The 57077-nt window shown below is 39.3% G+C and overlaps 4 protein-coding genes across 5 annotated transcripts; 3 read left to right on the top strand and 1 right to left on the bottom strand.

The window, feature by feature from the left end:
* Positions 1 to 7433: 7433 nt before the first annotated feature.
* On the top strand, positions 7434 to 27306 carry enpep (glutamyl aminopeptidase). Its single transcript, XM_084742369.1, has 20 exons — positions 7434 to 8287; positions 13132 to 13273; positions 15385 to 15519; positions 15668 to 15788; positions 16034 to 16188; positions 18248 to 18361; positions 18448 to 18582; positions 18668 to 18733; positions 18854 to 18919; positions 19154 to 19314; positions 19874 to 19956; positions 20119 to 20255; positions 21714 to 21769; positions 21860 to 22010; positions 22944 to 23017; positions 23215 to 23319; positions 24526 to 24699; positions 24893 to 25033; positions 26310 to 26391; positions 26640 to 27306. The coding sequence occupies exons 1-20, from the start codon at positions 7647 to 7649 to the stop codon at positions 26790 to 26792; spliced, it is 2892 nt and encodes a 963-aa protein (XP_084598495.1). The 5' UTR covers positions 7434 to 7646; the 3' UTR covers positions 26793 to 27306.
* A 1393-nt stretch (positions 27307 to 28699) lies between these two features.
* Positions 28700 to 37801, bottom strand: rrh (retinal pigment epithelium-derived rhodopsin homolog). Its single transcript, XM_084742477.1, has 7 exons — positions 37649 to 37801; positions 34328 to 34518; positions 32210 to 32309; positions 31336 to 31489; positions 31061 to 31229; positions 30253 to 30431; positions 28700 to 29031 (listed from the first exon to the last, which is right to left on the bottom strand). The coding sequence occupies exons 1-7, from the start codon at positions 37758 to 37760 to the stop codon at positions 28926 to 28928; spliced, it is 1011 nt and encodes a 336-aa protein (XP_084598603.1). The 5' UTR covers positions 37761 to 37801; the 3' UTR covers positions 28700 to 28925.
* Positions 37802 to 40229: 2428 nt separating this feature from the next.
* cox8a (cytochrome c oxidase subunit 8A) lies at positions 40230 to 45322 on the top strand. The gene is made up of 2 exons (XM_084743056.1): positions 40230 to 40409; positions 44974 to 45322. Exons 1-2 carry the CDS (start codon positions 40296 to 40298, stop codon positions 45067 to 45069), a joined length of 210 nt encoding a protein of 69 aa, XP_084599182.1. The 5' UTR covers positions 40230 to 40295; the 3' UTR covers positions 45070 to 45322.
* A 2362-nt stretch (positions 45323 to 47684) lies between these two features.
* LOC146311377 (glucosamine-6-phosphate deaminase 2) lies at positions 47685 to 54289 on the top strand. Of its 2 annotated transcripts, none has more exons than XM_084742318.1 (7): positions 47685 to 47768; positions 48266 to 48397; positions 49972 to 50073; positions 51775 to 51957; positions 52057 to 52241; positions 53691 to 53865; positions 53968 to 54289. In XM_084742318.1, the coding sequence occupies exons 2-7, from the start codon at positions 48274 to 48276 to the stop codon at positions 54024 to 54026; spliced, it is 828 nt and encodes a 275-aa protein (XP_084598444.1). In that variant the 5' UTR covers positions 47685 to 47768; positions 48266 to 48273; the 3' UTR covers positions 54027 to 54289. The 2 variants fall into 2 exon arrangements, with proteins under 2 accessions (XP_084598444.1, XP_084598445.1); XM_084742319.1 differs by having other exon boundaries at positions 47702 to 47768; positions 48262 to 48397.
* Positions 54290 to 57077: the final 2788 nt, after the last annotated feature.

Here is a 57077-nt window from a genome sequence, read left to right as displayed (position 1 = left end):
AACCTTCCAACCAATGCCTCCACTCCTGGAGAGCCAAGACCACAGCAAGGAGCTCCCTGTTGCCCACGTCGTAATTTTTCTCTGCTGGGGTGAGCCGACGAGAGAAGAAGGCACAGGGGTGCATTTTGTGGTCAACAGGGGAGCGTTGAGAGAGGACAGCCCCTCCCCCAGAGTCAGAGGCGTCGACTTCGACCACGAACGGTAATGCAGGATCTGGATGGGAAAGCACAGGTGCAGAGGTAAACAGGCACTTTAATCGGTCGAAGGCAGCATCGGCTGCCTGCGACCACACAAAGGGGAGCTTGGAGGAGGTCAATTGAGTGAGTGGGGCCGCTACTTGGCTGTAATTGCGAATGAACCTCCTGTAAAAATTTGCAAACCCCAAAAACCTCTGGAGGTGTTTTCTGGTGGCGGGGACAGGCCACTCGGCCACCGCTTGAACTTTGGCCGGATCCGCCTTCAGCTGTCCCCTTTCCACCACGAACCCCAAAAAACTGACAGATGTGACATGGAATTCGCATTTCTCTGCTTTCACAAAGAGTCTATTCTCTAATAGTCTTCTTAAAACCAGCTTTACATGCTGGACATGTTCATCAAGGTCTCTGGAAAAAATCAAGATGTCGTCTAAATAAACAAACACGAACCTATTAAGCATGTCCCTTAAAACGTCATTGATCAAAGCCTGGAAAACAGCTGGTGCATTGGTCAGACCAAAGGGCATAACCAGGTACTCAAAATGTCCCAGGGGGGTGTTGAACGCCGTTTTCCACTCATCTCCTTCCTTAATCCTGATGAGGTGGTAGGCGTTACGGAGATCTAGCTTGGAGAAAATGGTTGCTTGGTGCAAGGGGCCAAAAGCGGAATCAATCAGAGGGAGTGGGTACTTATTTTTCACTGTAATGTCATTTATCCCCCTGAAGTCTATACAAGGGCGCAGGGTTTTGTCTTTCTTTTCAACAAAGAAAAAACCCGCTCCCACTGGGGAAGAGGAAGGGCGGATTAACCCCGCAGCTAACGAGTCTGTGATGTACTGCTCCATGGACTCTCTTTCAGGCTTGGACAAATTGTACAGTTTTTGAGATGGAAATGGGGCTCCAGGGAGCAGTTCAATGGCACAGTCATAGGGACGGTGTGGGGGAAGAGAAAGCGCTTTGTCCTTGCTAAAAACCTCCTGAAGATCATGGTACATGGGGGGAATGGAGGACAAGTCAATAGGTTCGGTAGGCACAGGTGGCGAGGAGGCACTGGAGGGAATGGCAGAGTGAAGACAATGGGAATGACAGAACGTACTCCAATTGGTAATGGCCGAGGCGGACCAGTCAATATGGGGGTTGTGCAACTTTAACCAGGGGATCCCCAGAACCAGAGGTGAAGTGGGAGAGGGAATGACTAACAGCGAAATTACTTCCTGATGATTACCAGAGAGCAGCAGGGTCACAGGGGCAGTACGGTGGGTGACACTAGCCAGTAATTGTCCACTCAGGGTGAGAACGTTCCTAGGCTCAGGGAGAGGCTCAATAGGAAGGTTCGCTTGACTACACAGTTCAGAGTCAATAAAATTGTCATCAGCTCCACTATCGACCAGTGCCTGCAGTGGTATCGTGTTATGTGGGAGTCTGAGCATACCTTGTAGTTGAACTCGGGTGGAGGGAGAGGAGGAAGAGATAGTACGGCTCACCAGCGCCCCCTCCGTGGCTGATGAGCCTCCCCTTTTGGCAGTTGAGGACAGGTGGCGAGGAAGTGGCCAGGCTGACCACAGTAGATGCATAGCCGGTGCAGTAATCGGCGCTCCCGTTCTGCGGGAGACAGTCTGGCTCGACCCAACTGCATGGACTCCTCTTCGTTAGGGACGGAGGAAAAACCCGCACGAGGAGCGGGGGCAGGCACGGGGGTGAGGTCCCGGGGAATCCCGCGTTGCGGAGTGGACACCGGAGGGTAGTTGGAAACCACAGGAGGAGGGGCGCCCTGTCTCCCTATTCTCTCCCTGCATCTCTCACGTAGCCGGTTATCGAGTCTAATGGCTAATGAGATTAATTCGTCAAGAGACTGGGTCTCGTCTCGTGCTGCCAATTCGTCCTTAATATTATCAGCTAATCCCAAGAGAAAAACACTTTGTAATGCGCGCTCATCCCAGCCGCTTTCGGCTGCCAAAATGCGGAAGTCGATAGCGTACTGGGAGACTGGCGCTGAACCCTGGCGGAGGGAAAGGAGCCGGCTGCTGGCTTCTTTCCCTTGGACCGGGTGATCAAAAACCTTGCGCATCTCATTTACAAAAGAGGAATAAGACTGAGTTACCGCCGAATTAGTGGAGATAGCCAAAGCCCAGGAGGCAGCCCGATCTGTTAACAAACTCATAATGAAGGCAATTTTCGATCTATCTGTGGCGTAAGTCTGGGATTGCTGTTCAAACACTAAAGTACACTGAAGCAAGAACTGACTACATGCCCCTAAATCTCCCGAATACCTGACCGGGGTGGGGATGTATGGTTCCCGGGAGAGGACGGGTGGAGGAGCCGGAGTCGCCAAGGAGGGAGCCGAGGAAGGAGGAAGATTCCCAGGAGGAGCCAAACTGGGGATCTGACTGACGGCCTGATCCATGCGGCTGCCGAGCTGGGATACGCTGGTCACCAGGGTCTGGAGTACGCCTTGGATCTCGTGGATGGCTTCCCCCATCTGGCCAACACGTGCTCCTTGAGAGGATAGCGCCTGCCGTAATTTATCTGTCTCCGCGGGGTCCATGATTTGGCCGGACTATTCTGTTAGGTTCAGAGTTTGGCCAGGACCCCAGACGCAGAGAGCGAGATAAAAGCAGTTTTCAAAGAGTTTATTGTTTCACAAAAGAGCAAAAAACAACGGAAGGCGAGGGCAGGTGCTGGACGCGGTCGGCTGGCTGGCGCAGCGGGGTCGACAGGAGGGGAACCGTGCTGGCGTAGGTTCAGGAGCACGAGTGCTGCACCCACGGTCGGAAGAGGAACTGAAGGCTGCACAAAAACACTGTTGATTAGAATCACGAAGGAAAAAACACCAAAGATCCACTAGAAAGCTTGCTGCGCTACATTACCGACAACGACTGAATAGTCCGGCACAGGAGTGGAGACTAGGCCAAGCTCATATACCCGGGGAAGTGCACTGATGAGAGCCAGGTGCGTCTCATTATGCTGAGCCAGCCAATGACCGCCGCCGCTGCCACACACACTGCCCTGGAAGGAAAGGGGAGGGGGGAAAAAGGGAAACAAGGAAACCCGAAACACCAAAAACACCAAAACAAATCCAAAAAACTCAACAACCATGACACCCACAATAGCCACTGCTGGGCAGAAAGACGTCTGAATGACCTTGCTTTGCCTGTTGCCACCACCACCAGGTCCTGAGCAAGTGGTGGAAAATGGATGGATGGAAGGAAGCATTACATGTAAGACAGTCAAACAGAATCAGTGGTCACCTGGGAATGCCCTTTGGCACATTTCAGTTTTGCTGATAGCTCTAAAGTGAACAAACACAGCAGCACTGAAACTTCAGGGAATGAACAAAGTAGTATAGAAAGCAGTGCAGCAGGTGAACTAACAAGTATGGAGGGTTCGTTCGTTCTATCTTTTTTTAGAATGTAACTTTGATGAATACAGTCAAGTTTTCTACTTGATAAGCGACATTAATAAGTTACCCTTTGCTATTATGGTTCCTGGAGAAAAGTATCATAAATTGATCATAAAGGTGAATGACCTGTTCAAGACCTCCTAATAACATCATGTATGATATTGAGTCAGATGTTCCAGGAACTGTACTGTTCTGACTTCACTGTATATTGACATGATGTGATATGATGTAATGGAATAGAATCCAAACCATGATCCTTTCCTGAACTTTACCAAGTAGTTTTGTAGTAGTAGTAGTAGTAGTTTTGAGTTACAAAATGTTTGTTTGTTGTTAATGTGATGTGACGTAACGTGAAGTGACGTAATGTGAACCCAAACTTTTTCCTGAACGTTATTAAGTTGTTTTCTTGCAGTAGTTTGGAGTTATGAGATGTTATGTACGTTATGTGATCTAAGTGGAGTAATCATGTGATACTCGTGATGTAACGTCATGTAATATGATGTGACGTGACATGTGGTGACTTAACATGACGTGACAGAATGGAACCCAAACCATCTTTTTCTGAACCTTACCAACTAGTTTTCTTGTAGTGCTTTTAAGTTACAAAATACGTCATCTGATGTAAGTGAAGTAAGGCATGTTATGCACGTGACATGACGTGATGTGACGCATCTTATCGTAATGCAACAGAACCCAAACCATGATCTTTTGGTGAGTATGTTTTTTCTTTGTCTGAAGCTAACCAAATTTAGTTTGACAATGTTAACCATGACTTAAAAAGGCTTTCTGACAGCATTTCATACGGACACTAAAGGGTACCTTCTTCATTTTGTGCACATTGGTATTTGACGACCTAGGATGACAGTGGGTTGATCTTACACATGAAGATCCAGACATGTTGAATATGAAGATCATTTTCTTGCTTTTCTTTTACAAAGAGAATTATGTAAATGAGAGTTTGAAAGTTGTTTGTCTTTCATGCAGCTCTTTAGGAGAGATCAAGGATTTAAAGCCATAAAAATTATGAGAGTCACAAGTGCCTTATCTCTGTGAAAGACAATAAAGATACAATAGACTATGAGGAAGACGCTCAGGGTCAAGCTGGTTGCATAAACTGGTCTGCCGAAACTCCTTTGATCCTTTGGTTTCAGTAGGAAAAAAACCACGGTATCACCACCTGTGCCAGCCCTGACATGTTAATTACCATCTGCCTTTTACTGTATTTTCATATATATTATAAAGAATAGATGGGTGACAAAGTAAAGGAAAAAAAACAATGAATCCAGATACACAGATCCATATAGGCCATGAGGGCTCACTGAAAGCTGATAAAAATGATGTGAAGCATGGCCTTCACAGTCGACAGATCTCAACCCAGTTGAACACTTGGATTTTAGTATGGAGCGAGGAGAAAACTGAATAGGAGTAACCTTTCTCAAATGGATGCATGAAACAAACACAAATACCAAATTTCCATCATATTTTACAATTTTTCCATTGTTTTAGGTTTGACAATCTGATTAGACAACTGAATATGCAGCCTACAATGCTTTTTGTATTCTAAGAACATTTTTATTGATGAAGAGCCAGAGGCTCCTCTCTTCCATCTGGGGGACCTGCTCTATGCTGGCCCTGAAAGTCCTTTTATGCCCTGTTGCTACCAAGCCCATAAGTTAATCTTCCAGTCTCCCCAGAATCTCCCAGTCGCTGAACTCCTGTTGATTAGGCTTTGGTATGAGCCTACAGTCTTCCTGTTCTGAGCCAGACAGTGTCCCACCTGCATGTCCTGTGCTGGCTAATCCGCCACCTGTCTGTCCTGATCCTGCATTCCCTGAACCTCAGGAGCTTTCCATGGAACTACTGAGCAGCCACCCTGGCATTCAGTGGCCACTATCTGAAAGGACTGACCTAACACTTTCTACAATGTCCTGTAGAGGCCACAGGAAAATATGTGTTCATCATGGCACCACTGGGAGACTCAGAGACTCAGCTGCCCAGTGCTGCAGAGCTGACACCTGTTCTTGGTCCCCAACTTGAGGTCCAGCCAACAACTGTTACTGAGTCCTGTCTGGCGGTCTGGTGACACCTCCTCCTGCTTCCCCATCGGGGGCCTGCCTGACACCTGTTCATGGTTCCCTATTAATGGCCTGGCTTACACGTGTTCCATGTTCCCAGTCGGCGCCCCGACCAACACCTGTTGCTGCGCCGCAGTGGTCCTCAGTTCCTATGCTGCAATGGTCTCCTGTTTCTCTGGTTCCACCATCCTCCGGTCCTGCACTCCAGCCTCATCACTGGCCTCCCGAACATTCCAGCCTATGTCACCAGCCTATGTGCCTGCCTTCCTGACTGCTTGTCTGCAACCCCTCAAATGAACAGGACTTTTAGTACAGGAGCATGGAATAATTCCTCCCATTTTGCATTTCTATTGAATGTATTAATGCATCATTCTCTGGGGAGTGTCAGTGTCTGTCTTTTAGAATTTCACATTTTTCTATCAAAGTGGAAATATTGGCCTTGACCTTGTGATGGAGATGAAAGGTCACAGAGTGACAAAATCATTTGGGATCATCCTCTGGAGATCATAAATATATTGTTAGAAAAAGACCTTCACATGGTCCAAAAGTTGTCAGGTCCTCCAAAAAAGTTCAAAAGTCTTTCTCAGAAATAATAAAGAAAACACACACAATCTGCCAGAATTAAGCGAAAAAAGAGATTTGCCGAAGTTATGAACACATACAGCAATCAAAGGGCTAGTCCGGCCAGAGGGCACCCCGAATAGTACCTTGAAGTTAAGAATGAAATATTTCAGTGGGTGACCCTCAAGGGCCGTTCACACTGCACTTAGCTCCAGTCTAAGTGAGCTGTTAGGCCTGGGCTAAGAAAGCTTTCACACTGGCATAATCCAGAACATTTCAAAGTGGGCTGACCCCAACTTTAGCCAAGGGCTTGCTGGCCCTGCTCCAGAGCAGGGTCAGTCCTGAGTTTGTGGGGTTATCCTCTTAAAATCGACTAAACCCAGTGCTTTAAAGTGCCAGTGTGAAATTAGGCTAAAACAGCAGAGAAGTGGTCATGGAACGTTCTAAAACGTTCACATCAATAGTAGAAGTGCTGTGTGAATCATGTTGCTCTGTGCTTAGCTTAACCCTGGCTTAACAATATGTGTGTGAAGAGTCCAGGGTTAAGGATAGCTCAGGGATAAGAATATGTAGTGTGAAAAGCCCTATAGACTGATGTTTAAGGGGGTCATGAAGTCATAAACTCATCAACTCATCTAAGTGCAGAACAATGTGTGTACATGAGTAAATATAAAAAACTTTTTCTTTGTACCAAAAGGTATTTCAACGTAGTTAATCCTGCTACTGCAGCTCTGCCCAATACACTCATTCATTGTGGGTTTTTTTTTTTTGGGTCATCAAGTCACATGTAATCACTTTTATGCAATAGCAGGGGCAGTCAAGTTCAAGACCCCCCCCCCCCCCACACACACACACACACACAGCACGTAGTACACTATGTATCTGCAGTCAGGAGGGAGAGGAGAGACAGGACAGATTCCACTGTGTCCAACTGACTCTGTAGTTTAAATCACTCTGACAGAGATTCAAACCAAGCACACCCCCACACACACACGGTGGTTCACTTATTTTTAAAGTTAGTTGCAGACATTGGCTTTATGTTCTTTTTACATCCATATACAGAAAGAACAACATGAAGCATTTTTGACAGACAACACACATAAAAGTTGAACTTTAACTGTTGATTTACAGGCAGATTGTAGATGTTTAACGAGAAGAGGCGTGTTAACAGCTCTCAGGACAAAATAAATCTCTTGCTCAGTGTGTGAAACTCTCTCTGTCTGACAGATTTCCTCTTCTCACTTCTCCTCCTCTTTCTTCTTCTCTCCACCCCTCGGCACAGCAGAGGCAAGCTTGAATCAGCTCACACAGCTGATCTTAATACTGTAGCTGTGACTTCAGGTCAGCCTCAGACCAGTGTGCTTGGAGTGAGCCGTGTTTTAGTGCAGTGAAGTGAGGTTTTCAGGGTTGGAAGTCATGGTTGAGAGTCTGGACTTTGAGAAACAGGAGAAGCGTTACTGCATCCGCACTAAGCATGTCGTCATCATCTGTGTGACGGTGGTGGTGTGTTCTTTGGCGGTGGGCCTTGGGGTGGGCCTCTCCAGGTCAGACACCAGCACCAGCAACACTCCTAGCCCCACCACCACGAAAGCCCCCACAACACAGCCCCCTCCTCCGCCTGGCAGGGGGGCCTGCAAGCCCTCCACTGACTCCAGTGGGGACTGGAAGAATTTCCGCCTGCCCGACTATGTGAAGCCGGTCCACTATGACCTGCACCTGGAGCCGAACCTGGACGACGACACCTACACTGGCACCGTGGACGTGCACGTGGAGGTCACCAAACCTACCCGCCATCTGTGGCTCCACATCAGGGAGACGTTCGTCAGCGAGGTGCCCAGGCTGAAGATGCTGAGCAGCAACGGGGGTCAGAAGGAGTTGGCTGTGAAGAGCTGCTTCGAATACAAAGATCAGCAGTATGTGGTGACGGAGGCCGCCGAGGAGCTGCCCGTCACCGGCCAAGGAGAGGTCTATGTGCTCAGCCTGGACTTCCAGGGCTGGCTCAACGGCTCTGTGGTGGGATTCTACAGGGTCATCTACACCGAGGAGGGGGTCACCAAGTAAGTTCTTTGATTTGATTCAATCCTGTCATAAAGAACATATGCATAACATACTCCTTTATCAACAAAACAAAAATACTAAAACTGTATATTGTTTCTTTTTTTTAATTTAAAATATGTCCATAACCCTCAGAGGTGACAAAAGTACACACATTCTGTACTCAGTAAAGTTACAGATACTTGTGTAAAAAAGTCTCTGGTAAAAGTAGAATTACTGATTCTTTGCTCAAGTAAAAGTACAGAGTCACTGTATTAAAGTAAGAAGCATCCATCTGAAGGACATTAATGCCAATTGTTTCATCTCATTACGTAGTTTTTGTCTTAACATTTTTTTTAATGTCTTTTTTTATCTTATGTCTTTCACAGTTTTGTTATGTCTTTTACATCTTTCATCTTGTTACTTCCTTTTTTTCTTGTTATGTCTTTTAAGTCTTTAAGGTATTTTATGTAATATTTGTTGTTACCTCTTTCACATCTTTTTGTCTAACTTGTTGCATCTTTTACTTAATTTTTTGTTTTGTTACATTGTTTTTGTCATATGTCTTTTTCTGTTCTTTTTTTGACTGTCTTTTGTCTTTTACACCATTTTCATCTTGTTATGTCTCGTTTTTTATTTGTTAAATCTGTCGTGTCTAATATGCACCGATGGAAACACAGAAGACTCGTATGTTCTGTGTTATTGTTTTATCCATTTAGGTTGAAATCAGTCTTGATGTTGGGAAGGTGGCACGTAATGATTCAAAATAAAAATAATCAGTAATTCCCCTCAAATACATTAAAACTAAAGTAATGAGCCTGCTTTGAAAATGTAAGGAGAATAAAGTACAGATATTTGTAGGAAAATGTAGGAAGTAAAACTAAAAAGTTGTCAAAAAAAAAAAATACTCAAGTAAAGTACAGATACCTGAAAAATCAACATGAGTATAGTAACAAAGTCTTTGTACTTAGTTACTTCCCACCTCTGAAAACCTTAGTATGAAACTAACAGTACACAAGGTGCATACTATTTACAGAGAAATGATACAGCATGTAAGCCCTGAACACTACACAAGCATAAATATCCCACAATGCAATGCAGTGTGTGTTACCACGGGTTACCATGGTTACGTAGTAGGAGGCTCTCTCACAAAAGCATGTTGAACGATAGTACAGGTATGAAGTGCAAGTGGTTGAAAGTTCTGAAAAAAGCTAGTAATTGACTCTTTTTTTATGTTACTTTTTTCCAAATAATGATTAAAACAGAGGGATGTAACTACTTTAATCCCTCAAATTTTCCTTTCAGTAACTTTCAAGCTACAAAAGCATTAACACGATCACATATTTTGTATCATGTATTTCATGTTCTTAATTTAACTGTTAACTGTTATCTGTATTACCAGGAGACCTCATATGATTTAGAACGTGTGCAAGTAAAGTCTGTATTTTACTCAAAATTACTGACATTATTGCCTCGGACACGACATCATGGTTCATTAACAAAGCGTCTTTTCTTCAGCAGCCACATTAATAACACAGTTTAGAGTTGTTTTGCTCACTCTCTGCACGTGTTCCAAACATAAATACACATTTGCGGCTCATTTAGATCAGGTAACAGATGATTTATGGCTGTACTTGAATATGATGACTTTTTGTTTGCTCCTGACCTTCTCTGTCACCATCGCTCATTATAAACCAACTCACAGCTGCGTGCTGCTCTTCAACATCTTATGAGCCACGATCAAATTTTATACTATATCACCTTAGGAGCTCTTTTGAGGGCTAAGATCTTTTTTTTTTTTTTTTTTCATTTGTCTTAACTTTATGAGTAAATTCTTAGAAATTCTTGGAGCAACTCTTTACACCAGCAGGATTTGTGGATACAACACCAGGCATGTCCGGGGTTGACTTATCAGAGGAGTAATCCAATAAGCCAAAAGTTTTATAAAACAGGGCCAAAATCCTAAAACTCATAAGCAACCAGTGGTGATAGATGAGGATTGATGTTGGTATATTACAGCATGTTTATAGTCTGGCAGCAGCATTGTACACCAGCTGCAGACAGAGGAATAAATGGAGGTACAGTGATAAAGTCTGCCATAAATCATTGTGAGAATGACCTGTGTAAGAAGTCCAAAAACATCATTCACAAGATGGAGTCAGACGTTCCGTGAAATGATATCGCTGTATCAGATTTCAGTTATCACTTTCATCTGTATTTGACCTCCAAGGGGAACGATTTTTGCAGACTGGATACAGGATGATAAAATTATTAAAATCATGTCTCAATCATAACATGTCAACTCTGTAGCCCTTCTAAATCAAAGCAAAAAAAGAATTATGGTTTAAAAATGTGTGATTTGATTACCATTAAGAGAACTCTGAGCTATTTTAGCTTTACCTTTTCAACACAAAGTCAGACTTGCTACTGGTCGCTGCAGGAGTTTGCATCACCCACATCTACAGTATTCTCCTGCTGCCAGGGCAACAGTCCATCAAATTTATCGAAAACATCAGTGTGGAAGCGCTCCAAAAACATTTAGAGTTTCTCTGACTGTGTTTACGAAGGTGTTTTCAGTATCCAAGGATTGAGTCCCACTCTCTCCAAATTTTCCCCCTCTTTATATCTGAAGTAACAATAAAACCAAACTTCAGCAAAGTTCAGTTATAACATTAAAAAAGGGCCTAAAAATCAGGCAAAAGTTGCTCTGATCAGTGGAATCCAGGAGGCCACTTTATCATTCTGGCAAGGTGCTGAAACCAGACCAGGTATCTCAGTGATCTGTGAAGTTACAGCCATGGCTATTTGTGCATTAATCATCTATCATTAACTCCAAGTCAGCATATTAATAAATCATTCTAATGACTATTTTAAGACTGTGTAAAGGAAAAAACTGAGTTTTTCTGAACACATTATACATGTTAGGAAATAGCTGTTGAAAACATGAAGACTGAGAACTATATAATACTGAATTGTGGAGTTGGACCTGAAACATGACTCAGGGACATGTCGTAGCCTTGGTCCCCCAACACTATATAAGCCCCATGAACCGACACACGAACGATGCCGCCTCCCCCTCCCCTCTCCCTCCCTAACGATCAGTTTTTAATGTACCGTCAGCAACTCTCTCAGTCCAAATCAGTCCAGCAGTTCACTTCAGCTCACTTCAGTTCCAATAACCCGACACAGAAAAAAAAAATAAAAATACCATCCTGTCACCGTGTTTCAGGTTGTTTTCAGGTTGCAGTGGTGTTTGACACTGAAAGTGGACACACTCATTGGTGCTTTACACAATCTTTAAGTTGGTTGGAACACTTTAATTCCACACATTTTCATCAAACAAAAAGTGACGTGCAATCTTTCAATCTGAAACTTTTAAAGTGCGAGCTTCAAGGTTCATTCTTGCACTTGGAAATAGTAATTTGACAAGTCAGTGCTGACTCAAGGTTTGGTTGTATTTGAGTGCACTAAAGAACTACGCAGTCCATTCCTAATGTACATCCATTCATCATCACCTACCTCCCTATACTTGACATTGATTGGTTCATAGACGAGTGTGTGTCCAATGCTGGTGTGTTGTCAGTTGAATTTAATTCTTCTCTCTCTCCCATCCTCTTTGAAAATAAGTGAAAAGTGTTTGAAATTTTCTAAGTATTTTACAACTAACAAAACGTCAATCAAACATCTGCCACCAACTTTTGTTTTGTTGCGTTGTTTATCCTTTTTCCAGTTCCAGTTCAAAAGTCAAGACCATTCAGAAAAAAACAGTTTTTGCACTAGAAACAAACTGAACTATTGTTCAATTTTATCTGGGCCAAGACCACATTTTTCAGTCAGACCAAGGTTAGGCTGTTTGGCCTGGACCATGGTCCAGGGGAGGTTTCGCACCTGTGATTTTGGTTTGGATCAAACTGAAAAGTCAGAAAGTCTGGCCCAAGAGAGGTAGGTGTGAAAGGACACTTAGAGGCTCTTACTGGAGTTTAACAGGGTCTTCATCAGTGAATGGACTTGGCTCAGTTGTCATGGAGATGCTATGGTTGAAATCAAATAGCTACTGAGCTGTTACATGATCCATTTCTATGAGCAAGCTCAGTGGGAAGCTCCAGGAAGAGCTTTAAGTGGACCTTGAGTTGGGGTTGTTTACTCAAATAAGAGTAAGAGCTGAATTTAATAATGGTTTAGTTTTTTTTTTTAATTAATGATAAGTTAGATTTTGATTTAATGTGATACTCTGACCAGAATCTTCAGCTATAGGTACCTGATTCATGGTGAGCAGCTGCTGGGCTCAGCTTGGATACATGCCACTTACAATTGATTACAATCATGACACTTGTTTAGACTGCAGAGAAAATGACCAAAACTTTCATGGAAGCTTTTCCAACCACTCCAGAGACATAATCCACTTTATCCGTGTATGTTCCAAATATTTGCTCCATCAGCTAAATACAAAACCTCATTCATACCAAGCCAGCACAGATGTGGATTACACTACAGAAGGAGGGGTAGAGTAGGAACGAATTCAAGCCACATTTCAAGTCTCTGGAGTTACGCAAAACACAGATTTGGACAGAGTATCACTTTAAAGTTTAGGTGTTGTAATAGTAAATGCTGCCCTAGTTGAGTCTGGTGTGTGCACAGTGTGACAAAATGATGCTTTTATTTTCAGCAGTAGGGATCAGGCTTGATCTAATTAATGCAAAATACCAGATGTGGTTTCAATCAGAGGTGACAAATATGCATCTGGAACTATTTCACTTTGTTGTAGAGTATAAATGTAAGCAATTGTTGGGGTGAAAGACTATCGGGGGGAAAAAGCAGCTGGTCTCAAACGATCTCTGCAATAATCTGTCCTTCCTTTGATTGCCAGAAAGATTGCTGCAACTGATCATGAGCCAACTGATGCTCGCAAGTCCTTCCCCTGCTTCGATGAACCCAACAAGAAGGCCACCTACAACATCTCCATCACTCATGACGAAAAATATGGAGCTTTGTCCAACATGCCGCAAATGGTAGGACATGAATAACAACACTATACATATCTAAATACACACCAGGACATTTTTATTGCTGTTTTCCTTGGGTGAGCATTAAAGTCACAAAGCAGACATTATTTTGCTTAAGCCAAAAGAGGTTCAATTTGTATGGATTGGTCAAGGTCCAGTTTAACTGATGCAGCCTATCGTCACTGTTCACTAAACAGTTAGATTTGTCCAATCCTTCTCTCTTGTAAAAACAAAATATACTGTACTATACAAGATGTCACACTGGTTATACAAGTACAATCGAATGAAAAACTTTGACCGGAATGTTACAATATAAAAAATAACAGTAAGTAAGTAACAGAATAACAAGTAATAAAATACGTAACGATAATGATAATGTGATAATGTGCTTTTTTAAAATAAAATATACAATACTGAAAAAAGAAAAATATTAACATATATACACACAACACTAATATATAAGATAAATATCTATACAAAACAGCGAAGGTTGCATAATGTAAGCATTTATGTAGCACTTATGTGTGGTCTGAGTGTGTGAGTGAGTGTTGCACAGATTACAAACAACAAAGCATAAGTCAAACCTCTTTGTTTATCCAAGTATGATTTTTTTTGCCATAGTATTAAACAGGGCTTATTTAACAACATAACGTTTTAATTACATCTTAATTATCATATATACTACATTACATTTATAACACTGTAGTACAAGCGCTAACAGCTCTACAGCTGATGAAAAGTAAAGTTGGGTATTAACTTGATAATTTCAAGGGTACCGATCTAATTACATCAAAACCACTGAGTACTGTTTCACGTTTAATCAATCTGCCAAATTTTGGGACCACAGAACGCATCTGGGTTAGAGAACTGCAGTATAAACCTCTGTCCAAATGTGATGGAGACAACACTTGCTGCATTATTTGACATGCAAAATACAACGTGCTCAAACACAAAATATTTCTTAAGGCCAAAACGTTCTAAAAGCGTCTGATGCTTGTGTTTTGAAGTACACCCATTGCTCTAAATGGCAGAACATGCACTGAAAGCATCGATGGAAGCTTTTAGGGCGTTTGATCCTCAGTTAGCCTCAGTTAATGTTAACACACCTGTAGCCAGTGCCAAAGATGAACCCTCCATGGACGACCAAACTGTAAGTGAGACACTGACGTCTTCAGGTGATCAATTAGCTTGTTAGATAAATTGTTGTTGTTGGAGATGATTGGGTTCTTTTACTGTCTTGTTTGATGTTAGTTTAGCATTTCTACTAGCACAGCATTAGCAACATTCAGCCACTGGCTGCATCTCAAATTTTTTTTACCAACATGCTATTAGGTATGCTAAACCAGTATTGTGAGATTTATATGTATGAAACCTTAGTATGAAACCAGTAGTACATGAATTGCACACTATGTACACAAGGATTTCATGTGTGCTTCTTCTGAGACACAAACAACAATGTTAATGTCCTTGTGACAGACTGGAGGTAGGGAGGGAATTCATTTTGTGTGGTGTGTAAAATGTTATGTAATAATGATAAAATTGAGAAGTCTGGATTATTTTACAACTGAAGTTATATTTTTGTTATCACAGATACAGTTAAGTATTGAAACGGTACCTGGTACCTGGAATTTGGTACCAATATCACTTAAAATGTCAATGGTACCCAGCCTTAATTACAAGTCTATAACAGCAATGCTTTTTTAGCTTAACTTTTTTGCCTTTTTTTTATTAATTATTTAGTGAGTGGGGCTTCATCATCAAAGTTTTTCATGGGTGATCCAATAAACTTAGCATTAATCCTCAAAAGTCCTCAACAGCTCCATTAATAACTTCTAATAATTACTGCTATGAGTTCCTTGTATTTACTAATGAAACATTTCACAACCCAGTTGGACTGATTGTTGTAGGTGGAAGGAGCATCATTTCTCAAACTTTCCCATGATCAAGTTGGGGGAAAAAAACAAAGCAAGAGGAAGCCAGGCTTGGAGCGAACACTCTGAATACTAACAGCAGAGGATCAATCTTGTGCCTCTGTTTTGGGGCCAAGGGATCCACCCAGCTCCATAGTCTGAGTGACATCCACATTAACCCATTAGCCTTTTCCTCTGACTCTCCAGGGCAACCCCGAACCACTGCCTGGCAATAAACTGAAGACCTCCTTTGAGAAGTCTGTTCCAATGAGTACCTATTTGGTATGTTTTGCTGTGCACCAGTTTAAATTTCTGGAAAGAACTTCTGCCCGAGGAATTCCTGTGAGTTTACCATTTACTATCAGTGCCAAGACTTTACAACAAATATTGATGAAAAGATTTGAAATTGACTTATATTATAAGATTCATATTGTCGGACACATGCCAGTACATGAACACGTGTGTGTTTTGTCTTCCTCTGCATTTACAGCTGAGGATTTATGCCCAGCCAAGCCAGTTAACAACCGCAGAATATGCAGCCAACACAACCAAAGTCATCTTTGACCACTTTGAGGAATATTTCAACATGAATTACTCCATCTCAAAACTGGGTATGTTTAGACAAACATTTTAATCATGGTGGGAAGAAAGATTAGGTGATTGCTTAAGATTAGTTTTATATTATTCTTGTGGGATGACAAATACCCACTCTAACTTTGATGGCAATATTTACAAGTGGTTGTTAAGATACGATCTTGCTATCTCACAAGAATAAAGAGGCAATAATGCAATAAAACACATGATAAATGCTTGCTTCAGTTGACTCTGTGTGTGTGTGTGTGTGTGTTTGATCCAGATAAGATAGCCATCCCTGACTTTGGGACTGGTGCCATGGAGAACTGGGGCCTCATCACCTACAGGGAGACCAACCTGCTGTATGATGAGAACCAGTCGTCATCCTACAACAAGCAGCGAGTGGCCAGTGTCATCGCCCACGAACTGGTTCACCAGGTACCGCTATATACTTACTCATTACCTAGTCACATGCAAGACTTTTTTTCATTTGGTTGTGTTGCATTTATTTAGAACTTGAATGCAGTGGTGGAATATAAACTGCTTAATATACTCAAACAATTTTGAAAATACTTATATCAATTCCATCCTATTTCATAGTGAACTAGAGGCACTTTGTTATTTATAGAGCTGCCACACTGCATGTTCTAACAGTTGACTCTGGGATAACTTAGATGCTTTCGTGCACACATTAACCCAAGGTTAACCTACACTCAGTGCTTTATGAAACACACTGCACTTCAACTAGCCCTGGGCTTAATGTCTGTTGGAACATGTGATTCCTAGATTGACGTGACTAGACTACTCTTGAACCCCATTTGACACTGGCACCTTTTAGCCCCAAGTTTAGCCTATTTTCCAAGAATAATCCAGCAAACTCAGGGCTAACCCTGCTCCCACAGCAGGGCCAGCAAGCCCTGCGCTAAAGCTGGGGTTAGCCCACCTTGAAATGTTCCAGGATGAAGCCTTTAAATTTCAGGATAAAATATTGCCACCCTCTCTATAGAGGCAAAAAGTCCAGCCAAAAATTGAGGGACCAGAGAACCAAAATCAAAAGATGAAGTTTAAAATCAGCGAATTCAGTCAACCAGAACATTTCTGCTAGTGGAAACTTAAAACAAACACTATAAAACTAAAAAAATGATTAAACTTTTAAATATTAGAAATATGTGACTTAATTGAATGCTTAATTGATGTCATCCATATCAACATCATTTAGCAATAAAAGTCAGGTTTATTCTCACAATGTTAGAAACTTATTTTAAGTTACTTCTAACATAATTGAGAGGCGATGAAGCTCTATTAAACCAATTCATATATACCCAGATAAAATGCTAATAGCTGCAGTTAGCAGTTAATCTGATTAACTGCTAACTGCAGAGTAGTAGAAACGCAAAAGAATTCCCAACATAAAGCTGACTGTCATCAGCATACAGAGATATATGATGCTGGTAATCAGTAGCTCAGATTGTTTAGTGTTCCCAGTAACAATATGGAAACAATAAAGCTAAGAACACCATTGGTAAGTAACCCCAGTAATATCCAGTTTAATTATTTTTTCACCATGCATAGACACAATGGTTGCAGATGTAGCATTGTTGTGAGAATTTATGTGCATTATATGCATTAATAACTGAATCTTGTCAAATTCCAAGAGTGTTATAACAATGCCATGGCTTACATCTTTATTTCTTACATGGATGGAAAGATTTGCCATTGGAAATGATATGTCAGCAGAAAGAGTTCAGAGTTCACAATTGTAAATGTTTAAAATCCCTTTTGTCCTATTGTTCAAGCTTTTTATGATACACAATGTGCACATTTGTTTCCAGGATATCAGCTGATGATAGAGATAAGAGGCCTTGAGACAGTCAATAAAGTTTTATGGACTGTTCAAAGTTGCAGGAATTAGGGATCAGTAGTTGTTCAATTTGAATATGATAATGTACAAATAATGTTCCAAGAACTTTTATGAGGCCCTCCTCTCACATGAACTGAACAATAAACCTTAAATCTGTATAAAGTGAAATAGAACACATGCAAGGGTGGGTTACCATGTTTCCAAGGTCCTATCTGGTATTGTGCTTATTCGATCTATCTTGATTCAGGCTACTTCAATCATTTTACTGCTCTGCAATTACTGATGCAATTACTTTCCAGTCAGTAATAAGCAAGGTACTTTCTATCCTCAAGTCAATGGGATCCCTTGTCATTCACAAGTTTGAAGCACTCTTACCCTTCTGCTGGTAAAGCTCCAATCAAAACAAGAGAAAGATGAGATAGTGCTACATTTGTTTAATACTGCTGGCTTCCAAAAAGTGTTGGGGGTGATGTATGGGGTACCAGCTGTGGTGTGCAGTGGGGCACTAACGTCGTGATGCACTTCATCACGTTTTGTCTACTGAATTGGAACCCTAGAGGGCACTTTATGAGGCTGTCTTGGATATCGAGCCGCTTTAGAGGACGTTTGTCACGTTTTATTTTGTGTTTTTTCCAGTGGTTTGGGAACATTGTGACCATGGATTGGTGGGATGACCTCTGGCTTAATGAGGGCTTTGCCAGTTTCTTCGAGTACGTCGGCGTGGAGAAAGCTGAGCCAACCTGGGGCATGGTGAGTTCTCCTTCAGTCCCATTGACCAGTCATTTTGAGGACTTCAGTACCCTGAAACTTGCCTTGTGTCCTCCTTTGGTATACAGCGAGACATCATGATCATCAGTGATGTACTTCCTGTCATGGTGGACGACGCCCTCCTCTCCTCTCACCCGATCATTGTGAATGTGTCGACCCCAGCAGAGATCACCTCTGTGTTTGATACCATCTCATACAGCAAGGTACAGCTACATTACCAACAAGATACAGACAAGATAACTGCAGAAAAATACTGTTTGTAATAAAAACTTATCAAACTTTGTCCAGGGAGCGTCCATTCTCCGGATGCTGGAGGACTGGATGGGTAAAGAATTGTTCAGAGACGGCTGTCGAGTAAGTCACAGACTGTTGCAGCTTCATGACAGATATGTAACATGGATGTAGCACTTTTGATTCATGGTAAATAAAGTTTTGAGTGCTCCAGCAACTAATTTTATCTTCCTGTTTCAACAGAAATATTTGCAGGACTACCCTTTCCAGAATGCCAAAACAGCCAACTTCTGGGCAGCACTTGCCGATGTATGTTTCACCTTCATCACGTTTATCCTCGCTTTTTGTACAAGAGCACATTAATACTCAACTATTAAGTGAAAAGTTAAACATTTTTGGAAAGAATGCTTATTTGCTTTCTTTACGAAAGTGAGGTGAAAAGATGGATACCTGTTTTTCATGTCAGGCCAGAGACTGATGTAGCTGCTGTAAGCTGAAGCACTGAGTTTGTCTTACTCTGAATATTCTTCTCTCTGTGCTCAGGTGAGTAAGTTGCCGGTTGCAGAGGTGATGGATACATGGACCAAACAGATGGGTTACCCTGTGCTGGACCTGTCTGTCTCAGCAACGGATGCTAAGCTGACCCAAAAGCGTTTCCTCCTGGACCCCAATGCCAACGCTAGCCTGCCTTCTACACCTCTTGGGTAAGTGGCACAAAAGAGATACAAACCTCCACTTTCACAGATTAAATCCATCAATGATGTTGATTAGAACTAGAATAGATTTTGATGGATTGCTCGTACACAAAAGTATATCATCTGCATATAATGAAATCTAACAGAAAAACAGCCTGTATGGTGAGGGGATCCCTGGGTCTTTCTGTTCTTTATCTTAACAGAGACCAACTACTCTGATATGGGGAGTTATTAAACCTGAAAGAAAAAGTTTCACTACATCAAGTGTTTATAATGCTTTTGCGTGCACACAAGATACAATTTGTCCTCATGTTTCAGTTGATTTATGCACACAAGATAAGCGTATAGAGAGCCAGCACAACAGACCTCAATACCTTTCGATTTTGAAGCATTTATCAACTAAAGAGAGAGGCAGGCTGTTTCCTGAGGAGTTGCTGGAGCCCAAAGCGGAGCTAAAAGGACTGATGACAAGTGTTGCTTTAAGAAATGAAATGACAACACATTTTTTAAAGATGCAAAGATTTTGTATGTGTGTGTATTAAATGCAATGAAAGTATTTTTGTTACAGGTACAAGTGGACAATTCCAGTCAAATGGCACTCTGTGAAAAGTGACAAGAACATGTTGGCGATGTTTAACAAGAGCAGCCCAGGTAATACAGTCATCTTCAGTACTGTGTAATTATTAACATAATCCACATTCTGCTTTTAAGCGAGCCAGTGACAACAGACACTGACTGCTCCAGCCAACATGTCCACTTTAACCTGCTTCACTTCCACACTAATATTCCCTTGATGACTGTGTTGATTTTCAGAGCATGTCCTCAGTAACTACACACCCTCAGCGGACGGGCTGCTGAAGATTAACAATAATCACATTGGATTCTACAGAGTCAACCATGACAACGACATGTGGAACACCATCAGTGAACAGCTTCAGACAAACCACTCGGTAAATATACACTCCACACACACTCCACATGTACACACCAATGTCTGTCTAGGACTCCACCACTTTTCAGAATGAGTAGAGAATGTAACCTGTAGCCTGTGGAGTTTCAATAATAGTTTTCTGTACTGGTCATTACACATATGCCCAACATTTTACTCTATTAATATAACATTAATATATAATATGTATTATATTTATATATTACCACAGTCAGATGGTGATGGAGTTGTGACATGCATGTAATCTATCACCCCATTTACACCTGATATTAAAATGAGATCTGTATTCCGATGTGTTATCTGGATAATAAACAAACTGATCTTGCCTTTGTGTTTACACCTGATGTTCATAGTGCTTTTTCATTAAACACCTACAATTACTATTTTACTCTTATAATATTACAATTCTACAAGTTTTATTCTAGGTATATATACAGTTTTATTGTAACCATTGTTAACAGGCTTTTTTCTCAAGATATCACAGCTTTACTCTTGAGATCTTTGTCGCACTATTGATACCTTACCTAAAACATTTTCTGATCTGTATTTAGATTTGAAACCCAATTCAACCCATCTTACATTTAAAACTGACAGATATAAGCATATTATTTCAATATTTAGAGCCACCTTTCACATATGAAATCCTAAGAGCTGTCGTAACTGGATTAGGATGCTACTGTCCTATTGTGGCATCAATACAAACAATACAAAAGGTCCAAAAGTTGCCAAATATTCTGTCAGCTTTGGCTGTGTCACAGTTACAAAATAAATGTTTACAGCAGTCAAACACACTCACGCTTGTACTTTTTATTCTCAAGTTATGATAAGTAAGATAATCTTACATCCAGAAAACGGACCAAATTCATCAGTAAACGAAAGCAGATTTTGATGGATCACTCATAAACAAAAGTATATCATCAGCATATAATGAAATCTTACAGGAAACTACAGAAAAAAAAGTCTGTATAGTGAAGGGATCTCTGATCTCTGGGTCATTATTCAGTTATTTAATCTGGAAGAAAACATCTCGAGTTTATAAAATGCTTTTGGGTGGTGAATACAATTACATTACAGAATTACAGAATACAATTTGTTCCCATGTTTCAGTTTATTTGTGTACACAAAAGAGAGCCAGCACAACAGATTACAAAAGAAGAAAGACATATTTAATGATCAACATTTCTGTTTAGTCTGTGTCCCCACAGTTACATTTAAAACTATCAGATATATGCACATTAGTTAAAATTTTAGAGCAGTTTCTATAGTCTCTGTTACCTTCCTATTTATTTTTGGTGTCCATTTCTTAGTACAGAGCAGAAGACTAAGAACCTGGCAACCAGAGCCAAAAAATGACCCTTTATGATATATAAATACTCTGCTTCATCTAAATTCTGTAATTTCTTTGGGAAGTTTTTCAAAGAACTCATTTCAGTGTCAATTTGTTTTCTTTCTTAAACAGGAGTTTGATGCAGCTGATCGAACAAGCTACATCGATGATGTTTTTGCTTTTGCAAGGTGAGATTTCACCCCAAAACACACAGTGTGAACATTCATGTGGCAAATCAGACACACAAATTGTGTATACTGTTTCATTTCACTTTTCAGGGCGGACGTTATAGATTATGGAAACGCCTTCAACCTTACCAAGTACCTAACAAATGAGACTGACTACATTGTGTGGGACCGCGTGTCCTCCTCCATCGCCTATGTTCGGGACATGCTGTCAGCCAATGATGCCCTCTACCCATTGTTTCAGGTGAGGGGCCTGCTGATCCTTCCAGCTGTCATATATCAAATGTCAAAACAGGTCTTAAAGTATTCCTCAAGGATTATAAAAAATCAGTGATGCAAATTCTTTGCGTTGACACTTCAAAAGAGAGAGAATATTTCTTATCCAATTTCTCGATTAATTACTGGAAGAGTTGGTAGAATACTTGATTACTAAAATAATGGATAGCTGCATCCCTCCTTCATAATTCCCCCTAGTTTGTCAAGTATATCTGTGGTCTAAACTTTCATCTAACCGCCTCAGGAAAATGCAGCAACGCAAATGTATTTTTTGCACAACATGCAACATTTTAACATAAATCAAGTCAATGATATAATGATGCTGTAGGTATTCAAGAGTGAATTGCACTGTGCAAAGAACCAAAATAAAAATAATATTGATTGTTCTGGATGCTTTTTCTGTATCTAAAATAATTATTGTTCTACTCAACATATAATATGACAATATGATCTTCCAGTATCTGAGTAAATGATTCTTTTCATGTCTGATCTGCAGGTCAGTGTAGCATAAATGTTGTTATTTGTTATTAGGGATTGTATGAACAGGCTATGTACAAGCCAGAGCACAGCCTCAAATCTTCAGGCTGGCTCGAGACTAAATATGACTGGGTTTTTGCTATTTCATTCTCTGCACTTTTATTTACTATTTTTTTGTTAAATGATGGTGTTAAAATTGTTTTAATTTGTTTTAATTTAGTTTATACAAAAGGGAACATACCAGAAACTCAGTTTTCAAGCTACAAATATGATCATTTGGCCAAGTAACTGTTTATATAGATCAAAAAGCTGGTGCTATAAATACATATGGTGCATTATTGTGCAGTGGTACAGCAGAAATCCCATGTTTCTGTATGGTTCAGTGGTGTTGACTAAGAACAATGTATTTCTTTCTTTTCCCTAGAAACTGTTTCGTGAGCATGTGAATTCAATCGCAACAAAACTTGGATGGGAGGATGAAGGGACACAGATAGAGAGGTACAGAAGGATCAGTGTATAATTATACAGTTTCATATTCCACATCTTTCCCTGCTCTCCTTTACAATGTACAGTCTGTAAACCTGATGACAGTGACAACATTATTGCTGGTAAATTATAAGTAAAGTATATTACCACCCATGGAACCAATGGGTGGTTGGTGATCCTGTCATGTGACCGTTGGATGTGTTTGGCAGGTTACTGAGAGAGACTGTGCTCAGCATTGCGTGCCAGATGGGAAATGAGGAGGCTCTGAAGGAAGCCTCCCGTCTCTTTGACCAGTGGATTGATGGAACTCTCAGGTATCACCAGTCCAGTCCAGTATTTATGTCATTATTTTTCCTTATAGCCAGACAATAAAATATTCTGTGGTAACAAACCTGCACCTTAATTATTGTGTATATTCATCCGTCATGTGTATAATCAGCAGAGTAAAAGACTACATGACATCAAGATTAATTTTTAGATTGGATTCATGAAAGAAACGTAATGCCAACCTATTGTTTCACACAGAGGTGGCAAAAGTCCACACATTCTTTACTCAAGTAGAAGTGCAGATACTTTTGTAAAAATAAGACTCTTGTAAAAACAGAAGAACCGATTCATCTTCTTTACTGCAGTAAAAGGGAAAAAAGTACAGGCTCTGAAATGTACTCAAAGTGTAAAAGTAAAAAGTCGTCCTCTGATGGACATTTCTATTGACTGTTTCTGTGCAAAGTGAACTGTTCCTCACCTTTTCACCACGGTAGTCTCCCATCCTGTCTTTTACGTCGGTTTTGTCTTGTTTTACGTCTTTGATCATTTTGACTTGCTTGGTCTTTAACATATTTTTCACCTTTTTACATACATACGCTGTTTTTGTCTCGTTACATCTTTTATGTTGTTTTGGTTTTGTCACATTATTTTTGAACTGTTATGATGTTTTTTACAACTTTTACATTGTTTTTCTGTTGCTACACTTTTTTTTGGTCCCAATATGTCTCCTACATCCTTTTTGTTTTATGTCTTTTTTGTCATTTTTGTCTTGTGTCATTTTCATCTTGTTATGTTGTTGTTGTATTTTGCCTCTTTTATATAATTTATGTTTTCTTATGTCCTTCACATCGTCGTTACGTCTTTTATGTTATTTTCGTCTTGTTATGTCTTTCCATCAATTTGTCTTGTTACCTCTTTCACATCGTTTGTCTTGTCTTTTATGTTGTTTTAATCTTGTCACGTTGTTTTTGTCTTTTTATGTTGTTACGTATTTTATGGATGTTGGGAAAGCAGCGCACACTGATGCAAAATAAAAATAATCAATAATTCTTCTTAAATTAAACATTAAAACTATAGTAATGAACCTGTCAAAGCAAAACATTGTTAGAAAACTAAATACTCAACTAAAGCACAGATACCTGAAAACTCTACTTAAGTACAGTAACAAAGTATTAATTATTTCTCTGGTTTTCCAATGATATTTTAATCTTTATAAACCTGACATGAACATTTCTTGACCTTGTCACCTGCAGCAGTGTAGCGGTGAACCTGAGGCTGCTGGTCTATCGATACGGCATGAAGAACTCAGGCACTGAGGACAAATGGAACATCATGTTCCAGAGGTACAAAGACACTTCTTTGGCTCAGGAGAAGGACAAGCTGCTGTACGGACTGGCGTCTGTGGAGAACGTTGCACTCCTCTCCAAGTAATTCAAACATCTTTGTCATCTTTACACAACACTGACCTGACAGACAAACAAAACTTATATAATAACTTTCAACACCACTTTGTCTTATAATATGACTGGATTTTACACTTACAGGTCTCATTGAGTGCAGCTTTAAATTCATGATAAAGAGTAAATATGTGGAGAGAATAACCTTCGGTCTGTCCGACAGGCTCCTGGAGGCTACTAAAGATGAGAGCGTGTTTAGGAGTCAGGATCTGTTCACTGTGGTGCGATACGTGTCCTACAACCCACTGGGAGAGAGCATGGCCTGGGACTGGACCACACTCAACTGGGACTACCTGGTCAACAGGTCAGTGCAACAAGTCTATGAGCTGACAAACAGATGGGGCAACAACCACAGCCGACAGTAACAGTAAACACTATACTGACATGTGGTCATGTTACCATGTTTTAAGTTTCCAGACTACTTGTTCTGAAAATCCCATTTGAACAAGATTAACATTACAGGGGAAAATAGGGAATAAGTATATTTGCACCCAAGTTAGAATAGTCACATGCTATTTACACCCATGCTATTTACACCCAGCCTCCTAGTTTAGCTTTGAAGTCTCTGTAGAGAGGAGATTGTGGTCCTCTGAGAGACCTGAGTCCTGACCTGGGTAGCGAGGGTTTGAGTCTGGGGTGACCTCCTGTCTAGACCACAAACGTCACGTTAGCATCACGTTCATTCATGCCACGCTGAGGCATCTGCTTTTATAGGATCCGTCTTGTCTGTGCATTTCAAAGTTTCAGCGGCAAAAGCGCAGCCACATGTGTAGTCTGCGGTTTTTCCTTTGATGTGCGTGAAAATAGGGTTGTTAAAAATTTCCAACCTGGCACCAGCAGCCCATCAACCAGCATTTGGCGATACATTCATCCCCCATTCCCACCTCCTCTCGTTTCTTAACAGACCATTTCATTAGCAAATTTATATGACAAATATTGCCCCAAAAATTAGCACAACTAGGACAGATTCACCCCATCGTCGATAGGCGAATATTCATCCAGTCGCCCTCCCGTATGTGAATATTCCTGATCTGTTTTCCATCATCGAGATGCAGAAGCACTGCATCATGTGCTGGCGATCACAGCAGAGGGACTAAAGGTTAGCAATGAAATTGTCTAGTGGCAGTAAATGTACATTTGCAGATGAATAAACACTGGAGAAGCAGTTAAAGAAGTACCTGTGTGTTTATTTTTGGCTGTTGGGTAAGGGAAGGGTTTCAGTGGGATTACAGACCAAGCCTTGGTTACAAGACATGGATAAAAAATATGTGTGTGTCATTGAAAAGACAGACTCTGAGATGTGAAGCGCACTACAAAACTACTTGCTTGTTGCTCTGTAAATAGTCAGATGGCTTTTCCACCCCAGATACAGTGACATCTGGGCTCCCTGGTTATTTAATTCAGTGTTCTGGACAGTATTTAACCAAAATGACAGGATATGGTTTATGACAATCATGGACGTTATGCAGGACAAAGGCCAGCTCACGTTGCAGTATGAAGACATATTGTCAGTACGTTGACAATTCCAATGGTCCTTCTGTATTTTGCTGATCATAATAGTTGGTTTTCTTTTTGAACAGGTACACCATCAATGACAGAAACCTTGGTCGTCTGCTGGGCCAAATCAGCACCAAATACAACACAGAGTCGCAGCTGTGGAAGGTTAGCACTGCACTTTGGTTGTGATTATCCAAAAAATACTGGTGTCTGTTTAGCTTATTAGTTTAAAATGTTTGGTTTTAAGGAAGTTTTCCTGCATATCTTTTGCTGGACTGAAGAGCAGGTAGATGTAAATTTGTCTTCACAGTAAAATGCACAGTTGTGATTAGTCTTTATTAAGGAAGTACTGCACAAAAAAACTTTCTTAAAGTAGAGTTAAATAATCATGTCTCTACATGCTGCTCTTGTAGATGGAGCATTTCTTCAATAAAACGCCGAATGCTGGTGCTGGGGAGATGTCCCGGAAGCAGGCGCTGGAGAGAGTGAGGAACAACATCGAATGGATCAGGAGGAACGAGAACGAGATCGGAGGGTGGCTGAAGAACCACGTGGTGCTGCCGTGAAGCACGCACTATACCTGAACAGAACCAGAACATCTACAGCCCCATTCAGCTCACACAGGATGTAGCTGGGTTGACTTTGTGTTCTTTTTGAAGGGCCGGAGCAGAGGGCCACACATCTGAATCACTGGAAGAAAAGAAAATCAACATAAATACACACATTCTTACCTAAAAGCACTTCACTGTAGTGAAATACACGCGTAACTAAAATCTCCTGAGTGAAAGTGCCATTTTTAAAATTGTCGTCCACTAAACTCTGCGTTCTGGAAAGTGGTTTTTGACCTTAAAAAGTGTCCAAAGTACCAAAATCAGTCATTTAGAAATTCTCTGCTGCTGTTAATGATGCATACAATAAGACAGTTGGGCCTGGGTTATGAATGAGTAGAGTTCCTGTCTATTTAATGTATTTATATTATAGATTCTCCACCTTGTACTTTAAACATTGTTTAATATTTTTGTATAATTTTGTATATTTTGTTTTCAATATGTTATAAATGCAAATATTGAATTGAATTAAAATGACTCAGGTGTTTGAATCCTCATGAGCACGGCTGGTGAATTTTTCTAGAAAATGTTGGCCTATGATTTAATCAGGCACAAGAATGGTTAGCTATACCCTAAAGACCCCTGGAACACTGTACCAGGCACAAGCTAACTTATACTTTTCCTAAATTCATTAAATAATATTTCTATCAGATGTGTCTCAACGATAACATGTCAACTCTGTAGTCCTTCTAAATCAAAGCTAAATAAGAATTCTGATTTAAAAATTTGTATTTTGATTAACATTAAGAGAACTCTGAGACACTTTAAAAAATATAAATGGCTGCTCACTATGACTCTGCTGCGAAATGAGAAAAATGTCACATTTTCAGTGCTCCACTCGGGCCCCCCGAAAAGTCTGGACACGCCCCCGTATGTCACATCAACTGACACAGTCATAGAGATGTTTTTTTCTGTTATATTCAATAAAAAATGTTCACAATGATTTTAAATGAGTTTACATTAACAAAAACACTAATGGTACACCTAATGTGTGTGTTTTGTGTGTTATAAATTACATTATATTTTGTTTTGTTATATTGTAAGTGGGCAACATTACATGTTTTTTAAAATAGAAACATAAAAATGTGTGATTGTAGCATTATTCACATAATCTTGTATTTATTGCAACAACAGTAACAAAGGAAAACATTTGAACATTTCCCTCATGTTACCTAATAATACAACAGCTTTTTGTGTCTCTGACAGTTGTCAAAATTCAAGTCTTCAGCCTCGAAAAAAAAATCTATTTAATCAAAAATTAAATCACTAGATAGCTGGTCTGTTACAAGTTTTAATAGCCAGGAGTTTGATTTTTTTTAAATGTATTTTTCAAAAGCAATGTGAAACTCAGAACTCCCTAAAAATATGGTGATGTCCCGATTCTAAAGGTCTTTAATATTGTTTCACAAAATTCCATAAAACCATACTGTGCAATAAAAAGAATAAAACGTTCTGTTTTCTAGAACAGGTGCAGTTACACGCATCAACAAGAGTCAAAAACTAAGTTTGAGGGTCTCCTGTGAGCCTGGAAGGGGAGTGTGAGGTGAGGTGTAATCTGAAAACTCACCACTAGATGCCACTAAATCCTCCACACTGGTCCTTTAAAGATTCCCTGAGACTAAATATGGTGACACAGAGACAGAATCAAGTTTTACCTGTCCAGTAAACTTTCTTGTGATTGTGAAGCAAGCTCAATCAGTGTCACTAAATTAGTATCTGATGGAAGAGCCGACATTTCTGTGTCAGCACAGGACACGTGAGAACAAGTGATGGCTTTTCCTGTCCATGTTTTGGCCTTTTTCCAAGTCCAGAATATGCTTCTGTCCAGCAGTTGAAGTTGAATGTAGTCCACACAAACAAAGATAACCATTCTCAGTTTATTATTGAAGTGACTGGAACACAGACAAAGACTACAATGGCACAGCAAGTGGAGTTTACACAGTAAACACCACGGTGCATTAGGTTATTCAACAGCTACAACAGAAAGAAAAACACCAGCAGTGATTCATGATATTTCAGTCTAACAATCTTCCATACATGGTTTTAATGCCGGAGTATATCAATACAATGTGGTACTGACGCAGCGTCATCTCACTGGGTCAGAGGTTGTTGGGAGGTTGTCATGGGAACCTGCGTGTTGATGGTGATCCGCTGCCTGGTTTGACATCGGATCATCCCGATGATGGCTCTTCTGAACCTGCAGGAAAACATCATTTATGTGTTAATTTATTGTTTTAATGCTGGACTGTTTTTTGCTGTGAGTAGCAGGGGTGGCAAAAGTTTGTACATTCTGCACTCAAGTAGAAGTACTGATAAAAAAAAAAGACTGGTAAAAGTCGAAGTACTGATTCAACTTTGTACTCAAGTGAAAAAGTACAGGCTCTGAAATGTACTTAAATCATAAAATTAAAAAGTAGTCCTCTGAAGGACATTTCTACTGACTGTCTCTGCAAAGTTAACTGAACTACCTTTGTTTTTTTTTCTTGCTACGTCATCTTATTTCTTGTGTTTCTTGTTATGTATTTTTTTTTCTTGTTAGGTCTTTTGTGTCTGGTCACGTCTTTTACGTTGTTGTGTTGTGTTTTTTGTTTTGTTATGTCTTATTTGTCTCGTCACATCTTTTCTGTTTTTTTTTGTATTATGTCTTTTATGTCTTTTTTTTTGTCTTGTTACAAATTTTATATAGTTTTTGTCTTAATTCATGTCATTATGTAATTTTTGTTGTGTTGCGTCTTATTTGTCTTGACACATCTTTTATGTCTTTTTTGTCTTGTTAGGTCTGTTATGTTTATTTTTTTGTCTTGTTACATCTCTGTATGTTGTTGGCTTGTTTCGTCTTGATATGTTATTTCCATCTTATTAGTTTTGTTACTTCTTTTTTGTCTTGTTAGGTCTTTTCCCTTGTTTTTGTCTTGTTGCGTCATTTTCATTTTGTTTCATCATATTTGTTTCATTGTCTTTTACATTGATTTTGTCTTGTTACTTCTTTTACATCTTTTTTTGTCTTCTTGTGTCTTTCATGTGGTTTTCGTCTAGTTACATTTGGTGTGCGTGATATGCTCTGATGAATACCAAGGAATCATCTTTTCTATGTGTTACTGTCTCATCCATTTAGGCTGAAATCAGTCTTAATGTTGTCTGAAAAAATGTATTAATTCCCCCCATTAAAATTAAAGTAACAAGCCTGGAAATGTAAGGAGTAGAAAGTACAGATATTTGTGTTCAAATGTTGGGAGTAAATGTAAAAAGTTGTCCAAAAAGTAGATACTCAAATAAAGTATAGGTACTTGAAAACTGTACTTAAGTACAGTAACAAAGTAATGAGTGGATAGGGCATTCAAATACAGTGATATCAAATACAGGTCTGTGTGCACTCACATTAACTACCATCCAGTCATGATGAAGGGAAAACACTCACTTTTTGTTTGCAACAACATAAATGCAGGGGTTGTAAAAGGTGGAGGACTTGGCAAAGAGTGGAGCGATGATAGCCATGGGAGCAGGGATAGTCTTGGGGTCTCCAAACGATGCCCAGAGACACACCATGGAGTATGGGGACCAGGCCACCAGGAACATGACAATCATCACTATGGACATCTGCCGGACACAAAGACAGAGAAACACAGCTTTCATATGATTCAAACAAAAATACTGCACAATACTGTATATAGCAAACACAACAACTCAACCATTCCTCTGTTTTGGTTTTCCTGGTTAAGTAGACCCACATTAAAGGGATGGTTCAGATTATTTGCAGTGTGGTTGCATGCAGGAGCTGTGTTAGCACTGAGCTTTGTTTACACTTTTAAGACAGTGTGACCATCATTGCTGGTCTGTGTTTTGGGTTGCTTAGGAGTGTCTGTTGCTGCTGAATGTAATGCTAAATTCACCTGCTAGATAATGCAAACTGCAGGAATTCATTGGCTCAGCACTGCTGTGTAACTTTGATTAGCACCCATTTCGACTACCACTTAGCATCACAGTCATGCACTGTGGCTGATTTAGTTCATCTAGAGATAACATGCATGCAGACCAGTTGCTGGTCCTGGTTCCACAGATATCACATCTTAAAGTAATACATGCAGGAAACCACTGACTGATTCCTTGACTCATAGCCAACAACTTTGCTTCACCACTAAAATGACAGCCTGCACCAGAGCCGCCACAGCACCTGGCACACTAACAGGACTGAGCATGAAAGTGACTCAGTGTGGCTCAGTTTTTACCTTGGTGACGTCCATCTGATCTGACCAGTCGACGTTGATGCTGTCCAGGCAGTTGCTGGCTTTGTATCTTTTCACAGTGACCGACACGTTGTAGTAGCAGTAAAACATGACGGACAGAGGCACCACAAAGTTCACAGCAATCACCGCCATGGTGTAAGAGATGAAGGAGCTGTGGAGCAAAAGCACAGTCATTAGTCAATTATTTAGCTCCTAAAACCAGAAGTTATAGTTAATTTCCAGTGTGTTATAACATCTGCAGTCTATGGATAACTCACGCATCGTTCTGTCTCCAGTTAATGGTGCATGTGGCTCCTGTGGGGTCAGGGGCGTAACCAGCCCAGCCCACTATAGGCATGGAGGACCAGAACACAGCATTCAGCCACGCTGCCAGAATCAGAAGGTTGTATGACCGAACCGTCATTTTCTGCCCTGCAGAGAGAAATGACATGTACATTCATGGTGAAGGTTAGGAGAGTCAGTAAACTGTTGATCCAGTGTGGAGATACAGGTTGATTATTAGTTAGTTTCCAACTGTTTGAATAAAGCAGGTGTAACATCCAGCTCTGTTCAACATATGAAGTTGCACAAAGGACAGTAAGATGAAGCTCCAAGGCATTACATTTGGAGAAGAGAGGACTCAGGACGTGCCTGTATGGACTTGGTCTGACCTCTGTCTGATGCTAAAGGAATGATGATGAGGTCCTTCACGATCAGAAAGGTTCATCTCATTGGGAACATGGAGGTGTTCAGTGACTTTTGTGACATTTGATGTGTACAAGAAAATTATTTTTTCTGTAGGATGGTGGCACTAGAGGAAAGGTCACCAATAGTCCTGGAGGCCATGAATAACTTGTTAAGTTGCCAGTTTATTTGATACACTGAACTTTAATTAATGCAGTCTAATACAACAGTACTACAATTAATCCTTCATAAAGGCTCTAAATCGGGTGAACAAAATAATAAATACATATAGCATGTATTAATATTTTTATCATCTCTTCTGTCTGCAGTGTGGTGGCTGGACAATAAAGAGGACAATATTCAGATAAAGTGAAAAAAAAAATAGGATTTTGAAAAGTGAGGGGGGCATGTCTTCCTCTGTCCCCCCATGGAAATTAGACCTTTTGCATGGATAGAGTAAATAGATACCTATGTCTGGTCTGCAGATGGTGAGGTAGCGATCGATGGCCACTACGGTGAGCAGGCCGATACTGGCCATGCCGAAGAAGATGTTGAGAGCTGCATAGATCTACAGACAAAAACACAGAAATGTAAACATTTTTTTAAGCTGAAGTTTGTGATAATGATCTTTTTACTTTAATTATAATAGGCCTTGTAGCCCTGAGGTTTATTGGTTAATACTAGGGTGATATGGACAAAATCACAATAGCAATACCAAACACAATATTTTTGACCAAATACCTCAATACTGATATTGTGACAATGTTGTAAGGATGCCTGTTGGTGCTATCACAAAAATATTAACATAATCAGATTTTTGATAATTAATAATGTAATGTGGATATAATGGCTTAAAAAGAAACCTGTATGGTCCTTGCTGTTTTGAGAAAAGCTGATCACTGATCAGTACTGTTTGAACCACTTGAGAGCTATAGTTTGACAGAACAGATGTGAGTAGATGTGAACTTTTCCTTAAAAAGACACCCATGGTGCTCTAAAACAAAAAGAGGAGAGTGTGTTAATATTTTTCACAAATCACTCAGAGTTGTAGCCAGTGTACACAGTAGGAAACCTTCACAGCAACCTTTGGCACTAGGTTTCCCACTGCTGGAGATTAGTATCACATGGCTCAGAGATAATATCACTGTGCAATAACAAGAAGTGAGAAAAAAAAATCATAATCTGCTGTACGGATAAAACACGCGGCCTGCTGCAGTGAACGTGCGTCAGCCTGCTCACAGGTTTAGTCTCATGGCCAGAACAGAATGACTCACGTTTGTTAGTGACATTTTTAAAGGCTTTAGAAAACATGTTGACATGTTGACCACAAGGTCAGTGCACCTTCTGACTGGGTCTTATGAATACTTGCCATATATTTGCACACATTTTGGTAAGCAAATGAGTTTACATGACACTGTGGTTCAGTGACAAGCCCATGGATGTATAAAAGAGAACTGGATATGGCATCAAAGGTGGACCCCGTTCAGAAACCAAAAAAAACACCTCACTTCCCAAAGGCACACTGTGCATGCTGTCATGCAGACCAGAGACTTCCTGCTAGCCAAGCTGGTTAGCTTCTTGTTTACACCTCCAATAACTTGAATAAAATTATTTAATTGTGCAGCTCTTCTAGACTTTCCAAATGTAATTGGACTGAATGGACTTAGGTCTGATAGTGAAACATTTCGTGTGGTCTGTGGGTCACATGAGTCATAATTACAAAGTTTGGCCACTGGTCGAGCCCTAACAAGTACAAGGTTCTCACCCTGTGATATGAAGCGTTAGGCCAACTGGTTTTTATTTTTTTTTAATTTGAAATGGATCAGAAGAATCAAGTCCAACATTGACCAATCAGTGTAAAGCATGGACTGGTAGCTGGACAGGTGGCAGTTCACCTCCTGGGCATTGCTGAGGTGCCCTTGAGCAAGGTACCAAACCCGTAACTGCTCGTAGTACCTGATTATATGTATGTATGTGTGCAGCCCCCTCACTCTGGCATCTCTTCATTAATGCATGTCTATAGGTCCTGTTTGAGCATTTGTGTGAATTTTGTGACTGTAAAATAACAAAATATGTAATTTACCCCAAGGACAAATAAAGTATGTCTTCTTAAAGAGAATGCCAATGACTCCCAGAACAACATATATAGTATATATACATACTGGTGGAGAGTACAAGTGGAAGTATGCATGTTAACCACATGTTTAATGTGCATACTCAAGGAATTAACACACTAAATCTACCTAATCTTGGTTTAGTAGGTTCAGGTTTGTAAAAGATTATGTTTTGGGTTAAAATAAGTATGTTGGATATGTCACTTGAAGTGATAGAAATCATGTATGCAATGTAACGTAACAACATAAGTAACTTGGAACTTTAAATAAGTTCGTGTTGACTTTTGGGCAGGCATTGCCTAATGCAAGTGATGATACAGGATGGGTCCTTGAAGACTGTTCTGACAATAGAAACTTGAGCATCCTTATGATTTTTCAAAGGTACCTACAGTAACTAATTAAGACATACAACAAAAACAAGATGTAAGTTGCTCAGTCTGTGAAATAATGTAGGCGCTGACATTCCACCCACCTGACAACCAGTGTAGCCAAACTTCCAGCTGCCGTGGATGTCTGAGGCGGCTGACATGGGATAGCCAATCCCTGCCACTCCGATGTCAGTGAAAGCCAGGTTGATTATAATGAAGTTGGTGGCGGTCCGGAGCTCCCTAAACTTCACAAACATGAGCAGCACCACAATGTTGCTGGCTAAACTAACGACACCTGAAAAAAGAAAAGAAGTGTCACAATGTGGGAGGTAAAAGTCAAACCTGCAGCACACGATCCAGTATTTATTTTAAGTAAAAGTCTCTTTAGTGTTCATTTGCTTCCAGAGTGACTGATGACAGATGAGGTCTCGGAACTATTGTCCTGTAGCTTTTAGACTCATCCTCACTCAGAGGAAGAAATCAAAGTGAAACCAAATTATCAAGAGTGAAATGCTAAATTAGGAAACCAGCCTTTAAAGATGTTGGTTATTTTTAAACACAGTTTTGAATGAGCCAATCTCACTTAACATCAGACACAGAACAAGGTGCCAAGACCTGGATAAGTTACATAATACTATCAGAACAGCTTTTCAAAGACTAACAATGGGCTATTTTTTTTTCACCATTAACAGCCTTGGAAAGTTTGTCCACCTTATTATTTCATTCAGTCACGTTTCCTTTTTTCCTCTGTGTCTGTTTTCACTGTAACACATTTTAAACAGCTCACAGAAATGCATCATCATCAATAACAAATCCCTCAAGAGTCAGCATCTGCATTACTATAGGGAGTTTTTCACTGTTATAAATGAGTTTCAATGCAATTAAATTATTAAAAAATGTTTTTCCAGTGCTGTGAGCACAAGGGAAACAAATCCATTGGCCTCTATTGTTCTGGGGTCAGAGACAGATGTGTCACGTGATATAAAAAAAATCAATGCGATCCCATAGGATGACATATAAATAGCATTTTTCGTGTCGTGTCTACGCATTTTAAGCTTTTCACATGTCATTCAACTCCATGAGTTGTGGACGTAGTAACAATAGTGAGGTGACCTTTATCTGAGTTAACACTGTGAAATAGTTACAGTTTGGTTAGGTTTAGGCAACAAAACTACCAGGTTTAGGAAAAGATTGTGGTTTGGGGTTTTGAAATAAATACGTTAGTTGCATAAGTTACTTGCTTAATCTAAATGCATAACTTGAAGCTCACTAACAAGTCAGTGTTGACTTTTGGTTTTACACAGGACATGAACAACAACCTCCTGGAAATGTCCTCCTTATGTGGACTTTGTCGCTCTTTATGCAAGGTTACCTAATATTTCTATTCTCTATGACATTTGTACGTTAATTTACACAACGTAAGGTATAAGTCTGTATGTACAAAATGTCGTGAAATGAAAAGCAAAAAGTAAAAAGCAAAAATGATCACAAAAAATGATCACAAATGAAATGACTTGGGACACTGACATGTGACAAGAATCGGTTTCACAAAGATATTTTAGACCAGTCTGTAGCGTTGGATTTGTCTTAATTTTGCTCAAAGATGAGTCTATTGCCAAGTTCGACCATTTTACAAAAACAAAGACTGACTAACTGTAAGACAAACAAACCTTACAACAAGGCTAACAGAGGCTTAAGACTCATGTTACCACCAATCAGTGCCACCATCTGATCAGCAGCTCCCAGCAACATAAAAGAGGAAAACATAGCTTATTATTTGTGGTTTGCTAACATTATTATCTTCAGCACCATTTCTGTTGTGTCGTTTTTCCTGTGGGTTTTGGATTTCCTCTTTTGAACTTTACTTTCTCTATGTCTTTAACTGTCGCTCCAATATTTTTCCATATCAGATTTTTGTTTGTATTGTTACACTTCGCTAAAATTTCCAAGTAAAATGACTTTGTATGTCCTTGTCCAAAAGACACACATTTTCTGCTTGGGCAAATGGAACTGAGTGTTTGGATGCTGTCATTCAGTCAGCCACTTATCTTATTTTGAAAAAGCTCTTCATTTAACCAGAATTCATTGTGCCATAGTCCTCTTTAATCAGGAACTAAACTGCTTTGTAGAACAGATGAATTTAGATGTTTATCTGAAGTCTGACTATTTATTATGTTAAAGTAATAACATAACATTCACTGGATAAAGAAAATGAATTGCACAGCACTTAATATTCTAGAATTCTGGTCTTAGAGAACAACTATTGGACATATGTTTTAAATAGCTATATAAGTTCATTTCTGTGTCCTTTCCTCACCTGGACACATAGAGGAGGGGGTACAATGCGACAAAACAAAAGGTTAAATGCAAATTTATTGTCACAGAATTAAATCCCCTAATTCTCTTTCCAGTACAGTGGGCGGTGCCACTCGGTTGCCACTCAGAGTGTCATGTCACTCCTGGAAGTCAAAATTTAATTCACCTCTTGGAGCATGCAGACAACTTCAAGAAAATAAATAGAAAATAATAATAAGTAATTCACTATCCACACTAAAATCTTTAAATATGCTATTTTTATTAGATATATTAATATGATTTATTTGGCACATTTCCCAGCAGACATTTTGGCTGTTGATATTCTCCTTCAGGACAACAGTGATACATATGCTGGCTAATGTAAACCCGATTGCTAATGGGTCTAATTAAAGATTTTGTAGGGTTGGGAAATATGGTGGTTTTGGTTAAATATCAAAAGTTGGTCTATGACTTGAAACACAAAATAGGACGGTAGTTACTTCATCCTGAATTCAACCTCAGCCAGCATATTTCCCAAACCTTAACCACTTGTTTTGATGGCCTAATCCAAAAACCACAGGCAGGGCACAGGACGTGATTGCATTTGTTACACCCACTTCACTGCCTCCCTTTCTGTTCCCAACACTTGGCCAGTGAAAACAGACCCAGCAGCAGTTATATTTCCTCCAAAACATGATAGTTAAAGCTACTACATATGCAGTATGTATGTAATTTGGGGCAAAACTGGTTGGTGTGGCTTCATGATTGAGAGAGACAGCCGACAGAATAAGCACTGGTAGTTCTTGATGAGGAAATTCGGCAGCGGATTTTGATAAAATCACATAAAATGACTGCCGTATTCATTGATATTATTCTTTATGATAAATGTTATGATTTTATTACACAATACATAGTACTTCAGATTCACACATTTCCTTCCAGCTCACTACTGATGCTTTGAAACATTATTGTGAGATGTGTGTTTACACAATGACTGAATACCATCAACTCCTAGGAGTTACATTACTTGACTATACAAGGTCGTACAGAAGAGTAACAAGTGGATAAATCACACTGAAACAACACAATACTCACAAATTGATTCATGTTGATGGGCTGCTGTTACTTACCTGCAGTAATAAGGTATCCAGCCACTATGTTGTGCTCCAGTTGAGTAAAGGCACTTTTCCCCCCATAAGGTGCAAAATCATCTGAAATATTGACTCTTGAGTCAATCCCCATTTTCTGAGGTGCTAGAAAAAGGCAAAAAAAAACAAAACAAAACAAAACAAAACAAAAAAAAACACTTAATTGAAGTAAACAGTATTGGAAGGAAAACAGATAAAATATAAAATCTGAACAAAAGAGATGTAGAGAGTACAAAATTCTTGGACTAACTAAAATCTGTAGGGCATTGTTGTGGAGAGGTGGGGGGGGGGGGGGGGGGTAAACGTGGAGGCGTGGGGTGATGGGGATTACAACATACCACTGCTCCCCAGGCCCCAATTAGGAGGAGGCAGTGTGTGTGTGTTACATGGGCAGCAGGGCTGCTGCACAGATGGGATTAACACTCACGTGGAGTTGCTTGCAGGTTCTGTTCTGGCCAATAAGCTTTGACATTACCAAACAGAAGTTGAGTTAATGCCTGAAGACTATACACTTCACAGGGGGCACATAGCCAACCATGGCCGAATCACCAATTGGCAAAAGGGGCACCTGCCCCTGGCCCAAAAGGCCATGGGTGAGTAGTAAATGTTTACCCATCACCACTGGGATTTGGAAATAGCAGAAATTTTGCTGTGTCCTTCCCTGGGCCGTCCCAAGACCTATATATAGAAAGAGTATATATATATTAGGTCCGCATACAAAATCAGGTAAAACCACTCTACCACTGGGCTCGTTTGAGATGAACTGTATCCGCCTTGAAAGACGACGAGATCAGGCAGCCGCAACAAGAGGTGGAGACAGAAAGCTGTAGTCAAGTCGGACAGTTTTTAACAGACTTTAGAGAATATACAGGCAGTGACACTAAGACCCTGTTAGATCAGCTGTAGGCTACCTGTAGTCTGCAGATCACGCTCATAGTTGACAAAATAACGTGCGCTCTTGATCAGTGATTGAAACCAAAATACCAAAATGTTTGATAAGTCATTTATATGTATATAAGCGTTATTATCAGCCACAAAATATATGCTTGTTAACAGATTAAAAGTTCAATTCACAACATAAGATTAATATATCTAGTGTTAAATATTACAATTATGCAGAAAATTAGGATTTTACACAACACATAGTGTTTGTTGTCAAAATTAAGAGCCAATCAGAACCTGTCAGTGCAGCGATCACGGGACAGCCAGGTGTTTGTAGTCAGTGCAGAGGAACTGCGGCACCTGGCTCTGAGAACTGCGGCTGACTTGATCTTGTGAAGTTATCTTTGCCCACATCAAGTTGGACACAAATCTAACTGGCATGCAGTGTGCGGTGATCACCAGTGATAGATTCTGCTCAGGCCTGACTGATATTGTTTTCCTATGGGGAGAGCGGTGACGCCCAGCTCTCCGCTCCCACCCTTGGTGTGGCGCACCCCTCAAAATAGTCACTGAAGGCTGTGCTCAAAGTTCAAATTATTTTAACTTTGACTTCGGCTGTTCACACTCAATGAGATAGCAGCTAAATGTGATGATGCAGACAGAAGCAACAGATGTAAGCAGGGCAGGGAGGGAGTGACAGCCTAATCTATAGCCACACTCCTGAAATGTTTCAAAATAATGTGACTAACAATAATTTTCTTATGACTAGCAATAATTTTCTTGTGGCCTCAACTTATAGATCTTGTGGGTAATGCCTCATTGAAGCATGGACATGTTTTGGTCTCATTCTCTTACTAATTCATGACCATTTTTTCAAGAAATGCCACCAAAGGGACTTCGTAAAATCCAATGCTAAAGTTGGCTTAACAGTTTGTATGCCAGACAGGTATGCCAGCCTACCTCACGGTGAGCCAAAAGCAAATTTCTTATCATGTTAAGGCAGCTTTACATTTGAGTAAATGTAGACACAGTAAATCCTAAAACCAATACTGAGCAACTGTTTGCTTAAAATATCAGTGCAACAATGATTGGCTTATGCTTGGTAGATTTTGTCTAACACCAAATGCATGTGGCATGACTTAGAATAACTTTGGTCTTCAAAGTATTGCCAAGCCTTTTTTTTTAATGTAAAATCTTAGTACCAAGTAACTATTGAGCAGTGCAGTAAACTCTAAAATGTAGTGTAGTAGAAGTATACAGTAATGTAAAATTAATATACTTGAGTAAAGTACAAGTACTTCATAATTTTATGCACAGTTCTTAAGTAAGTCTTATTTCCCACCACTATCCTTGTATATTACTCATATTTTTCAGATTTTAGTTTGTTCTATGTGTATTTTCTATATTCTCAGATATTCTATAGATATTTACCTGAGTCTGCTAAGGATGTTCTTATACTGTGTCGTCAACTATTTTCATTTTGTTAAATGTTGGGTTTATTTTTTATTTATTTTTATATCTATTTTTCTTTCTGTCTGTTGGTGTTTACATTGACTGTATATTTACTTTCCAGTTCTATCAATCTATTGAGGAATCACACCTGCATATACTTCATGATCCAGTAGGTGGCACTGTGCGTCTCGCTGTGATTTCCGGTGAGGAGAAGAAGAGAATGACCTTTGCACTGATCCACTTCCTCTTCACGCCATAACCATCTATTTGATTCGAGAGAAGACAGCAGCTAAAGATGCCGCTCCTGAGGACCATCGCCAGCCGTGCTGCTCCAGTCATGCGGGGACACACCGTCTGTCAGAGGGCGAACATCTACACCAGACCGGCCAAGGAGAAGATCGGCCCAGTGGTAAGTCTGCTCTAAACCGCCCCGGGCTCGTGCTGACTGTATGGTTAGCTAAGCTCTATTAGCATTAGCTGTCCTTGGCTGACGAGGTCAAAACCAGCGACCAGTGCTAAAAGCCTTTACTTAATTACAAAAGTAAATGTGTGCAAACAACCAAAGTAACTGTTTAAACTGCAACAGTTTTATGACATATTTGAGGTACAGGGCAGCTCAGTATATCTATGTTAACAGTTTACTTCTCTCACCGAGTTAAGCTCAAGCTAACCCACTGAGCTAATGTTAGCCATGATATTTCCTCGAGCTCTTTACTATTAATAATGTGTTTATAAACTGTAAGTCAGCGTAATGGCGCCATTTTCAGCGGCACTTGTATATAAACGAGGGGAAACCAAAAGCCTTAAAATAGTTATTTCACTAAAAAAAGCTTTGTAATGTTAACCAATACTAGCACTAGTACAGGAAGTGGTTTGACTGTCTTCTGTAGTCTTCTTCTCACACGAATACGAAATATTTTGCTTGTACCACTAAAAGCGCTGAAGAATATTTTACTTTTAATACTATGTTGCCCCAGTAAAACGTTCTGTAATCTACGCTCTTAAATAGACATCAAACGAACAACATTTGAGACTGGAAAACTGCTGCATTAATGTTAATGTTAGCTGCAGCAGCAACAGTAGTAATGTAGCTGATCTCTTGTGTTATTTAGCAGCCCCTAGCTAATTTGAACCAGTGTGAGGACAGAGAACAATGGGTGTAAAAGCACCAAAGACCACTGCCTGATATGTGTCTGACTAAGTAATCTAAGCTCAAGGGATCATTTACCATCTTCTGTTGCTTTCCAATGGAGTTGCTGAGTTAGCTCAGGTTGATAACATGAGACATGATAACAGATCACTAGAGGAGAGTTGGTGACCTTTGTCTTAAAGGTGGATGATTGACTTAAAAAAAATTAACATGATAAAATCTTCCATTTCAGTCTGTTAGTAGTTTTTCATGACCTATTATACATAAACACCTGGAGAAAAAAGATTGAATTTATCGACTTCATTTATCATGGCATACAGGTAATAATGTTGATGTCAACTGAACAATGAAAAAAACAGACAAATAAATACATTTACATAAATAAAATGAGAATAAATGAATGATCACACAATGGCTCAACTGATATAGGATTTTGAGAGGCAGATATTGATATTATGATTTAAATAAATCCTTATATTGTCATACTGGTCCATATTCTTAATACAGAATATAGAATAGATACACAAACAAACAGACCGTTTGTGAAATGATCCTTCATTTGTGGCAAAGATGTCTAAGTGAGGCAGGATATTGTATAGTTTAACAATAAACTTTATTTTCCAGAATGACACCAGGGAACTGAACTGGTAAATTTTTACCTGTATTTTTAATTATTATAGACAACTGAAAATTAAAAATGCACAAATAGAGCAAAATATGTGTATATAATAAACTTGAATTGAGAAAAAGGATCAAATATCCTTAAGATACTGACTATAGAGCTATCAAATAACATTTATGCTTGTACCAATATAGACTAGGGATGTTTCTTGTTGACTAATTTCCCTGTTGATTAAATGCAAAATTTAATTTAAACTAGTCTAACACTAAGAAAACACTCAGAAAGCAGTTAAAATTTTGCAGAATTTATAAATTTATAATGTATACATTGTCCCCCCCAAAAAAATTGTTAATTTAAGAGTCATTTGAAGGCGTTAATCACAGTCTACAATCGCTAAATCATACTTTAAATGCTACTGAAATGTGCACTGCTTTGCGCTGTGCAATACAAGCCTTACACATGAACCTACAAAACATGACAGCTCACTAAAAGCTTCACCTTTTCAGACTGAAGAGGAAGACAGAGTCTACGGGTAAAGGACCCAAAGCTGATGTTAGCTGCCAGCCTGACACACAGTGTGGTTAACATTAGCAGTGCTAGCAGCAGCAGCAACTGCTCCACTTGCAAGTTTATGTCCGTGTCTGTGCTGAATGTGGGCACGTTTCTCCAGTCGAGTGAATATATATCAGCTTATTCTGTCACAGTCTACATTCAACATTATTTCCATTTTCTAGATTAAAACACTGCCAAACTGCGCTGGTTTTATGAGCTGTAATCTGTCTGACTTTGCTGATATAAACATCCAGGATTGCCAGGGTGATCAGGGCATATGTGCTGGGTGAGAGGGGCTGGTCTCTGACTGTGCCGCAGCCCCAACTAGTGGTATAGTGGTGCATAAAATCTTACTGGCAACAGATAATAATATTTCTGTTATTTAATTCATTAATTCATTTAATTCATCATTATACCTAATGATTGGCTGTTTGCAGGTTACTTGTAGGATGCTCTGTTATCACGGGATATGATAGGTTGTTTGTGCATCAGGGTGTATTCTTGTGTTCCTTCGTGACAGCTTGCATTTAAGGTAAACTGCTGAACATTTTACTGAACAATTTTCTTGTTTTCTTGATGGTGTTGATGTTGTATATCACTGTTTTGTCACACAGACCCTACCCTGTCTCTGTTTAAAGATGGTCTTTGAACAAAGGTCAAGAATGACCTTCTGTGCTCATAGTGGAGAATACCTGAGGAGGATGTGACTATTAGTATATCATATTGTTAAGTAGGGATATTAACTGGTAATGGGGTTGCTCAAGTTAGAAAGCAGCAGTCAGAGTAAGTTATTAATAACTTCCAGAAACATTGTGTACAGTAGATCACCTTGGGCCTTCCTCTGCCCCCAAGTGCACACACACACACACACGCTGCTGCAGCAGTACACACAGCCAGCTGGCACAGCAGCGCATGCATCATGCTCTGTGAGTGTGACAAAACCGGTTAAATCCTGAAACTGTGGACTGCAGCCAAACACCAGGCCAAAAACAATACAGTGTACCTACACATGGACTATGATTCTGTTAAAATTCATTGTTGCGTTATGAAGCAGGAAAAGAAGGAAAGGACGAAAGGGATAAAAAGCGAGAGAAGGCTTATTTTGTTTTTCTGGTATTCAACAATGAAGAACACGTTTAGAACAATTGGTTTGCTTGTGAAATAGCTTAGATCTTCTCATTACTGTGCATGGAGGAGAAGCACCATTCACTGTGAACAAATTGGTAAAAAAAATAAAGGCATATTGTAATTATTTGACTGAAATTGGAATTGTGATATGATTAGCGGGAATGATCATTTTAGCATTACAATTTTCATTTTTACTGCAAAAAAACTTTAAAAATCATTATGATGTGACATTTGTTGGGGTTTGTACGAAACAAACATGTTTTCTTTCATCTGAAGAATATGATTTTAAGGCCAGGGCATCTTTGCAGCACTACTGTATTTCATTATAATGTTTTTTTTCCCCACACATTTCCATTTTCAAAAAAAATCCGATTTGGCTCTGCGATTTGATTATTGCATGTGGCCATATTGCGATTTTAACTAGATTGTGATTAAATGTGCAGCCCTACTCTCACAGCCTCTGTGTTCCAGCAACAGGATCGGCTCACTGGAGACACAGTTGTGCTGCTATTGTGCTGCCGCAACGCATAAAGTTGGTGAACAAACTTGAGCAGAGCTGACGGAAAAATAAAGACACAAAAACATTAAAATTTCAGCACCTCTAAAAGACTGCTGCTTCAAAATGCATTTTCATGAAAGTTTATCTGAGACGTTCCAACTCACAATTGAACATTTGCTAAATATGATCTGTGGCTGAGCTGACACTGCCAAGCTGACCCGTAATTTACACCAGGCACGGCTGCACCGCGGTTTTGCTCCATCATGCCAGCGACTTCAATTTACACCAGCAGCGTTTCAGCAGCAGACCATTTTGCCCATCTGATTATGTTTACTTGCTCTGATTTTGTTGATTAAGTCCTCTTTCCTTGCTCTTTGTGCTTCTTCCATGTATAAGCAGGCTACGTAGTTAAATTGTTTATTTTCTGTCTGTCTTTATGATCGTGAGTCTGCACGGGGTCTTATATTTTGAAAATCAACTGGATTCTCCCCTGTTTTCCATGCCTGACTTCCTACCTGGTCAACCTGCTCTGTGGCAATTGACGTGCCATCTGTCAAAAATAGACTTGCTGCGTATTCTCTGCGGAGCGGAGTGTTTTCTGGGACGCTGCTGAGACGCACCACGGCGCTTCTGGTGTAAATTACAGCATTGACTAGAATGGCAGCATATCCCTCCGAGTGCCATGGCGCAGCCAACTGCTGCATCTAATGATTATTTCTATTATTGGCTAATCAATTGATTAATAAGTTAGTCTGTAGAGCGTCAGAAAATAGTGAAAACTGTCCGTCTCAGTTTGCCAGAGTTCAAGTTGACATCTCCATTAGTCTTGTTTCCGAGCAAAAGTCCAGAACACATAAATAATACAAACACCCAATACAAAAAAATTATAGCTAACCAAAAGAAGTTTTTAAATTAGACTGTCCTCCCAAGAAATCCTCATATAAACACTGATTTCACATTGGGGCCTTTGACAGACACTGATTGGCTATCAGCTGACTGAATCCTCTCTGTCTCTTGTCCAGGAAACCGCTGTTGGACTCGGCTTCTTCTCCTTAGCCATCCTGGGACCATCCGGGTGGATCCTGGCCCACTTGGAGGACTACAAGAAGAAGGAGTAAAGTGGACATTTTAGCAGTCTTACACCTGGTGCATCCAGCCTCCCGTCTCCAGTGACAACCTGGGACCATCATCATTACAGTACATTACGTTCCACTACAGAGAAAAATATGGAACAAGTTTTACCTTCACTCTTCTACCTCTCTGATAGTCCACTCCACATCCCAAACACAGACCAACTGTTTTAAAACAAATTGGATTGTACATTTTTCCTCTTAAGGAGCATGTTACAAGATTAAATTTTAAAGACAAACATGTTGCTTGTTGTGTATATTTTGTCTCCGTTTGATAAAGCTTTTCATTCAGAACATTACAGATTATTTTTAAGATTAATATGTGAGTTTAAACTAGATTTGTCAGCTGGATTGGATGCTTCCGTGTTTCAGAAAGTTTCAGGGTTTCATCCTAACAGAAACCTGTTGGACAGGATCCACTGGTTATCAGAGGAGCTCAAATAAACTGCTGATACAAAGGAAGGGACAAAAAGGAAAATATGGGGCAAAATCTGCAGATAATGCAGCCAGTCAGCCACACCCTGTGGATAAATAAGAGGACACTCATCGGTAGTGGTGAAAGACGACCCTTTAAAAAGCAGAAATGATGCAAAGATAAGCCATTGCAAGTAGCCCCTTTCTAAGTGTTAAATTACTGGCTGAAGTGAGGATGTATCATGTTTCATGATGTTTTCTGCAGAAAAAGTACAGTATTTGTGTAGACCTATTTTTTTTGTAAAGTAACATGAAATAGGAATACCTTATTGCCAACTATTTTGATGATAAATTATTTGTTTCTAGGAAAAAAATGTCAGAATACTCTGATTTCAGCTTCTTAATGTGAATAGTTTCTGGTGTCTTTGCTCCTCTATGACAGTAAACTGAAGCTTTGGTGCTTTTGCTCTTTGGGTTGTGAGTAAAACAAGACATTTTAGGACGTAATCTTGGGCTTTGAAAAACACTGACACAGTAATTATCCAATGGAAGGATCTTACCTAATTGTTTAGTTAAATCCAGGTGGTGACTTGTTTTTTTTTTTTGGCCAGGCATTGAATGTTTTTGTCTTAGTTGTAATTGAGGCCCAGATCCATAAAACTATGAGCAAAGATAATGTGAATATTTTCTTCAGATTTCTAGACGTCTGCATGTACAAATGGTTCTGTTATTTAAATCTCAACCTGATCAGAGCGTATGTTCGAGCTTCATATCCACTCTTACAATTATCCAGAAATTGGTGTAGAAATGCCATTGATCATCTGTTAGCAAATCAGTACTTGTGCCTTCACTCAGAGCTGATGAATGATGAATTTCATCACTTATAAATCATTATAAAACAGCTTTAATCGATGTCCCTCAGAGTGACTTTTCACAGAATGTTTTGTAGACTGCAGAAATACAATCAGTGGCAAATGGTGTTTTACTCAAGTTCCATCTTGCAACCTGTCATAATTGAGCATTAATTGATACAACCTGTCCCAACAAAACACAATACTATAAAAGAAAAAAAAGAACATGTTTCAATTTCTTAAACATTAATAATAAAATGATGGGAAGAAATGCATTTTATTATATTTTGATCAGTAGTAGAACCAGCTGAAGACACTTCTCCACAGTATAATTTGCTTTTATGGGTGATGAAAAATATTCAATATTAAGTATACTTTCAAAAACGAAAAAAACAACAACACTCCAATGCCAACCACCCTTACAACATCCAACACAAATAGGTGACAGTGACAATGTCATCAAATGTGATTGCATGAAAAAAGTGACGAGAAAATAGATGATAATAAAAATCAGATACGAGAACTGAAGAACTTCAACTTGACAAACTCAGTGATGGTGTTCTGCTTCATCATTGACTCCATCCTCTCCTCCTCCTCCACCATCTGCTGCCACTGCCAGGGACGACTGCAGACACGGCATAATTCACTCTGCTAGGAAGGCTGATCCTAACCCCTAATTTAAGACCTCTACTCCTCCAGGACCCTGTGATGTGCAGGTAAGACTGTGACCGACCCCTTCTGATGGGGGCACAAACTTTCTGAGAGATTTTTTTATTTCATGTCATGTTTCTTGACTTTCTGCAGATCTTGCTTTTTATGTCAGCTTTCTCTTATATTTACTATTATGCATCAAAATACCAAGGCACTTATGAAAACTTTGCCTGCTGTGGCTGATAATAGTAATAATAATAATAACAACAATAATAATAGTAAGTTTGTTATATTTTAATAGTATTTGATAAAGGAAAAATGTACATACCATACCATAAATAAAGCCAACAAATCATGTTGTCCACATGTAAGAGAACATACTTAATCACATAATTTTTAGATGATTTTTCAGTGAAAATGAAATGCAAAATTAGCATTCACATATCATTCAGCCCTACAATAAATCTAATTCTGATTCTAAACATTGCATGAGTAATTTTTTTTTATCAGCGCTGAAATAATGGCCAAATTTCCTCTTTCTTTATACATTTTCTATTTCAAATACTTCTCTTCTCGAATTTCACATTTTTGTTTATTTTATTTTATTTTATTTTATTTATTTATTTATTTATTTAATTACTTTTATTTTTGGCCCCCACGGACTTCCATACCTTCCAGTGAAATCACCTGACCGGTAGTTGACAGATCATATGACTTAACAGTCGTTTGCAGCACCTGACTTCTCCTTTGATAAACAGTGTGTTTTAGCAGGTAAAACACGTATTTTTTTAAACTGTGTTGTTCATGTTGATGTCTAATAAACAGTTTCAGATGAGCTGAGAAACGTACGCTCACCAGTCAGCTGTAAATTAACATTCAACTGAACTTAGAATCCGCTCTCGTTGAAGTTGCTTCGCTTGCTAACATTAGCCACTATCTCGCCAAACTCTATTGAAAAATCTCACAATTTAGCGGAGACCTGCTTATGGATAATGTTGACTGTTACGACCGTGTATTTCTGCCGCAGTGGTAGCCCTCAGAGAGGCAAACGTATATTTAAGAAGGTATTTAAAATAAATGAAGACATTGTACTGTAACTACTTTGATAAACATCCATCAAAGCGCACGTAGAGTAATCAGTTTTTTGAATGGAGATTGGCGTGGTGGTTTCTCCTTCAGATAACCACGGAACCAGTAAGAATTTTGTGATTGTTCTAGTTTTTCAGGCTGTAACGTTATTGTTTACTTCTTATTATTTATCTAGTAAGCCAGTACAATGAGGCTGGTGATTCTGGACGACTATGAGCTGGCCAGTGAGTGGGCAGCAAAATACATCCGCAACAGAATCATCCAGTTCAAACCCTCCGCTGACAGATACTTCACTCTGGGCCTGCCCACAGGCGAGTAACACTTACACAAACTCTGTTGTTCTGGTAATGTTAGTGATCAAACTATATCTGTAACTCCATAGGAGTTACCAAAGGGACAGTTCACCTTACCTCTAGTGCTATTTATCCATGTAGATTAGGGGTCTGCAAACTTCATGATCAAAAGAAAAAGAAATCAATTAAATTACCTGAAGATTTGTCCGTTTTTTAAAATTTGGCATCCGTAGCTAGCTTATGGAGACTGAAGAGGACCATCCACTGTCAAAATTTAGAGGAAAAGGCACTAAAGCTGGAGGCGTAGGCTGTGACAAACATTTTAGTTTACAAAATATTATAACTTTTTTTCTAAATTTGGTGTACAGGCCACACATTTTTACAGTTGGAGAATCACTTTATACTGGACAAAAAACTTGAGACAACTCAAAATTTCAAGGTAACACACTGCAATAGATGTTTGAGATTTGAGCCCAACTCAAACTTTTTCAGTTTTGAAATAAATTTTAAAAAGTTTTGCTGACCTATCATAGGATATCATTAGTTGAGATCATTTTCTTTTCTTGTTTAGATAAACTTCAATCTTTGAGTTTTAGAAGAAAAAAAAATTGTTTCAAAAATTGGTCATAGTGACCTGTGAAACTGATTTGTCATCATCTTGGTGTCTGAAAATTAAATGGTTTTAATTACAAATGTAAAAATTTTAAACATCATTCACTTTTACTCAATTATTTTGAAATACACAATTTTGGGGTTTCTAAAACTCAGAGATTTAAATGTATGTGAAGTAGTTCAAAGGCTAGTGCAACCTCATACAGTAAATGACAAACACAATGACAGCAAAACTAAAAATGTTTTTACAGTGTAGACCTACAACATTGATAAATGAAAATTAGAGTGTGGAAAAAAAAAAGTAATTCATTTCCATATATGTTTTGCTAAATCACAGAGAGCCACATGTGGCTCCAGAGCTGCAGGTTGCAGACCCTTTATCTAGACAGTTTTGGTGAGGATTGCAGAGTTTTAGAGATATCAGCTTTCTCTCTGATATAATGAGACTAAATAGCACTTTTCTTGTTGTGCTCAAAGCATCAAATATATACATTTGAAAAATTCAAAACCAGTGTCTCTTCCCAGAAATCATGACCTGGTTACTCAAGATAACCCACAGACCGTGTTGTGAGCAGTTTCATGTAGGAACTACTTTCTTTCTAGTAAAAAGAATTAGTTCGGGTAGATTCTTGGATTATCTTGGGTAACTGGGTCATGAGTGCCATCTAGTTCTGTTATATTGGAGAAAAGACAGACATCTCTACGGCTGATATCTCCAAAACTCTGCAACTCACATTAAAACTGTCTAGATGCATCTTAAGGGATGTATGAGCATGAACTGATGAAGCCTGCTCGGATGAGAGGCGAAACGTCCTTTAAGACAATTTTACCAGTCCAGTTGCGATCGATTTAATCCTTTAAGATAACTATGACCTGGATGAATGAGAATATTCACAGGCACATGTCTAGATGCATATATAGCACTACAGATGATTTTTGGGTGAACTGGGATGTATACTAACTTGTCTCGTGTCTTTCAGGAAGCACTCCGTTTGGTTGCTACCAGAAGCTAATAGAATACTACAGAAGTGGAGATATTTCATTCAAATATGTGAAAACCTTCAACATGGATGAATATGTAGGTGAGTGATAGGGCGACTGATTAAACTCTCAACTTTTTTCTCTTTTTTAGACTTAAACCTGTGCCGTTATGCTTCAGAATGAAGCGTTATAGAGAAGGCTACCATATAATTCTGGTGGGCATGTTTTAGGATACACCTTTTTGTCAACATTTATTTTGCTCATAGCAACCACAAGCACACAGAGACTACAAACACAACTCAACAGAGAAGAATGAACAGATGAAATCAGATGATCTCAACAAGCCATTTAACACAAATAAAAAGATTCAGAATTGGGGTAAATTTTCATTATTTATCATGATATACAACATATGGACAGGCTAATGAGATGGAAATTAGTGTGTTGGTAATTCTGGTGCAGCCATGTTTTCATTTCTTGTTAATCAGTGTCATACACTGTCCTTTCATAAATCAAATGAACTAAACTAAACTAATGCTGTTAAAGCAGTCTCCATCACCAGGGGGTTTCTGAAAAAAAAAAAAGTTTAGATGGTTTCATGATAGGGATAATAATTAAGAAGCAGAGTGTCATCTAGTCCAGTGTTCCTCAAAATTTTTATACCGTGTACCACCTCAGAAAATATTTAGCTCTCCAGGTACCATCTTACTGTTTTGTGTGATTTGGTGCTAGAGGTGCTGTGGTCAATTCACTAGTGCCTCTTAAGTTGCTACTAGCACAAGAACAAGTTCACTGTCATCCACTTCAGTTTCAATGCAACAGCTTCAAATACTCTCCTCCTGATCTGCACTTTTCTCTTTAATAGTTCCCATTTGGAGCGATTGTTTTTGAAGAATTATTTTTAGTCTCTTTATTTTAGCTCTGCTTACCATTTTGCCGTCAAAGTTTAGCTCGTATCTTCTGGTAATCGTGGATGATGATGATGAGTATGATGATAGCAGATTGATACTGAGACAAGCCAAAACTTAGTTTAACTTAGTCATCTCATATTTTGTGTGTTTTCACTCAAAGAAGTATGGTGATATATAAATAAATACATTACATAAATAATATATTTTTGAAATAATTTATTTAATTTTAAGAAAATGTTTCTGATTTTCCTCTGCGTACCACTAGACCACCAGGGGTGCACATACCACAGTTTAAGAATCTAGGATCTAGTCCCACTATATTGCAGAGAAGGCAGACATCTCTACAGCTCATATCTCCAAAACTCTGCAACTCACACCGAAACTATCTGTTTGGATATGTAGCTCTACAGACCAGGGGGAAAATAAATATTTTTGATATTGGGGCGACTTGTTTGAGGAGGTGGCACTTGAGAGAAAGCCTCTGGCATTAAATTGAAGACAAGCTATCACTTCACACCCTCATACCTTGTTAGATATTGTCAGTCTTTGTTGTGCAGTAGATGCTTTAGAAATGTTGTGTAGTAATTACTCGGCAGACTCTCTCTGCTCCAACCTGCTGCATTCACTTGTACTTAAGTTTCAGTGTCTTCAGGCCAGAGCAGCCTGATGCTCTTCTGTGTGGAGAGAGTCACAGAATGTCAAGTACAAGCCCTGAGGAGCAGCACTTGACTGTGCAGTGATTTAAATCCCCTCTATGCTGGGTGATAACGGCAATCTTGCATTCAGTGTCACATGTGTGAATTAGAGTTTATCTAACCCTTAAGATAACCTGGAGGCAGGATTCATGGCACTGCAGCTCTTAGATAAAAAAGTGCCCCTCTCTTTCTGCAGGTCTGCCTCGTGCTCATCCAGAGAGCTATCACTCCTACATGTGGAACAACTTCTTCAAGCACATCGACATCGATCCAGCCAACGCTCACATCCTGGATGGAAACGCAGAGGACCTGGAGGCAGAGTGTCAGGCGTACGAGCAGAAGATCGCCGAGGCCGGAGGGATCGAGCTGTTTGTAGGAGGTCGGCAAGGGATTTTATTCTGACACGTGTCATCAGTCGGACAGAGCTTTCCCTCTGAGCTCAGTCTCTGTCCTCTCCTCTCTCGTTGTCTCTGTGTAGGTATCGGCCCCGATGGTCACATAGCCTTCAATGAGCCGGGTTCCAGCCTGGTTTCCAGGACCAGAGTGAAAACCCTGGCTAAGGACACCATCGTGGCCAACGCTCGTTTCTTTGGCAACGATCTCTCCAAGGTTCCCACCATGGCTCTGACTGTGGGCGTAGGAACTGTCATGGACGCCGAGGAGGTCAGACTGAAAGGAAGCTAATTATAATATTCTGCAATAGATATCCTCTCTATCAGAGGTGGAAGTAACTAAATACAAATACTTTGTTACTGTACTTAAGTACTTGAGTTTTCAGGTATTTGTAGTAGCAATTTTTAACTTTTGCTTCCTACATATGAACACAGAATCTGCACTTTCTACTCCTTATGTTTTCAAAACAGACTCAGTGCTTTACTTGTAATGTCTTTGAGGGGAATTATTGATTATTTTTATTTTGTGTTGTTGTACACCAACCTAGATATGACAATATTCATAGAAAAGACAATTTCTTGCTGTTGCCATCAGCGCATATCACACAACGGATTTATCAAGACAAAAAAGACAAAACAAGATGAAATACAGTGTGAAAGATGAAAACGAGAAATAATATAAAAGACGTAACAAGACAAAGAACAACAGAAAATGTTGCAAGCAAAAAAGATGAAACAAAAAACAACATAAAAGACTTAACAAAAGCTAAAAACAGTCTAAAAGACAAAACAAAAACAAAACCAAAACCGTAAAATACATAACAATACAAAAAAAGACATAACCAGATGAAAAACAACATAAAAGATGTAACAAGATGAAGAATAACGCAAAAGACATAACAAGATGGAAAAAACATAAGACATAACGAGACAAAGAGATGTAACAAGATGAAACACGTACAATGTGACGGCAGGGAAAACTATGTAAAAAATACAACAACGATGAAAAATAAAAACAATTTCAAATAGTTAACAAGACAGAAAAGACGCAACAATAAGAAAAACAATGTAAATGATGCAACAGGACAAAAACAAACTTAAAATACATAACAAAACAAAAACAACGGAAATGACATAACAAGATGAAAAACAATGTAAAAGATGTAACAAGACAAAGAGATGCAACAAGGTGAAATACTTCATAAAAGATGCAACTAGACTAAAAACAACATAAAAGATGTAACAAGACATAAAAGAAAAAACAAGATGAAAACAATGTAAAAGATGTAACAACATGAAAAACGACATATCTAGATTAAAAGAACAAGACGAAGAGGCTGAAACAGACAGAGGGAGACTCGACAGAAGAAAAAGGGTGAGCTTCGGTTAGTTTTGCACAGAAACAGTCAGTAGAAACGTCCTTCAGATGACGACTTTTTACTTTTATACTTTGAGTACATTTCAGAGCCTGAACTTTTTCACTTTTACTGCAGTAAACAAGTTAAATCAGTGCTTCTACTTTTAGCAGAGTGTTTAATTACACATATATCTGTACTTCTTCTTAAAGACAGAATGTGTGGACTTTTGCCACCACTGTCTTCCATTTGTACAGACCTTAAAACTGTCCGTTTAAATAAGATCATATATATATTAAAAGCACATGTTGCCTAAATGTTTCCACGTTCCTGGCTGTATAACCCTGCTGTCGTCCTCTGCTCAGGTGATGATTCTGATCACAGGAGCACACAAAGCCTTCGCTCTATATAAAGCCATAGAGGAGGGAGTGAACCACATGTGGACCGTGTCGGCCTTCCAGCAGCACCCGCGAACCATCTTCGTCTGCGATGAAGATGCCACCCTGGAGCTCCGAGTCAAAACCGTCAAATACTTCAAAGGTAACAACAACACTAACAGCGCTGTCCTTATTCTGAGAAGTATTCTGGTTAAATCTAATGTACGTTTTCTGTCTTATTTTACCCTTTTTGTTTTCATTGTAGGTTTAATGCATGTTCATAATAAACTGGTGGACCCAGTGCTCAGCATTAAGGACCAGTAAACCAGAGATCACCAAGGAAGAGAACTCAAGATGGTCAAAGATTCCTGCTACATGAACAGACAGCCCTAACACTGTGGCACTGCTGTTTACCTGAGGGACTGTAGACAGTGTTTGAGTGACCGTCCTGACCTGCTGAACTGTTCATTCATACACTCGATCTGCCTCTGGATTGTTACCTTCAGACTGTTTGGATCTGTAATGAGAGGTAAATGATCAGGTATGTTGCATTGTAGATGTAATCATGAAACGGCTCAACAGTGGAGACTCACTTTGCATTTAAAAGATAATACCAGATTTTTTTTTTTTCAATCACAGCTGGAGGTCCAGGACTCTCTTTTCTCTCTGTGAATCAAACAGTACTGTATACTGTATATTTGATAACTTTTCTTTATGTTAGCTTTGCTTTATCATCAATGATTATTCTCCTAATTGGCCATTATCCAGGAAGCATACTGCATGTTTATTGGTGATCAATGGGCAACTTTGGAACTTAGCACTAAATGAATGTAAAGAAAAATGACATTTGATCAAACAGTTGCTTTTGTTTGATGTATCCAAGGAATGTGAACTGCATTTGACCTGTTTAACATTAATTGGTAGGGCTGATTAGTAGAGATTTAATTTTAACTAGTAGAAATTACATTATTACTTGTTGACATGTTTATTTACAAGGACAGTTTGCCCCAAAGATGAAAATACATATTTTTCTCCTGGTGTGTAGTGCTGTTTATCCATCTAAATTTTTTGTGCGGGAGATATCGAAAATCGCTGGCGCTCAGCTTGTGGTGCTCAAAGAGCCAAAAACAGCCTTTGAAAAACTCAAAACTGGTGTGTTTTTCCAAAAAATCACGACCCGGTTACTCAAGATAATCCACAGACTTTGTTGTGAGTAATTTCAGTTTCATTCCAAAATCTGCTGGAACTGTTTTCTTTTCTACTAGAAAGAAAGTAGTTCCAGTAGATTGAACTGCAGGAAGAAAGTAGTTGGTTTTTTCATCAAACTGCTCACAATAAGGTTTGAGGATTATCTTCAGTAACTGGGTCATGATTTTTGGAACGAGACACTAGTTTGAAGTTTTCAGATTGATTTTCTTTTTTAGCTTCTTGAGCACCACAAGCGGACGCAGCACAGCGCAGAGCAACACGAGTGGGCAGGAAGTCAGACACAGAAAAACAAGACAGAAGCCGGACAATTTTCAAAATAAAAGACCCTGTGCAGACTCGATCATAAAGATAGTCAGAAAAGAGACTATTTAATGATGTAACCTACTTATCCATGGTAGAAGCACAGAGAGCAAGGAGAGACGACCAAATCACCAAAATCTGAAGAAGTCAGAATGATCAGGTGGGCAAAATGCTGCTGGTGGGGGCTGCAGACATGTGGAGGATGGATGAAAAATGTGGCGCTGACATTCTGTGTCCAGTGAAATTGAGTTGTTAGTCCCATTATATTGTAGAGAAGGCAGACATCTCTACAGCTAAAATCTCCAGAACTCTGCAACTCACACCAAAAAAATTAGATGTATAAACAGCACTGCAGGCCAGAGGAAAAATCTGTATTTTTGATGTTAGGGTGGACCTTTAAGATGTTGGTAAAACAGTTTTGACATGTTACATGTTACAATATATATTTTCACATGCAGGAATGACATTTCAATTGGTCATGTCACTTTACTGATATCTGTAATTATAGATGTCTGGTTTCTTTTTTACAAGTAAGAATAGCAATCATAGACCTCTACAATTAAATTTCCACAAGTTTCCTTTAAAAAGGGACTGTGACCAGTGGAAATGTCATTTAGTATAAAGTCAGCCTTGACAACATTATTTACCCCAGTGACAAACAAATTCTTATCAAATGCAGCAGCGTCTGGATTCATGATGCATCAGTTCAACACTTGATTTGTCTAATCAGGATGTGTTTGCAGCCTTTTCTTTATTCTCTCCAGTGTGATGCTGTGATTCCTCTCCATCTTTAGTCGGTCAGTGGTTACAACATTCCTTCCTTGGGTTTCTTTTATTCTGATGTCACTCCTCTTGTTTATCAGCCTGTTACAGTTACGACTTCTGGTCAGTGTTCTTGCACATATACTGTAGTTTTTAACTCTTTATTTTCTAATGACAATAAAACACTTTGATAAGAATCCCTTGTTTCATACGTATCAGTCTGGAAACCACTTTTGTCCATTTTAGTTGTGTTGCAGTTCCATAGTTTTCCACAGTGGGGCAGTCATTCCTAAGATTTCAAACTAAATGATGAAAAGCAATGTTCCTCAAAAATACCTTGTTTTTATTATTTGTCAGTCATCAGTGACAAAAAAACCCCCCACAAGGGTTGGAGGTGTATCTCAACAAGTAACCTCTATCTGTTTCCTAACTATGGAAGAGAGTTAGGGCCAGGAATAAAGGAAAATAAGGAGAGATAGAAGAGTTACTGACTTACTTATTCATTCTGTTGCGTTTCAGTAAGTTTAAATTTTGAGAAAAAAGATGAAATACCATTTTGACTTTATTCTGAAAATGGTATTTCCATTTAATTCTTCAAATTAAGAAAAGACAATCTTCCTCCTTGAGCTTATTGTTATTATTATTATTATTATTATTATTATTATTATTGTTATTATTATTATTATTATTATTATTATTATTATTATTATTATTATGTTTTTACTGAAAGTTCTACTTTATTCTCAGCATTTCAACTTTTTTCTCAGAAGGCATAATAAAAACCATCCCTGAGCGCTTCCTCCATAGCCTGGAGTGTAACCTGGCCTGTTCCGTTTGTTCCACAGATAAAATCTATTAAAGGATGATGCCACTGATGAATAGAGAGAGTGTTTAGTGGTTTCCACCTGACTGCCAACATCTTTGTTTTCCAGCAGCAGTACATGCTGACAGCCACAGCTACGGTTAAGATTCTGCCTGAAGTCATTCAGTAACATCTCTGAGAGCAGCCGGTCTCTGAAGTGATTGTTTCAGATAGATGTTTTGTACTGAATCGTAGTTTTTACTGTGAACAACACAACATTGACTGCTGAACTGAGTTTTTAA

The sequence above is a fragment of the Lutjanus erythropterus genome, chromosome 18 (genome assembly GCF_056507025.1).
Source record: "Lutjanus erythropterus isolate fLutEry1 chromosome 18, fLutEry1.hap2, whole genome shotgun sequence".
NCBI classification, from domain to species: Eukaryota; Metazoa; Chordata; class Actinopteri; order Lutjaniformes; family Lutjanidae; genus Lutjanus; species Lutjanus erythropterus.
Note: the sequence above shows the minus strand (reverse complement) of the source record. Positions and strands in the feature narration are given on the sequence as shown.

Coding starts and splice junctions, on each gene's coding strand:
- enpep (XM_084742369.1), top strand. CDS start 7,647: ATGGTTGAGAGTCTGGACTTTGAGAAACAGGAGAAGCGTTACTGCATC. Junction 8,288..13,131: donor ACCGAGGAGGGGGTCACCAA/GTAAGTTCTTTG, acceptor TTTGATTGCCAG/AAAGATTGCTGCAACTGATC. Junction 23,018..23,214: donor GAAGGGACACAGATAGAGAG/GTACAGAAGGAT, acceptor TGTGTTTGGCAG/GTTACTGAGAGAGACTGTGC.
- rrh (XM_084742477.1), bottom strand. CDS start 37,760: ATGGGGATTGACTCAAGAGTCAATATTTCAGATGATTTTGCACCTTAT. Junction 32,310..34,327: donor TTGGCTACACTGGTTGTCAG/GTGGGTGGAATG, acceptor TTTTGTCTGTAG/ATCTATGCAGCTCTCAACAT. Junction 31,230..31,335: donor AACTGGAGACAGAACGATGC/GTGAGTTATCCA, acceptor TTTGCTCCACAG/CTCCTTCATCTCTTACACCA.
- cox8a (XM_084743056.1), top strand. CDS start 40,296: ATGCCGCTCCTGAGGACCATCGCCAGCCGTGCTGCTCCAGTCATGCGG. Junction 40,410..44,973: donor AGGAGAAGATCGGCCCAGTG/GTAAGTCTGCTC, acceptor TCTCTTGTCCAG/GAAACCGCTGTTGGACTCGG.
- LOC146311377 (XM_084742318.1), top strand. CDS start 48,274: ATGAGGCTGGTGATTCTGGACGACTATGAGCTGGCCAGTGAGTGGGCA. Junction 51,958..52,056: donor GATCGAGCTGTTTGTAGGAG/GTCGGCAAGGGA, acceptor GTCTCTGTGTAG/GTATCGGCCCCGATGGTCAC. Junction 53,866..53,967: donor AACCGTCAAATACTTCAAAG/GTAACAACAACA, acceptor TTTTCATTGTAG/GTTTAATGCATGTTCATAAT.